Raw genomic sequence first — 72,089 nt, 5'->3', positions numbered from 1 at the left:
ATTTAAGGACACTCTTCAAAAGTATGTTAAGCAAGTACACTGCCTGAAAAGATGCTAGGTACTCTAAATCTTAAGGTTTTCAGTCCATTGTCCATGCACTATGTCTAGGTGATAATAAAGAGTCAACATCATAGGTGAAAATAGGGCATGGTCCATGTCAATGAGTCTTTGACTATTCATTGTCAAGTCTTCCACCCCATAAGGGTTTAGTCCTAGGTGACTAGGCTTCGTGTCTTCACTTGCACTCCATTCACCAACACGTGGCCGAGGTCACATCACAATACTTTATAGTCGCTGATATGTTAATGCCACCCGCTGCTTTACTAATAATGCCTCCATCTCCAACGCAGCAACCCGCTATCCAACTAACACCAAAATTGTTGCTTTAACAATGCCAACCACTTCTATAATAATGCATACTGGCTGGTTTATTAATGTTGATTTGCTGCTATATTTTTCTGCTAATGCCAGTCACTGCCTTATTAATGCTAGTCTCATCAATGCGCTAATGCTAAAGCTGAGCCTTATGGTTTTCTTAGTCCCTTTGCCATCATGGCCATTATCCACATCTTCAAAACCTTTAACATGTCCCCTATATAAACAACCAGCCTCATTCTGAAGGACCTCACTTGTCACCGTACCGAAACTCTGCTAAATTTCTTTTGAATTTCCATAGCCCTCAAATGCTCTCGGAATCACTCCCACTCCCCATCACTCTACATGTCCACCACCTCCTCGCACTCCATTAATGTCCACGACCTCTTTTCCATAAAGGAACTCACCAATGAAGCTTCATCTACCATCCCCCACTCTACTACACCCTCCTCTTCATGTACCATCTCCATTCCACTACCTGACCAGATGGTGAAGGAACAGTCTGCCCAATAGGCTACCAATGAGCCTGAATCCTCAGCTCAGCATTCGACCACTAGCACGCTTCATAAGCTGGATACTGTAGATATCCATAACTTCTAGGAGCATGTAGTCTAACTCAATTGGTTCTCACCCGTCGAACAAGATTGGCTCGAACAGCTCTAGAGGTGGTGATCTATTCTCATTTCAAATGCAATGCAAAGGATTACCGGCTACACTATTGCAACACTACATCCTACCAGACACTCTAGGACCCATACATGGTACCATACCCCTGATCAATTGGTCTACAGCAATCAATCCTTGACAGATTTCCTTGCCACGTCAATCTTCGCAAGGCAGTAGAATTCATTGACCGTTATAATCAGGCGACACACACCACTAGCTAGATACATGCAGACATGGAGTATCACTACTACCAATTCACGGTAGAGACGGTTCAACAAGCATTCAATCTTCGGAAACTCTCCCAACCATTTGGCAAGCTATTGGCCATCGAGAAGAGGTTGGCCACTGTTGATCGACTATAACTCAAAAGTGCATAGGGGTGGCATGCCCATCAACCTCATTGAGGATGCAACACTAGCCCAAGAAGCTCATGCCATCACCTTGCTTGCACAGATCTAGCTTATAGAGCATCACAACATGGTGCTACCCAATTTCTTGGCTCAACTCCACAAGCTCGATGACACAAATTGAGTAGATTTCTTCTACCAAGAAGTCATCGACATCTGCAGTCGTGGCAAAAAACTTGGCCACCCAATGTTCTTGATGCCCATCATCCATCACATGTCGAACGACCCCATTCCAAAAGGTTATGGTAATGCGGAAAGAGACGTTGGTATGCTCACAACACCCTCTAGAATATCCATGCCGACAAAGCCCTTGCTGAAAAGGAGAGAAGAGCAAAGCCAATAGGACAAAGAGGCCACACGAAGACTCCAAGAAGAAGTGGAAGCCTAAAGACAAAGGGAAGCGACCGAGAAATAGTGCCAGGACCTCCTCCTCCAATAACAACAAGAAATCAAGTGGCTCAAGGTAGAGGAAGAGCAAAAGAAAGTGACCAACAACACTGAATGTCTCCACTGTGAGCACTGGTTGAAGCAGCCTATTGGCCAGGGGGAAAAATTCACTAACCTGACATAGGAGCCACAAGAGCCCAACCCTCCTCGACATCCAACAACTACTCCGGGCGAGCAGCCTCTCCAACCCCCATTCCTCCCTAATGTATATCATTAGGCCATGGGTTCTACACCTCTAGTGCTTATGCTTCTAATGAGGGGTACTAACAAGTCTGGATGGGGGATAGCCAGGTCGGGCGAAAAGAGATGGCCTTTATGGTATCCATCACAACATTGACAATTGTCGCCAACAACATTCTTAAAAAGTGACATGAAATCTTCATGAGACACAATTTTATGGCATTGCAGACCCAGTTCAGGGCACTTAATCTAAGAAGAGAGGGAAGGAGCTCATGGGTGGCTATTTTTTCGATCTTAATGGAGATCCTTGCATTTTATGTTGTGATTTTGGTTGTATTGTCATTGCACTCATTGCAAGCGAGAAGTACGACATCAATGCCGTATTGTCATGTGCCACTTACGGATGTATGGGGAGGAGCCCGCACCAGTACCCACTATTGGTGGTGCACGGTGATGGATCATCAATAAGTCAATGCTATTTGAGTTCATGATTAATATTACATGTGTACGCAACACAATATCTTGAGATGAGATCTTATATTTACACAAAACCTTGAGACAGGATGAGGAGGGTGGCGAGGGTGTGCATATACCTTCACACTTTGAGTAGGAGGATAGTCTCCTGGATGTGCCAGATGTATGGTGGACATGATGGATTCAATTTTTAGGGGCACTACATCACATGTACATGTGATGTCTGAGTCTGAGGCCAATATGCAAAAGTTGCAATCAACACAATTATACGAGGGTGCTGGGATATCAAAACTACGGGCTTGTCTCTCAATCTTGAATCTGCAAGCAAAGTATGGGTGATCGGATACAAGTGTCTCGGCCTTAATGAGGTTAGCTCTTGCATTAATTAATCTCATTATTTGAATATTGTTTGTTTTGAGAATCATCATAGTTTCTCATTATTTGAAGCCTATGTATGTTTGAATTTCGGTAGGTTACTCCAAAAGATGTTGTCTACACCAAATACCATGCCTGCATCAAGAGATGAAGCGAAGAAGATGCTAACAACAATGGGTATGGATTATGATACCATCCATGCTTGCTGTAATGATTGTATTCTCTTTCGTTGTGAGCATGGAGATTTGGCTAGTTGTCCGGAGTGTGGGGAACAATGATATAGAGATGACTTGCAGGGTGAGCAGATTCTGATAAAGGTCTTGAGACACTTTCCCATCATTTCTAGAATACAGCACATGTTCAGATGCAAATCCATAGCGTAGTTGATGACTTGGCATGCTACACATCGGTCCACTAATGACACATTGAGGATTCCCGCAGATTGTGTAGCTTGGAAGCACATAGACAATCAGTGGCCGGACTTTGCAAGGGAGCCACGCAACTTACATCTTGGGCTCGACATGGATGGCATGAACCCTTTCAGATTACACTCGACATCTTGGTTGACATGACCCATAGTCTTTGGTGAATTACAATATCCCACCATGGCTAACAATAAAGAAGGGACACCTCATGCTCGCACTACTTGTGCCAGGGAAGTACAAGGCCAAAAATATGGATGTGTACATGGCACCTTTGATAGAGGAGTTACAGATCTTATGGAGAGGAGTGCGGGTCTTTGATATTTCTAGAGCTCCTAGACATACTAATGACATTTTGGTCATGGGAATCTTGATGTGGACCATGCATGACTACCCAGAATATGGAGAGTGTGTAGGTACATGGTTGTGTCTTTACATGTATAATATATGATACTTTTATGACTCTCTTTCTAGCGCATGTCTTATACTAACACATTCATGCATGCATGCAGGACTAGTAGTAATGTGAAGCATTGATGCTGTGGGTCTAGGCATAACCCCATACATCTGTATGTATCAAGTCAAGAATACCTCGTGCATGAGAGGTACTTCTGACAAAGTTGGTTCGCTTTTGTTTGCCAAAGCAGCATGCTTCACAAACTTTTCCAAGAAACTGTAGCTTTAGAATCCCAATTGCCATATTTTGATTCTTGAGATCTAACAAATACTTGAAATTAGCATGACCATATCTCTTGTGCCATTTTGCAGATAGTGGGATTTGTTGCGGTTGAGCTGACATGGCATCCTTATCTGGTACTATAGCTAGCATTCTGTATAAGCATCCTTCCTTGACACCTTTTGCTACTAGCTAACATCTTTTGGATTTATCTCTGATAGTACATTCATCACCATCGAACATGACTTGATAATTGTGTTCAATCATTTGACCTACTGACAAGAGGTTCTTGCTGAGCTTCGAAACATAGAGCAGATCTTTCACAAATCCTTTCATACCAGTGAAATTGTTCATAGGGATAACACCTATCCCTTGAACTGGATTCGATGTATTGTCTACTGTGTAGATGACATTCTTATATCCTTCTAATGGCTTCATTTCTGTGAACCATCCTGATAATTTGTCATGTGAGATGATGCACCGCTGTCAATGTACCAAGGATCCTATTCCACTTGGTCGACTTGATAGCTATAATCCTCTTTGGGATTGAAATTAGAGTCTAGATACATTGTATCAGTCTGTTGCATTCCCTCGCTTGCAAGAAACATATGTTCATTTGCAAAATGATTGTGACTAGAATGTCCACCACGATGATTTCCTCTACCTCAGAAATTCCTTTGATTACTGCTGGGGATTTGATCACCTTGGTCGTACTGCTTCTTGCGGCAATCTCTTTCTTGGTGTCCAAACTTGTGACAGTAGTTGCACTGAATGTTTGACACATTGGTGGATGCATTCCCTCGTCCTTGAAATCTTCCTCGGTTGGAATAATTTCCTCTTTGCTAATTTTGATGTTGCTGAGGATGATGCTGATGTTGATTATGATTTTGGCTTTGCTGATGATGACCACTTTTCTGATATGATCTACCTTTTGTTTCACTGCTATTGTGGAAACTCTGGTTGATTTGGTTTCTCAGTGTGAGAATCCTAGATGTGTTCTTGGACTTGTAGAGAGTTGCGGACATATCCCATGCTTCTTTCGATGTCTTGACTGTGTTGAGTTGTCCTAGCATGACATCTTACACATTCTGCTTGATCAGATAATAGGCATACTTGTCTTTCTTATCCCATTCTGCTTGAGCTCTCGGGCAATGGCAGGATCTGCTACTGGTGCAGAAACTATTTGTGTAGCTGTAGATCCTATTGCTGGTGTTGTGACAACAGATGGAGTAGAGCTACTGGTGGCTGGATCCAATGGTCTAGGTGTAGACCCATCGGCATACTCCCATTTGTCCTACAAGAATGGTCTCCATTCGGTATTTCCATGTACCATAATTGGAGTTGTCTAACTTAGTAGATGCCTCCAGATTGAGGTTGCTAGTCGTAGACATGGTGCAAGAAATGTACTCAAAAGTGTCATGAAAAACTCTGTATGAATCAACTGCAAATACACCGAGTGTGCCAAGTGAAATCTCTGAAACATCGGTGAAGATAGAACTGCAATATATAAAATCTGATTTGTATTATAAAGCTTGTGGCAAATGATGCTGGGAATAGCCAAGAGGCTTTACAAGGCTGAAATGATGTGCGCAATGCCATGAGATAGCCAAATAGGCTTTACAATGGTGGCATGTGTGTGTGAAATCAAGTGCTATCTGCCCACTGAAACAATCTGCAATGCCTCTATACTCTTTGAAGTCTGCTCACTGAACTGATGAAAGTAAGGTTTCAAGCTTATGTGAGCATATGGACTGACTCCGAGTAGGTACTAGTTAGGAATTTCGGGCATGGCTTAGATTGGCAACTTGGGAAAATTCAAAGCATCCCCTCTATGCCGATCTAGTCTACTCTGATCTAGATCTACACCAACCGTCGATCAATGAAAGAACAACAAATAATTCCTTTTCTTTTGTTCTTTTTAAGTGTTGCGTCAAATGCGTCGATGTAGAGGTGAATGTGCATGAAGGAAGTGGTTTTGCGGGTGAGGCTCAAATGTGAGTGCAACTTGTGCCAAAATGTGCACGTGATGTGACGAGCACGTAGAGCACAAGAAAACGAGTGACTTTCCTTTTTGGAGCGCCCTTGAAGTCTTCCTAGATCAAGAGATACGAGTTGATCTAGGTGGAGGGGCAAAAGGAGTGCAAATGGTGCTCAACGATGATGTCACTGTGGGTCACATGCAGTGATGATGTGGCACTGTGCCTAGCAAGAGGTGTGCCACTGGAGCCCTGTGCTGAGGTGGCAGGAGTGGTCACATGCAGTGACTGTGGAGCACTGTGTGTGCTTGCAGAGAGGTCCAATGTGCCACGTGGCACAAATGATGTGGCAATTGATGATGTCAGCAAAGGTGATGTGGTAATGATGACATGGCATTGATGATGTGGCAATGATGATGTGGTAGTTGAGGTGAGACAGGTGATGTGGCAAGCATTGACTGGCTAATGTGCTGACATGGCAGTTGATTGGTCAATGATGATGTGGTAGTTGATGATGACGTGGCTCTTGCTGATTAGCATGCTGACATGACAGTCGATGGTGATGTGGCTTGATGAGTTGGCAGGCTAACGTGGATGGATAAGATGACACGGCACTAGAGATAAGGTTGACATGTGGCACCTGTGAGTGGACCTACCTACGTGGCATGTGGGGTGACGTGGCCTTATCCTAGCACGTGTTTGGATGAGGGCCACCGAAATCTTTTTAAGATTCGACGCAATCTTGGGATGCTCTGAAATCTTGATGATTCTATTGATAGAGTCGATAGCCACGACGAGAGCTGCAGAGTAGTTCAATGATGGAGGCGGCTTGGCAGGGTGCTATGGTGTAGACAGGCTACCATTGGCAAAGGTCCAGTGATATGGCAGAGGAGCTTCATTGGAATCTTGAGTGCTTTGAAGTTGGCCCATGGACAAAGTCTCTGGTCAGCCCATGGCTATGTAGGAGATGATGGAGCTACCCGTCTTGCTACTATTGGAGATGTGGTCCGGGCTGGCACTACTATGCATGGGCGTTGGAGCGCAAGAGCTCGGTCATGAGAGTTGCTCGTTGAAGAGGCAGTTGAGGGTTGGCCATCGCTAAGGATCGTTCATAGGACGTCTCATTTGTAGGAGTGCTGGAGCTCGTTGGTGCTATAGTAGGGCACTCGCTAGTCAAAGCTGCTGGTAGCATAGTTGATGGCAAAATTCGTAGTAGAGGAAGTTCAATCTCTCATATTTGATAATGGATCTGGTATGGTCAAGGCTGGCTTTGCTGTAGAGGATGCTCCTCGAGTTGTGATCCCCAGTATTGTAGGCCGTCCGAAGCCCTCGACTTGCTTTGTGGGCTGTTGGCAGGAGGCTGGGTGCGCGATTTGTATGTGGAAGCGCTCGAGTCATAGAGATCAATGGAGCCGTAGGTTGATCGTGAAGATTGCTACTAGAGTCGCAATGCATGGAGTTGCTATAGGAGTCTGAGTCGATGAAGGTGACTGGGCTTGTAGCAGCAGCAGGTTACAAAAGACCCAACTTCATTGTCGACGCTTGACAAAGGGAAAGCAGACACTTGTTACCTACCAGCAAAGGGTAGAGAGTTGCAGAAAATCCCGTCTCTCTTTCTCTCAAAACCAGTAGAGCTTCAGGCTCTCTCTCTCAAATAATAGGATCTCTCTCACAACTCAAGAAACACTCAAATGAACTCTCTCTCGAAAATGGATAGAAGGAAATTCTCAATGAATAGAATTTTCTCTCAACGAAAGAGAATGCACACTCAATCGCTCTCGATCTCTCAATCTGTCAATCACTCTCACGAGAAGAATGGCACCTCAGCGGAAGGCAAAACCATGCTCTGATACCATGACAAAATATGAAGAGGGGAGAGGAGAAGAGTGGAGATGAGGAGAGAGGGCATAGCTAGAGAGCACACCACAAATGACTAATTGTACACTAGATTTAGTTGAAAAAATAGAATATATACAAACCCATTTAGGGTTCGGGTTAGGGGATCTAACCCTTTCCTTTATAGCACTCTATAAGGTTAGTGCTATGCACATATGATCACGTGATGGCTATGCACACATGATCACATGATGTTGAGTGTGAACTCTCAATACATAAGATATCAGTATATATGTATACCACATTTGCAAGAGAATTGGTCAATCTATTAATGTTCAAGTAGTTGGTTTTCAAAGTTTGCTTTAAAAACTACATTAGGAGTGTATTCAGGATTTTTGGACTTTAGACAAGTCCAAAATTTTTGAATACAATGTTCTTGGATCTGCATCCTATCTATCAAGGATCTCAAGCAGCCATGTGGCTTCATTAGAGGTCAAAGAGGGAAAAACTTGGGCTGTGTTGCCCATTGTATAGACGAGTAGCCTGACCATCTATGATGGGTTGGCACCACTCCTAACTGCTTGTTGTATGCCTAGTAAAGAAGAACCTCTTACAAAGAAGAAGCTCTTGCAGTGAAATATCCAGTTAGTCCACAACTGATCTCGTTCAGTTGCTTCAAAGTAGCCTATTGAGCTGCACACCCGCAACCTTAGACGAGAAAAGTGCTTGATGAAAGAGCCGATGGGACTCGCTATTATACTCTCAAGAACAAAACAATGTTCTACTCAATTTTATAAGAACACTAACTGTGAGAGCTCTCTTTTTCCCTTCTGAGACTGAGACTTGATTATTTAGAAGACAACAATTGCTAGGCTTTGTCCTATATAGGGAGTACTCGTCATCGAATTGTTGCCTCTGATATAGCAAGGTCTTAGAATCTCCATCAAAGACCTCTAGATGATTTGGCAATAGCATCTCCACCACTTGTGGTGCTTGTGGTGCACAAGAGAGCTACTTTCATGAGAGTAGTAGCACCTCTATAGAGTTCACATTCAAAAACTTGCTCTTGCACACACATAGTTGGATTGAGAACTTCAAGCACCCATTGGGAAGTGCTTTACCCAACTTATCAAAAAGTTTGCTCATCGGTTGCCTTCGAGGTAGCATGCACAGTACCACAACTCCATAGGTATAGACGTTGTCCTTGGCTAAGAGAGTTCAGTGGACTTTGCAATCAATGATCATGAGGGACATTGCCCTTATTGTCCGGCCCCTCCATTACTTTGTCTTCAGCCATTTTTGCTTTTTCATCTTCGACGTTGTGTGAAGATTTTTGAAAACCCCAAACTCAACTTGTACATGTGTACATGAGTGATGTTCCGTATTGTGGTAAAGACATGGGAGCACTCATTGACTCAGTGTGGGCATCATGGATGTGTGGTTATATGTGGCAATCAAGCTTTAGGCTTTGCTGGAAGGTTATGTGAAAGGGTGTGCTTTGAGACTAAGGTTGGAATATGTGCTTTAAGTGCCTTGGTGTATGAAATTGTGGGAATCTTTGGAGAGTGGTAAAAGGCAAAGGTGACGTGGCACTTATCAAAAAGGCATGCAAAGGTGGCTACGTGAGGACGAGAAGAGGAGCTTCTGGAGGGTGAGGTGGCAACGGAGAATCTCGCTACTTGGCGGCGGCCTCTCTCTCTCTGCCTAGAAGGAGAAGGAAGGAAGGAAGGAAGGAGGAGTTTGGAAGGGGGAGTCGTTGCCTCACGGGAGCCTGAGGATCAGAAGGGTTCTTGCTGGGGGACGTACGTAATTACAGGGAGGATTTGAGGTGACTTGATAGGAGCAGCTGGTAGCTCCTAGATGGTAGAATGGTCGCCACTACACGAGCGCTGAAGCTGGAGCGTGGAAGGACCTTCGTGATGACGAAGGGTAGCGGCTGTGAGATCTTGAAGAGTCTTAGAAGGAGAAGCAATTAATGGTGGTTGGAGGAGGATGGTCGTCGCTACAACTATCTTCGTGAATTTTTGGTGAGCAAGAGAGGTTCCTAGTGGATGGAAGGTCGTGTGAGCAGGAAGCTAAAACCGGAATGTGAAGGCATACGTACGTGATGAGATGTGGATTTTCGACTGCATGCTTGGCACAAATGGACTCCGAGTGCTCCGTGATGACGAGCTCTGTGGTGCGGGTGGCATTTACTGAAGACATGCAGAGATTTTGGCCGAGGCGTCGCTACTGCACAGGCCGAGAGTTACTAGTCAGAGGCTTAGTATCTCTATGGTGAAGTGGAGTGTTTGGGATGAAGGAAAGTGCATGAGCCAGGTCCCCTAGAGGAGCCGCGACACTGCAGATTCTTGAGAACAACTACTTATGCTATGGGGATTTGGGCAGCGAAACCGAGAGTTCTATGATGTAGAGGAGAAGTAACATGGTTGCAATACGACTATGTAAGCTTTGACCGAGAGGCTAGGAGAGCTTCTTGTACGAGTTGAAGAATACCTTGGGCTATAGATTAGTGGTGATCTCCTTGTGGCAGGTTTTGATATAGCATGTTGTTCATGAAGTTTGCTCATAGGCTATGGGGTAGTAGTATTTGATGGCTATGTGCGAATTGAAGAACTCTTTGTAAGTGTTTGATGGCATAGAAGAGGGGTGATGGCTTTGAGTATATGAAGCAGATGAATGACTTGAGGTCAAAGAGATCCAGGATTGTTCTTCATAGATTTTGTCCGGAGATATGAGCATGGTTGTTTATACCTTGAGTTGTCAGGATGTGTTCATGGTAGTTATGCAATTTTGAAGTTGTCATTCTCTGGAGTGTTATGTTTCAGAAAAACATAACAGAGGTAGATTCCTTAGTATTTGGATCTCCCACTTAATCTGCATTAGTGTACTCTTTCACTTTCATGCTATCACTATGATAACATATTTTTGTGCTCAAGGTTCCTCAAACATATCTTATAGCCCATTTAAGGGGTGCAATATGTAACCCATGTGGGGAAGATGAATACATACCACAAATCAAGATGCATTATAAGTATAGAATACATAAGTCCACCCAAACATTCCCCTATAGTAGAGGTTATTAATTGGCGTGTATATCGCTAGTTACCAGCAATTTAGTCATTGGGGAACTTTGTATTAAGGGTCAAGTATTAGCCCATTAGTGAATCTAAAGGGTTCTCCGAGTTGCCTGCACTAATATTTATAGCTTTAAGTTTGATAAATTCAACCAAAATTTAACATAACTTTCTCATACAAGCTCTCTTTTAACCCTTCAAGAACTCAAATCAATCGGCACAAGTCATTTGGAGCCATCTATAAGGTTAATTCTAGTTTATAAAAACTTATACATGAAGTTTAAGTTACTTATTCCCATTGAAGTCTTCAAAATGGTAGCACGGGCTAATATTTGCAACTCAATATTGGAAAAAGATTCACCCAATAGCATACAATTCCATAGTTGTGTTCTCAAAAGATTCGCCCGATATCCTACACTTCCATAACTATCTCCCCCTCATATTTTACACATTTCTCTTTATGTGCATACCTGAAAAACATTTGACTACACGCAAGTCTTTCATTTTGAAAGTAGCAGGTAATGCATCTTTAACTTCTATGCTGAGTCATCCTTTGGCCATGCCAATAGCAAATCATCAACATAAACTACAACCAAACAAAGGTTTCCATTTTTATTGATAAGATAAATACTCGGATCAGTACCAAGTCGACCCAATCAAGATTGAGAAAGAATTTGTCTAATTTCTTATACCATGCCCAAGAGGATTGTTTGAGTGTATATTGCCTTGAACCATTCCCAAGAGGATTGTTTGAGTGTATATTGCCTTGTACAATTTGCATACTATGCATTGTTACACTAATGCTACAAACCCTTTTGGTTGTTGAAGATATATGTCCTCCATACAAGAAAGCTATAGTGACACACTAAAGATATAATTCCTCCATACAAGAAAGTTGTAGTGACATCCATGTGATGGACCCAACCTCAGCTAAACATAAAAGAAATATACTCCTCCACTTGGCTAAATCCCTCTGCAAAACAGCCCATGCCTCGTATCTTGCTATAGATTTTAAATATCCATTTGACCATAGTGGCTTTTTGACGTTCATGCGATTTTGTAAGACTCCATGTAACCCATCTTTCCTAATCTTGACAGCTCATATCTTGCTATAGATTTTAAATATCCATTTGATCATAGTGGCTTTTTTACCTTCATGCGATTTTGTAAGACTCCATGTAACCCATCTTTCCTAATCTTGATAGCTAGGAGCTACTTTTACAATGGGAGGTTTAAGCAAAACAACCCATGCCTCATATCTTGCTATAGATTTTAAATATCCATTTGATCATAGTGGCTTTTTGACCTTCATGCGATTTTGTAAGACTCCATGTAACCCATCTTTCCTAATCTTGATAGCTAGGAGCTACTTTTACAATGGGAGGTTTAAATTCCTCAACAAACATGCCAAAATATTGTCATTGATAGGGAAGTAAAGAAGTCATTATACCTTGCTTGAATCCTCTAGACGTCTAGGTTTGTCACCAACCGCATCCACCGAATTATCTATTAACTCTTGATCCTCCATTTTCTATTGGGATGTCCTTCATCTTCAACATTTGTTCTCGAAGTCATCACACTATTATCACTTGAACTTGAGGCTCCTAGAGTTGAAGGCATGATCAAGTTATCCTTTACTTGACTTTCGATGACATCTCTTTGCTGGAAAACAACAGATGCATGTGCTTCATTATGCTCTTCTCTTATCACTTCTTCAGGATCTCCTTCCCGCACATCTTTACTTTGGATTATGTTTTGAGTGCTTGGATTAAAAAAGGCGATAACCTTTTGATTCCTGTGCAAACCCATTAGCTTCCAGCTTAGATCTATGCTTACCTAGCATATCGACCAATGCTTTGCAACTAAAAACCTTTAACATGGAGACATTAGGCTTTGGACTTGACCATCATTCTCTGGTGTTTGATTTTTATAAACTCGAGTTGGTAAATGATTGATTATATTCACTCCCATGAAAGCAACTTTCCCCCAAAAACTCAAATAACATGCATCAAGTCATTTTCCCAAGTGTGTGATCCATGTGTTCTGCAACTTCTCTTTCTTGTGGAGTGTGGCAATCCCTTTTTGGAAAAAATTAACAAAAGCTCCATAACAATATACTCCACCTCTATCTGAGCAAAGGATCAATATTTTCTTCCCAACATATGCTTTAAAGATCTTAAATTTCATAAAGACTTTGCCCTTCAACTCAAGCACAAAAAGAAAAACCTTATGCAAGTAACCATCAATGATGTCAACATGTATGGTGCACCTTCCAAACTAGTTTTAATCTTGTGGTATACATGTAAATGCACTCTGTAGAACTTTGTGCTCTTGTTTCTCGAAAGGGAAAGCGAGATTGATTCCCTGCATGGCATATCTCACAAACTTGTTGAACATTGAAAAAAGTGCAATCCATACTAGTCACTAATTTGTTATTGAAGGTCAATCAACTTTTGCATGCTTGCATGACCAAGACAGTTATGGCAAAGGTCTCTCATCTTCTACTTTTGGATTTGTTCTCTCTCGCCGCACCATGCTGGAGCTATGACAACTCCAACCGTATCTAGAACTAGGCACCTCCCTTGAGATATCATATTAATGTAGCCACAATCATCTAGGAAAATGATAGAGATCTTTTATTTCATTCCTAAAACCACCATCACATTGTGTCTTATTCTTATGTGACCAAGACCCAAACCTTTTTGGACATTTGCATCACTTATGCATACACTTTGTGGGTGAGTAAACTCTTCATAATCTTCCATCCACACACGCATGGGTGACGTGTCATGTTGCTCAAACCATGTGGTGTTGAATTCCTCCTCAACTCTACATGCATCATTGAATTCCTCCTCAACTCTACATGCATCATCAACTACAACATTTTCTAACACAATGCCTTTTTTATTGTTATAATGGCCCTATTATCCAAGACTTCTCTTAATGATCCCCAAAGAAGGATTCATTCCATCGACTTATAAGTTATCGAGAGGAAGCGCACTACATCTCCACCCACACTCTATGGTTATACTTGCATATACTCTCTAGGGTTACCCTTCCACAAAGTATATATTAAAATCTGTGAAACAAAAATAAATATTTTATCATGCTCAAGTAGATTGATGTCTCAAAGTGTCAAATCCCCCAACAAAATCTACTCATTTCAGTCAAGGATAGCTAGCAAGCAGTAAGTGTCGAACAACATGGAAGGAAGAAAATATGAAAATCCTTGATTCACGAGGTAGGCTTGTAGGCCAATAAGATAATATTTGCTTTTTTTATCTATCAACTATATTGTTACTTTTGGGTTTGATAATTGGATTGTTACTATCTATTTAAATTGTTAATCATGCTACTCGTGCTATTTGCTTTGACTTAGATATATGCCTTTCTTAGTCGAAAAATGGTATCGTCTCTTTGAGTACAAATTTGACTCTAGTGTTCCAATGTTCCTAGTTACAAATTAATAAAATACATAATTTAATGCTTGTGGCGTTGTGGTTATTTGGAGGGTCTTATCGTTATGCTGTTGAAATCCAAGACAACCCAAAGCGAACATTGTTTAGAATGAGATCCTGCTAAATTTTCAATAATGTTCATATCCCTATACGATGACCCTAATGATCAAGACACTCTTCATGAAACCATTATAAATCTCATTAATCATCACGACTCCAAGGAAGGGCCTTATGAATATATGGACGCACATACATATACACATACGCATATGAATGCATATGTGTATGTATATACACACCCACACACACACATAAAATATGTATGTACTCACACCCACATTCGTATATGAATTTAGCTGCACTATAGGATTTGGGGGTTGTAAAAAGCATTTGTTGTAATTAGGTATATAAATGTTCAAAGAAAGCTAACTTTTCCTCACATGTTCTTAACAGTATAGCGAGGGAAACCAAAGAGATGACCATGGTCAATGTGAGCTCAAAGGATGACACTACTAATGCACATGTGGTTGTAGTCCATATCACAAAGCTTTATAGGTAACAATGACAATGACCTTCATGTTATCAAAGAGAAAACTTACAAGGTCATGTGAGCAACACATTATTCATGTGTTTGATGGGCTTCAATTCCCAAAAAATATAAGCCTTTGGCCATCACTACCTCAATACTAGAAGAATTGCCCTTGATATTTGTAGAAAGGATCGGGCCTTATGTCATGTCCCATATGCTTTTATTCGTCCTTCTTTAAACAATGATAAAATGAAAGGTGTTTTGAGTTGGTGACTATGCACTCCATGAGAAAAAGAAACTATACAAAGCAATAAATGAAAGCAACAAGATACAAATCTACAATTAATGCATGAGTCAGAATATACCTACATGCACATAGCATGTATAGACTCTCCTCAAGGTTCACAAATGAACCCATAGGCTCCCTACACATTCTAGTATAGGGACCTTTGATCCAACGTTATGCACTCCAATCACGTGGTTGTGTTCTTCCTCAATGCTAACCATGCATTCTTCCTCTACCAACAATGTTGTTCAATAGAGATGAGCTTATGGACTTGTCGATCAAAATTAATGACATTGCGAGCATAATATATGGACAATCCAGACAGAATCACATAATTTTGCACATCTCTATTGCTACTTGAGTTGTTACGTATAACTAATCAAAGGCATTTTTATTAAGTCGCATAATTATTGAAGATAATATAAGCACAAGAAGTCATTTGCGTTGATAGAGGCGTGACCATTCAGTGATGTTAAGCGGCTTATTACAAAAGATGGCAGAGTTCTACATGCACACTAAGGCCTTGACTTTTAGCTCTAATGTCCAATGAATAGTAATCATCAGAGGAGACTTTGTGCTGCCACTCCAGTTCCATTGCATGCATGTTTGAACTCTCATTCCTGATCACAACAAGATACCCTCTTTAATTTGTTTTGTGATTCACTGCTATTCTTCACAAAAACATGAGGCAGTAACATACTTCAAAAAAGATCATAGATGAAATAATACAAAACCATAAAAGGGTGAGCTTATGATTACTCTTGGTTAGCTGAAGAAATGAGATGAAATAAAAGCAACTCAAATGTCATCTTCAATGCAAGCAGGAACTACCAAATATTCCTTGAATAATGAAGTAAACGGTTATCTTGATGTTAACTTGCTGTCTTCAGTCTTTCAAATAAATCTCTCAATCAAGGAGTCTGTCCCCTTGAGAACGGCTGGTGATTATGTACTGCACTTTTGATGGATGGATTTGGTGGATGGAAAGCATAGTGAGTGCCATCGAAACTTAACTAATTGATGATTCTTTTTTTTTCATGAAAAAGACTTCTATTAAGTATTTAAAAACCCACAAGAGCTAGCTCAGAGCGGAAATACATCATGCATGGCATGAACAAAATAGTCACCCAAAACAAGTCAACAGAAAAACTCAGTGCAAACTGGAAAGAATTCCAAGGAAGAGGCTGAAAGTGCCACGTCAGTCCTACTATAGACTCTGAGAAGAAGGGAGAGACCCTCCATTCTCATCCCTCCTAGCAAAGGATGCCCGGGAAGAACCCTGCCCCAACTGGCCATCATAGTATGTATGGTATCGGTCCAAATATTGACCATGGTTTGAGAGGGATGGACCTAAGATCCATCCAATGCCTCTGTGCATCTAGCTCTCTAGATATGCCACGCTGCAATACTCGCTAGTATCTCCCAAGAGGTATCCGCAAAAGCATGCATGTGTCTGAAGGGGAAGAAGGGAACGCCATCCAGAGAGCAATAATATTGTGACACCGGGAACTGCTCAAGGGAGATCCTCAGCGAGTGGGGTAGGTGAATCTGTGTGTGATCAATGAAACCCTCCGCTGTGATATGTAAGAAGTGATCTCCGTAGAAGCCCAGCTTCACTGGAAGATCACTCGGGTCCAACCAAGTCCGGAATGTGTGTAGCTGTAGTAGATCCTCACGGATAACCTGGTTGACCACGTGTGATAGGAGGGGAGAGAAGGGAGCATCCATGCTGTACTGGAAAGGAGGAAGTCTGTCTATGTGGAGCCCTAGTCCTGCAAACCATCTCTCTGTGCGTGCATACCAGCACCTCTGATCTCCCCTTGCTGCAAGTGCCATAGAAGAGGACAGAGCTGAAGGGAGCGGAAGTCCTCAAAATCCTGATGTGTATTGGGGCAGCCAAAGAAGAAAATGAGGCCTCCACTCTAACAACACTGTCTGAAGATCTGATTTAATGAGTGCCGGGAAAACCAGGTCCTCCATTAGGTGGGAGAACCAGCTGAGCTGAAGTAGAGAGAGGCTGATTGAGATTCTGATAATGTGTAAGATGGGCATGAGAAGGGGACTTCTGATCCAAAGGAGTAGGAAAAACAAGCCATCTCTTTCTACTCTCCATCTTTGAGAGGAGGAGCAGCAGGATCCTGTCAAGAAGAAGGCGCATTATTTTTTTCTTCTTGGTCCTCTTCTTCTTCTTTGGGCAATCCATGGAAAAATGCACCCTGAGTCTGTAAATGCAATACCAATCCTGACGATCAGTAATCTCAATCCTTTGTCGAAAAAGGGATCAATCTGACAAAACCAGAGTATATGGAGATAAAACAGCCCCTAAAAGGAGAGGGCAGCTAGAGGGCTACCTTGAAGCACCTGTGCTGCAATGTCTGCCAAATCAAAAACCATATGAAAGAATAAGTGCCTCAAGAGGTCAGGAGGTAAGGTAGAGAGCATGCATTCTCGAGCCTGACTTCTTGAAAATTGAATCCAGCAAAGAGAGTAGTGGAACTTTCCAACTTCACCGAAGACAATTGATATGCAATCACTTGCATCCCAGGATCTTAGGCGGATCTATTGATATTCTTTCTATCTAAGAGCACAAACTAGATTTTGGGGATTGTAAGTCAGGTAAGCTACTTTCAAACCGTTTGCTGCACTTGGCATCAAGGGAGGGAATTGCATTTCAGTTTCAGCCACCATTCTCTCTTGGGCCCATATTTCCAATTCTTGGGATTAGAGGTGACTACAACATGATGGAGTTTCCTACAAATGGGGGAATGTTATGTCAATCAGAAATAAAGAATCTTATAGCTTGGTTATGGAAAGACGAGAAACCATGAGGGCTCGACAATGTTTGCATAGATGGGACATTAATGGACAATGCCATTTGTCATGGTATAAAATGATTAGAATCTAGGGGCAATCCTAGGCCTAGGCAACAAGCTTGTGGTGCATTGGTAAGGCCCAAAAGGGCATGGAGTTATTAGATTCTTAAAGAACACATGGCATCACTAGTGGCAAGCATCATGTTAAGGGAACAACTCCACAAAGATCTAGACGAGGCTATCAAAAAACGTGATAGGCTAGACAAGGCAATGCAAAAGGAACAGGGTGGAGTATCATGGCTGGGAGGAATACAATTTGAGGGACTCTTCTTTAATTTTTTTCAACACTGCACCAAACTCTCAATATAGAACCATAGTTGGAGTAACGATTAAAAATTCTAATCGAAGCAATCTCTATGCTATCAAATTCTCAATCTGCAACTCCTGTTGGAAAATTGCCAACTCCTCCACATCAAATCAAAATGTCTATCTCTTGATTTAGAGAAAAATTATATTGAACATCTAAAGCCACTGATTTATAATGGGGAAGAAAAAGAGAGAAATACGTTCTTGCAAAATTGGCAATTCACCTCCCACAAACTTAAGAATACACCTCCCAAAAATCAAGTTGTGGAAGCTATTCTTTTCTGCGAAATAAAGTATATAAAAGGTGGATGACTCTTAAAGAGACTGATACGATCCAATGTATTGGTTTGAGTTTGAACAAGCCTTCTGAAAAGAATTTTTACCCAAAAATAAGCTTGAAAGAACATGGGAATCTTGGGATAGTTGTAATATGGACAAAGTTTCTCTAGCCTAATATAGCTAATTATAGAGAAACCATTCTTTAAGTCAAAGGACATTGATGAGTTCCAAAAAATAAGAGGTTTCATGAGGGGTCTAAAATACAATTATAAGCTAGAGGTGAGAACTTCTCCCAAAACCTTTGAAGAAGCTATCAAGAATGCCTAGATTTATGACATTACGATCTAGTTTATTCCCAATTTTAATAAGTTTCCCAATTAAAAAGAAGGGAATTTTGAAAAGAGGGTCTCAGGCACATCCCAAGAAACTCCAAACTCAAAAGTATAACCGACGACTTCTACACAAACAAGAAGGAAAAGTACATATTGGTGAATTTTTTTCCGCTAATGATTTATTTCTTCTTCACTTTAAAAAAGTAAACTTTTACTTGATGTTGTTGAAAAGCATAAAGCTTCTTTGAATGATTTAATGGTTAAATTTAAAGACATTTTTCCATCCGACTTGCCTGATGGTTTACCCCTTGAGAGAGAAGTAGAGCATAAATATAAAAATATTTCATGGATCTACCCTTGTTTGCAAACCCCCTTAAGACTTAGTCAAACAGAAGAACGTGAGGTAGAAAAACAGCTAAGTCGATATCGTAGGAAAAGGTCAAATTCAACCAAGTAGCTTATGTTGGTCTTCACAAATTGGTAAAGAAATTGAAAAAAAAAATCCATACCTCACATTAATTGTGACAACCCCCAACCAAGTCTGGTCAACCCTAGACCCTGGTGGGATATCCATGTAAGCTCCATAAACAGAAACCCTAACAAAACACGAGCCAAACCCGCAAGCAACCCATCCGGATCAAGCATCCGCAACCCATAAGGGTTACCACTAGCAGCTCACCTCCCAGCCGTAGGCTCATCCGAGCCACACTCGAGCTAGAGATCTAACCCATCTGGACCTACCCTCAGGATACGAGAGCCAGCTAACCTCAGGATCCAGACTTGCGTCCCAAACCACAAGCCCTTCACCCTAATTGCTGCCCTCTGGTCAGCAGGTCATGGTCACTAAGGAATGCATCCTCAGCACTCCCACAACTGAGCCCCTAGCCTATACTTACATGCTAGGTATCCTGCTTTATGGCTTTAGCCACATTCTGGGCTAGGCTACTCTAAATCAAGCTTCCCTTGCTTTGTGCTCAAGTCTCAGCCCTGTCTTTTGAGCCAAAAGGGAGAACCAAACTTTATTGATCCTAATTTTCAAGGCAGAGCTTTGCTTTGCAAGCTTGAGGTTGAGTGATTTAGGTCGAGGCAGGAGCCTTGGAAAGATTCTTTCTTCAATGCATTGGGTCTTACACTCCCTCTTCTGGTGGTGATTGGATGGATAGCACTAGATGGATCTTTTCTTCTACAGACATCAAGATGCCTCCTTCACCACCTACGGCTACTATCGTCAAAGCATGGCGGAGCTTTAGTACCTTATTACAAAGGATTTCCCCCGTTTTGCAGGATGAGATTGATAGGCAGCCAGTTATGTAGAATGATTCTATTTTGGATGACAATTGATAGACCTCTTGGTACCTCAGGGTATATGCAGTGGTCCAAGTGGAAGGAGAGGTCATGCTTCTTCATTGGGATCTTGCAAAATTTTCAAGGGTTACCTAAAGAACACAGCCTTCAAATGAATAGTCACCTCAAAGGGAATGGTAGGAGGAATGCTCAGACAGGTGCAGCTATCCCTCTAGAGTGGACCTCTACAAATGGATGACAGCATAGACATATCAGGTGGATGGTTGCTTACTCGGGCACACACGCCCTCTTCAGGTCATAGGTCTCTTCAGGGAGTGGATAGGACACTTTGGTCATTTTTTACAATACAATAAGGAACACCAGACAGTTTCAAATTACTTCAAGAGATTGGAGACCATCCAGAGCTCATCATTGGGAGAACCTTCAAATCACCTTCGAGATTTTCAGAGATCTTTTGGAGGAGGCTTTGGAGTTCCCCAAGAAATAGAAAAGGCAATCTCTTCTTCTGGCTTTATATTCATGGAGGAATTGCAGTGAAGCAGTGGAGGAGCATTTTTGGAGCTGATCCCTCTTGTCCTCGGTGCTTATCAGCTGGTGAGTCTATTCAGCATTGCCTCTAGGAGTGCAGATAGGCTAGGATTAGCTCTGGGCCTAGGATCTTTTACGAGAGCCACGACTTCTCCTGGGCTATCATGATTCAGCACCAGGATGTACAGCTTTGTTTGTAGCCTTCATGCTGTCCCTATTTATCTGCATAAATGGGCACTTACTGGGAGATTGTAGTAAGGAGTCCAGCCATAATCCTGGTTTTTATCAAGTTTTTTATTTGCTCAAAATTCAGACTATTTTGAGTGGCATTTCACCACAAGTTTGAAAGCATAAGGATCAAGGGTAAGGTAACACTTTAAAGCAAATAACCTGAGAACTCTGAGCAAGGAATGAAACAATTTTCCCTAAAAATTCATGTGTTGTGATCTAAATTTTAGTTCTCTTTTTTTATTATAATTAAATATGAAATCCTTCTTGTTTCTCAATATTATCGATGGAAACAGTATACCTGTATCTCCACTTCCAAGAGTCCGTTTCTGATGCCTTAACAGTGAATTCACAAATACTGACGCACTGGCTTCTAAGCTTCAGAGAGGCCTTTGTCCGCTCACTTACTTCATGCTTCGCCTCCAAGCTGTAACAGTTACAAAACACAAAAGATGCCTTTTATCCAACCAAAAATGCGCATATTAGAAAGTCAATGATTTCAACCAGTGCTCCTAACAGACTGCTCTATATGGAAGAAACTGTAAGCTACAACAGAATCACCTAAGAGCTCCACAGATGCCATCACTGTTGACCAAACTATATTATATTTTGATACAATGAAACAGCATGTCTGAAATGTGCGCAGAAATGTTTTAGAATAAATGTGATAGGAAGTATTCTCACTTAGTTTTGCCCTGCATACCGCATTTAGTATGACCCCAGATGATGATGGTCTCACTTCCATGATAAATGAGATACCTTGAAGAGAAAATCACAGCTACAAAGATCAGACCTGATAGACTGCAGTCCAGTGAAATTTGTGTAAGCGGATGCCTCAGCCACAGTATGCTTTCCCATGATTTGGCTACCTTGGATAGAGAGCTCCTTGCTGCCATTTAATCCTACGAGAAGACTGAAGAACACATCATGGGAGAACACAACTCCAAAAAGTACAGGAAAATAGTAGAAATGCAGTTATATGTGTCAGTGTCTATACATGCACAGACACAGTTCTGTAGTATAGACCTAGATGTATCCAAGAGATCAAACTCAGCGCGTAGGCAAAGCAGGTAGATTTGAATTTCGATACAACAATTTAGTCAGATAAAACTCTACAACAATCAGCTCTGTGCACGTATCACCTAAATTGTGCACACATACAATTGTATTATATGTCAAATTACTTATTTGTGCACATTTGTGGTGTGAGTGTGTGTGTGTGTGTGTGTGTGTGTGTGTGTGTATTTGTGCATAGATGTTTTACTCCACAGGAATCTGTGCCTCATCTCCTTTGGCATTGTCCATATACCCGTGATTTTTTGGTCTTCTTCGGCAGCATTTGAGAGCTAGATTTCCTACTACTGCCTTTGGGAAGCATTTCTGGCTTCTTGGGATTCAACCATGCAGACAAGGATTTGATTTGTTTTTCATTTGGGTTTGTTACTGGGCACTTTGGACTCTATGGAAGCATAGAAATCATAGAGTATTTGGTGATCCAACTTTTTCACCTTTCCCTTTCTTTCGACGATCTCTGCAGCAGTCCTTTGATTGTCTGCAGACTCATTACATAGATTACAATATATACTTGTCATATAGTGAGATCTTTTGCTGATGTACTTTTCAGCTCCCCATACAGGGGAAGCTATTGTCTAATATAAGGCATCAAAATTTTCACCCCCCCAAAAAAAGAGTGTGCATTAGAGGAGATTATATGTTTATACAAGATCTACACGCACAGATGATCAATTGTATGATTTCATCATAGCTGGTCCCTACTATACATGATGCATACACGTGTAGTTTTGCTTTGGCTTCTTCTCCCTCCCCACAACCTTATCCCTCCTCACTTGTTGGGCAAAGACTTCCCCGTCATGCATCTAGACATTTTCATCAATGTCCTATTCTTCCGCTCTGCGACTGCATTCTATTGCAAAGTGTATGCCACTTTGCATTGATGTATTATGCCCCGAGCTGCTAACAAATCTGAAAATTCACGGGACATATACTCACCCCCCTTGTCAGTGCGGAGGGTTAAGAGTTTCTTTCCACTCTTGTTTTCAACCAGGCAAGAAAGTGCTTGAAACAAGGGAAGACATCAAACTCCGGCTTCAAAGGATAAACCCAAGTATGTCTGGTGATGTCATCTACAAAGGTGACAAACTATAAATAGGCTCCAAGTGATACTGTCTGCATCGGCCCACATACATCACTCATCCAGTCCCTAGCCTATGACCTCGAACGGTGGAACCCATGGATGCGTTCAAAGAGGGTGGTGGAGCTCTCGAACTCCACATCCTTTTGGATTTGCAGCAACTCATCACAAGTCCTCGCGGCCAGCGGAATCGGTCGAGGATTGGCTAAATGGGTAGCCATGATGAATCGGAGGTGCAGGTCAACTCAAACAATTGAAAATCTGCCTGTCACTTGAGAGAAAGACTCAAGAAGAAGAAGGGGGATGAGAGAGGGAGAGATAAGGGGAGAGCCTGAGAGGGAGAGGGGCGAGAGGGAGGGATGGGCTGAGAGAAGGGAAGGTGGAGTCAAGATTTTGAGCTTGCCAACAGACCTCCAAGATGTACTGAAGAAGACCATTCACTTCTTTCCTGATACGAGAGGAACCTGCAAGTTATAGCAGGTTCAAGCAGCAGTAGAGCAACTGAAAGGACGTGATGTATCATTCTCAAGGGCGATCTCCTATAGCGTGTTAACCCACCTAAATAATTGTGTCGATGGCAATGTTGAGATATCGAGCTCCACTCGTGATATGCCAGGGTGACCGTTGTGCATTTATGTCACCGGGAGAGAGGTGAGGGAAGGGGCTGAGAGGATGGGAGGGAAGGAGGTGAGAGGAGATACAGAATGTGAAGAAGAGGGGCAGGGGAGGCACGCAGCGGGGAAAGGGAAAGAGAGACGGGAGATAGGAAAGGGGGGAGGGAGAGTGAGGAAGAGGGGTAGGAAACAGGTCCAAGAACACAGCGACAAAGCTTATCTTTCAAGGAAACTTGGACCTTTCCCAAAAAACAATTAAAAGTCATCTCTTTGGCCATTGATTGAGATAAAAGAGAGGCTTGCAACCAGGGGAGGCAGTACAGTAAAATAAAGAAATAAAACTAAGGCATCAGGCTGAAGAGTCACTTAACTGAACTGTCAGCCCATTAAACGAATATTTGAAACCTCTCATGCAACCTACACTCATAAAGTCTCCTTTGTCCATTTCGTTCCATTTCAATTTCATTCATAAATGTTGTCATTTTAAATCAAAATCAATATGATTGATCCGAAAACTGTTCTTTTCTTTCAGAGATCCCCTTCCTCACAAATATACTGTGCCAGCATAGCTACATTTCCATGATAGATGTAAGTAGGCCCAACGAACACACCTTGAGGAGAGACTGGGACACTTTTGAGTTGCTCCTACGAACTCCAAACCCAGAAACCCATCACCCCTGGAACAGTTGGGAGGGTATCATTAGCTCTACTGCAGCAATCCTTCTGATAAAATTTCATATGACAGTTGTCAGCTTCTTCTGCACCTGTCCTTCTACAAGCTAGATTCCACACTTGTATCAAGAAATGGATTCTAAGCGAACTCTAAGCAAAGCAGTCCTAAACCGAAGGACATGAAGCTCAAAATGCTTTACAGACGCACAATAATACTATGATTACCGAAAATCAGTGACAAAGGAATTTCTCATAAGAAATCCGGCAGCCAATATAGTCTCGGATTGCATATACACCTGCCGATATCCACTGGCCAAGTTTCCTTCCATCTTTCCACTGCCCTGCATAAAGGTTCATCATTTTTATCATGGTAGCACACGATAGGTCCAAGAATGTGTATACCAAGTCTTTAAATATAGGGAGTGCTATCATTCATACAGAAATCAAATGGTTATCTCAGAATAAGCGTATGAAAGATCAGTCTTTATCCCTTCACTAACACCAAAACGAGTGCTTTAAATTTGGCCAATGCATACCCCACTGACCAAAATGAAGATAGAAAGAACAAATGTCTTCTTATCCAAATAATCCTGGCATGTCTACACTCCCAAAGGCAATGCTGAATAGACTCAACAACAATCTGTTAGAAAAGAGAGTGTGAGAGCAAGAGAGCTGAACGTAGTGCTTGCAATAGATGAAGTGAGTAGTACAAGAAGTGGGATAGGTTTTGTCTAAGTGACAAAACCTTATCCTTCACTAACCATAGTTAGTGAACTAACTGTAATTAGGGGGGAAAACCTCTAAATGAGGGAAAAGTGCCCCTAACCTACTTATTACATTACATTGGTCACTACTATAATATAATAATAATTCTAACACCCCCCTGCAATGCCATTGTCATGTACAAGGAAATGATCAATCACCAAAAGGAGATAAGTTCGGGGCACTGCGAAATGCCTCAAACTTTTCACGTGGAAAGAAAGAAAGTTTATTAAAGTCTTCGGAAGACTGATGGGTCTATGAGACTCTGAAAATCCTGATACAACGAGCTATGGTAGTGGAGCTACTAAACGAGCGTCCATACCAATGCAAAATGCAAAATGCAAAAAATGCAAAAATGCAGAATGGCAGTACTAAGTCCTAAGTACAACATAGTCATGTCGATGGTCAACTATATATATCAATCTCAGCATCATCATCATCCCCAGCAACAGCAAGATATCAGGATGGATGAGGTAGTGGAGGCATGAAGTCGGCAATAGAGTGCAGTCGGCCACTCAGAGGTGCAGTCCTGCGTCTAACCAGGGCTACTGTGACCCCCGTCGATCGGGCTCCGACTCTAAACAAGGAGGGGATGTCTCCAAGTGTGATCTGTGTGTCGACCCTCTGTTTGAGCTGTCGGGTCACGGGCTCTGGGTCACGGTCATGTTGAGGCCTCGTCTCGTTGGGGTCCATGTGATCTAGCTGAAAGAACTCCATGATAGAGCTCTGAGAGGGATCAACCGAGGAAGAAGTTTGCTCCTGTCTCCGTGCTCGGAGTATCCTCTCGCGGTGTCTAAGTGCCTCATGAATGAAACCTGTCAAACACCGCTGGTCTAGGTAGGAGAGGAAATGGGCTAAAATCCCATAACTATCTTTGAAGAGGTAGTGGAAACGTCCTCGGATCTCATAGTACACAGGACACCTGAAGATGAAATGCTCCTCTGTCTCAACCTCCTGTATGTCACATAGTGTGCATATGCGTCGCTCCCTGGGTAGTCACTCTGCTCTGCCGCTCTCGATGCAAAGTCTGTGTAAAGAGACCCGGAACTACCCAAGAGAGATCCTCATCGAGTGGGGTAGGTGAATCTGTGTGTATCCTGGTGGGTCAATGAAACCCTCCGCTGTGATATGTAAGAAGTGATCTCTGTAGAAGCTAAGCTTCACTGGGAGTTCACACGGTTCCAACCAGGTTTGAAAAGTGTGTAGCTGTAGTAGATCCTCACGGATAACCTGGTTGATCTCGTGTGATAAGAGGGGAGAGAACATAGCATCCATGCTATACTGGAAGGGAGGTAGTCTATCCATGTGGAGCCCCAGTCGCTCAAACCATCTCTTTGTACGTGCATACCAGCACCTCTGATCTCCTCCTGCTGCAAGTGCCATAGAAGAGGATAGAGCTATCCATGGTAACCTGCTACGCCCCGAGGTATAATCCCCATATTCCCTAACTCGATACAGATATGTGATGACCTGAAATGCAACATCTAGCTGTAAAGGGGGTGACCCAAACTCAGCCTAAATGATCTAGTGAGGAACGGATGACTTACCATGAATCATCCGTGATAGCATGAGAACCTGTAGCCGCTCCACACGGGCCTACTCTGTATCCGACAAGTCTGGCCCCCAACAAGGGCTGCCGTACATCCCTGCTGGGCGAGCCAAGTAGTCAAAAAGCAACCCCTTGGTGCGTGGATCCTGAAAGTGTGAGTGGAAGCACTGTCTCTCTAGCCTGGCCAATGAGGCATACCCTCTACTCAAGCGTGCCTGCATCGCGGGTCTCATAGTGAAGCTCGGTCCGGAGAAGATAACCCCAAGATAAGTGTATGATGAAACTATCTCAACAAATGACCCCGCAAATGTGAACTGCTCCTGACGCATGATGGCTCGAGATGTATTGAAGATCATGACCTTGGTTTTACCCACGTTGACCTTCAAATCATGAGACTCACAAAAGGACTGTAGTGCGTCTAGGTGTCTCTGAAGCCCCTCTGCTGAGGAAGACAAGAGAGCCACGTCATCTGCATAGAGCAAAATCTGGATCAACATGCCTGCAAGAGAGCAACCTACACTCCCTTGTGTCTGCATCACTGTCTCAAGCTCGTCAATGTAGAGGCCAAACAAGGTAGGCGACAAAGGACACCCTTGTTTGACCCCGATGGTACTCATGATCTCGTCTGTCCACCCGGATCCTGCCCGAACTCTGCCAGAAACTCTCTCATAAAGTGCCATGACAGCCCAAATGATCTCCTGGTCATAACCCAAATCCTGTAGGCGCTGTATGAGGCGGGCTCTCGGGACCGTGTCAAATGCCTTGCGAAAATCCACAAAGCGATACATTTGAGCATCAGAATGTGGTCAATGGTTCCATGATCACGCCAGAATCCGGCCTGTCCTGCTACTCTAAGTCCTCGACACTCTGCATGTCTGCTAACCTCGGAGTCAAGTACTGATGCATAAATCTTGGACATGACATGTCCAATCATAATGGTCCTGTAGTTCTCCGGGCTCATGGGATCCCTTGCCTTGTGGATGGGTGAGATAGTGTTAATGGTCCAAGTGTGTGGAAATCCCAAACAAACCGCTTCATTAAAAAGCTTTGCTAAGATCGGGGCTAGGAGGTTAATCCCATATGCAATGAACTCAGTGCATAGTCCCTCATGATCCTTCGCTCGGCCATTATGAAGTTTCATTACAGCATCCTTTACCCCTCCTCTAGTGAAGAGGGTGCAGGATGTGGGACGAGGCATGTGTGAGAGGCTAGGGACTGGCTGATTTGGGATGTCATAAAGTGTGCGTGCATAATCAAACCAGATTTGGGTGTCAGTGAGTGGCGGAGGGGACCGTCCTTCTAGAAATCTCCGCCAGAAGTCCTTAGAGTTGTTACTAAACAAAATGTTCAGTAGCTCCTCCTCATTTCAACGAACGACGAAGTCTAGTTTCTTCCTCCGTACCAGTCTACGGTATTCACGTAGCGTATCTGGTGCGCTCGGAAGACTGTTTTTGGTTTCGAATCTAAGTTGACGGCGTAAGGCCTTACACTCATCATCGTACTAACTATTACAGGGTACGGTTCCAAGGGGTGGTGGGCGGGTGGAGCGGGTGGTGTGGGAAAAAGCGTGAATGGCAGCCTCGTGTAGTGAGCGGGTGACAAGGGCAGCACGATCCTCTAAAAGGGGTATGAAGTCAATATAAGCGAGAAGTATGTACAGACGGCCAGAGTAAGAAGGTGAGTGATCCCGATCAAAGCGTATATCGTGGTAGGTGGAGTAAGCACTGAGTGGGATGGAAGATGCTGTGCGAAGGGAGGTGGAGATGCGAAAGAAAAGGTATGTATGATCAGCCCCTGGGGAGAGAGGTGCTACAGTGAAGTCAGTAATGCGAGATGTGAAGACAGGGGATCCCATGATGTAATCAACACTGGAGCCCCCCCCATGTGGAAAGCATGTGAAACCACCTGAAGCGGGCCATCTGTCAAGACCATTATAGATAATGAGATCATGTATCCTGCCTAGGTCTAATAGGGCCTGCCCATAGGATGAGAATGGACCTCGCCTGTCAGCCGAAACCCGTAGCATACCTACCTCCTCAAGGTCAACATCTGCCAGTAGAGTGGAATCATCTCTGAAATCAAGAAGTGGTACCTGACGGGCCCTTGTCCTCACGTTGAAGTCCCCCACTAGAAGGACTTCTCCGCGGCTAGAAAGTCAACGATGGACTGATAAAGGGCAGCAACTGGCGATGTCTCATCATCACCTCGAATATCTCTGGCAAAGTGGGAGGTCTCCGGGGGGAAGTAGCAAACTGGGACAAACAGATCCTGGCTGTCCATGTGTCGTATCCGGATCCAAAGAAATCTGGAATGTGTATCTCTCTGCTCTACTGAAATGATCCCCCGAAGTGTGGATCTGAAAAGGACTGCAACTCCACTTGAACCTCGAACTCCTCCTGTACCCCTCGTCTCATCTTAGTAGGCAGACTCCCATGTATATCCACTGACTATTGGAAGAGGGCGCTCTAGACTCTGATGCGTCTCTGTATAGAAGACTATGTCGTGGCCTGTATAGGATGTCTGCAACATTGTCATGTGTTGACACATAGATCATATTGATCTCTCTTGCATGCAACTTCTCTCTGACATAGTGATAGTGAACCTAAATGTGCTTCGTGCGAGCATGAAACACAGGATTCTTTGCCACTGCTATAGCACTCTGAACTCTCTTCCTGAGTCCGATCTCGGTTTCCACACCTCGCTGAATTTGTCATTGAGGGGGAGCAGCAATCCTCTCTCCTTTCATGAGTTGGTAGGACTTATGTTGCAGGAGGAACAAACACGCAAAAATATGGCAACCCGGGCTGGCGAGCATGCTATGCTCTCCAAGTTCAAACCCAAGGGTAAAGGGCAGGGAGCAGGGAGCAGGGAGCAGGGAGCAAGGAGCAGGGAGCTTGCGGGCTAGGAAGCAAAGAGCAGGATCTCGCTCTGATACCAAATGTTAGAAAAGAGAGTGTGAGAGCAAGAGAGCTGAACGTAGTGCTTGCAATAAATGAAGTGAGTAGTACAGAAGTGGGATAGGTTTTGTCTAAGTGACAAAACCTTATCCTTCACTAACCGTAGTTAGTTCAACCGTAGTTAGTGAACTAACTGTGGTTAGGGAAAAAAACCTCTAAATGAGGGAAAAGTGCCCCTAACCTACTTATTACATTACATTGGTCACTGCTAGAATATAATAATAATTCTAACAAGCAGGGAGCTTGCGGGCTAGGAAGCAAAGAGCAGGATCTTGCTCTGATACCAAATGTTAGAAGAGAGAGTGTGAGAGCAAGAGAGCTGAACGTAGTGCTTGCAATAGATGAAGTGAGTAGTACAAGAAGTGGGATAGGTTTTGTCTAAGTGACAAAACCTTATCCTTCACTAACCGTAGTTAGTGAACTAACTGTGGTAAGGGGGAAAAACCTCTAAATTTGGGAAAAGTGCCCCTAACCTACTTATTACATTACATTGGTCACTGCTAGAATATAATAATAATTCTAACACAGTCAACCACCAAGGGCAAGGGAGGTCAGCTCCAAAAGTCTTCCTCCATTGATTACTGCAATCCCTCCATAAATGAAAAGCCAAAAAAAGATGTGCTTACTATTCCTAAGGAATTCCTAAGCCTTCTCCAAAAGACCTTTGCAGATCTTGAGTGATGTGGAAGCTACCCCAGTGATGAGCTCTGGACAGTCTCCATCCTTTGGCTCTAATGTGAACTTTCCTGGCATACTGGCTGTAAAGTCAAACAAAGGAAGGCTCTTGGAGTGAATACCTGCATATCAATCCATTCACATTCACATGAATACTACTGTAGAAATTTTATGGGAAAACCGTTCCAGATACGAAGAGGAATGTCCTCCGAAAGGGGGTCAATGTACCACCCAGTAGCATAAAAGCATTACTACTCTGACCACCTCAAGGTGTGCATCCAAACTAACATCCTCCTCGAAATATCTAACCAACCTACTCCCTGTGAACACTACGGTGTCTCCACCTGTTTCCTAAATGAGGCCAATGACCTGCACAAGAATACCTGTGCCGAAAAAAGCCCCCATCCATCTGATGCGTCCATGTTCCAATAGCCCAATCCAAAGGGATAGTTGCATCTATCTGGGCAAAATTCTTCTACTAATCCCTTTGAGATGACCAACCCTTTGTTCTTCAAGTAGCTTCTTAAAAGCTTTCCACAAAGAGGAAGTAGGACCTCTCTCCCCTTTGGACCACTACATATAACTCAAAGCACCCAAAAGTCTACCAACTCATGCAAGACCTACTCATTCCACATGACTAGTTGCCTATCAATGTCATCCTACAAAATGGGGAGAGTCCTCCTCAAAGAACCCCTAAAGCTGCACCAAGCTCTCACAATAGAAGCGAGAGGTGAGGAAGACATCCTGAGATCTATAGACATGAAAATCCAGCAAGTGCACCCCAACCACTCACCATCTAAAGAAGGGATGTAAGACACACAAAGAAAGTTATAGATAGGCGGGAAAGCCATAAGAGGTCTTCACATAATCCCATATACAAGGTCTCTTTTGGTCAGGTCGTCACTTGAGGTCATCCAATATATATATATATATATATATATATATATGTACATGGCCTCTTCTACAAGAGGTCTTCATGTCATCCTTGTACAAGGTGAAAAACATTCCATATTCTTCCTATAAGACAATGCCATAGTGACAAATGGTGTAGAGGCCACATGCAAGGTAAAGACTAACAAGGAGGACCATACTGGTGTGGAAGTGGCATGAATGTGGATGGAACAAATATCGAGGGTATCAAGACTTAGATGACACAAAAGAGATTGGGAAGGGAAAAGTGCTATAGAAGCCATCAATGATGCAAAAGCAGTCAAGACATACATGGATGGTGTAGAAATCAAACATGACGCAAAGCGATGACCGATGGGAAGGTCAAGGATGCAAAATCAAGGACATGTTACCAATTGGTGCTTCTCCCAAGAAACAAAAAGGAATCTTTATTAGATTGACTTCAGCCAAATAAAGTATACTTTGGTTATCTAGAAAAGAAAAGTTTTATTTACTTTGCTTTCCATTGGTAAAGAGAATTGTGGGGACGCCCACAAGAGACTAGGATTAGTCCAAGATATAGAATGCATGCATTTGACTAACCTTTAATGCGTTGAAGTGTTGGATAATGTTGCCAAAACAGTGGCCTTTGTAGGCTCCCATTTTGCAATGTCCATCCATCCGCTAATGATATATTGTGTCACCAAGTTGTAATACCCCAAGTCAAATTTCTAATTGACCATTATTTGATAAGAATTCTTCATTTATTTAATTACGTTCAAGAATTATCTTTTATTGGTCAAAGTAATGACTACAATCAAAGATACTTAACTTTGGTTATGTAAGACTAACACTGGTTAGGAAGACTTGGCTTAGGCCAATAGGGTTAACTACGGTTAACAAGAGCATTAGTCAGAGAGTGTTGACTTTAGTCAACGAGACTTAACTTACCCCAACAGGGAAGATGTGCCAACTTCGGTTGGAGAGACTTGGCCATAATCAAGGCGCCTCGACCATCGGTCAAGACCCTTTATTATGATCAAGAGAGTTGACCAGAGAAATTGTTCTATGTTATGTGCACATGTTTGCTTGGTGGGGACGCCCATAGTGACTAGGATTAGTCCTCTGATTATTATTTGCATGCAAAGCGCTAATGATTAATGGGTGCCATGGCTATGTCCATTCGATTAATTGTTGCAGGTAGAAGAGAGTGGTTTAATACCCAAGCTCTACGAAGCCTAGCTAGCATCCAGGAGGTGTCCATGTGACCGAGGCTATGAAGATCCCAGAGATTGCCCTTTAGTGGCATGTAGCTAAAATCTACTTTAGACAAGTGGCATGTTGCCAAGATTGAGAGCCATGAGCTCTTTGTAAGAGTTACACTCACGTATGGATATGTATCTCTTAACCTGTGAACTAACTTTTGTATTCATAATTTTCTAGAGTAATAAAAAACTTGGGGGGGTCCAACCCGACGCTTTGCCCTGGGTCCTAGTGTGCGTGTGCGTGCGTGCGTGAGTGTGTGTGTGTGTGTGTGTGTGGTTACCCTTTGGGGTGGGAACTCACTTGCCAACAACAAACTGATTGGGTTTTGGCTAGGCTAAAAGCTTTGGAAAAAGCTTGAGTATTTAAAACTGGCAACCTGGCCTTTGCACGTTTGTCTTCGAATAGTGCAGTCCATCCTTGTGGCATATATTCAATTTTACTTGCCATTGATCATGTTCACTAAGGCAGATCTTACATCTTTCATGTCTGTCTTTATGGAAATCTTCTGGCAATCCAAACATGGCAGAAAAAGTCTAGCTTCTTTCGATGCATCACATTTGTTCTCCCAAGATGCATGGTGGATTGAACATCACGTATATTCAGGTGCATATCCTTGCCCACAGGGGGAAAATGTTGCTGCAATTTCTGCAAGGTGATCAGTCTTGGGCTCTTATGATTAGATCTCTGGTCACTCATATCAGTATTTCTGCGTTTGGTCATTGGCAACTCGATCAATGGGATTTCCTTTTTGGCTGCACTAATGGCACTTTGCCTGGCTGCCCTTTCTTGACTAGAAGCATGTTCTTTCTCATCTGGAATGGAATGGTCGGCCGTCTTTGCTTGGGAATTCTTTGAGAGCTGAAAGCATTCACTGGTCAAAAGTCTTTCAGCCTCCCTTGGCTTTACAGGAACATCAACGTTCCTACTTTGTCTTGTTTAAAGGCATCACCTCGGTTGTTGATGTTATTGATGATGTTGGTACTATGCTCCCTTTTTCTCTGGCAGCCACCAGATATGGATTGGGCTCTCATTATCGTCCTTTGTGGCAACAAATTACTTCTATGCTTTCGCCTTTAGTTCCGATTCCTCCTTTGGAACCCTAGGACCGGCTGGAAGATTGGACTTTGACTTCTCCAGGGTCCTCTTCTCGTCCTTTAAGGCTATCTCAGATTACTGTGCTTGCATTGTATAAAATCCTTTTGCCTCAACCTTGGGTTTCAGAGAGAGGTGATTTTGTTTGCCGAATGCATCGCCCAGCCAAGTGATGGAGGAAAAGATTACAGCAACTTTGGGCCTATAAAGTACCACTTCGGCAACAGGTTTTCTTTTGGCGAGTTCTTTTGGGAGTGTTTCCATCTGGACAGCTATTGGATCATTGACACATTGCTCCTGCACTTTGCCACAGATGTTCTGCTTCTTCAGAGACTATGCCTCACTTGTTTTGGCATCGTTTGTGCTCTCATGAGTTTTTCGATCTGCTTCAACAGCGCCTGCAAGCAAGATTCCCATCTGTTCTGTTTGGGAAGTTCTTCTAGCTATTTGGGTTTCATCTATCCAGACCGGAGTTTTATCTTTTCTTCGTTTGGGTTCGCTACTGGGAACTATGGACTTTATGGACATATAGGAATTGTAAAGTCTTTGGTGATCCTACTTTCTCTCTGTTTGGCTTTTTCAGGCATTCTCTGCAGCAATCTTTCTTTGATTGCTTGCAGACCCGCTACATAGATCATGAGGTTTTTTTGGCGTATACTGAAATTTTCAATTGATGTAATTGTAGCACCTTGTTTTGATGTTGCTACTCGTGTAATATAATCAATCAAAGATTTCACCCCAAAAAAAAAAGTGTGTGTACGCGTGTGTGTGTGTGTGTGAGAGAGAGAGAGAGAGAGAGAGACAGAGAGAGAATCTCCAAATCGATTTTGAATTGACGACGCTCTTGACGCTCCCAAATCGATTGCATGAGAGAATCTCCAAATCGATTGTCAATTGACGATGCTCTTGATGCTCCCAAATCGATTGCATTGGTATCAAAGCACGGATCATTGCGTTGGCAATGATGACCCAAGCTTACAGGAGATTGCACTGACTCAGATGCTGTGGAAATCCATTGATGCTCGTGAGAAAACTTTGCTGCTGATATAGGTTTTGAAGGAGGTGGTGGAGGTCGAGAAAGCCTTGCCCATGGGGGAGATAATCACGTTAATGTTCACAGTGACCCGGTAATCGTCCATGTGATAATTGAACTGTGAAGGTTGGCGATGTCCTCAAATAGAAATCGAGGCTAGGTGTTGGCAGAGACTCGTGACGAGCTTGACACTACTGAATGTCACAATCAACACACTCGCCTGCATACCTTAACGCAGTAAGGCAAGATCCTTTGAGAAATTCCCAGTGCGTGATTTACCGGATGTCTTCTGCTTGTTTACACGCAATCACGAGCGTGGGTAAATAGCTCACGTCAATACTTTGGCAACGGCAATGAACTTGGCCAAAGTGTAAACTGCCAAATTGAAGAGGCGCACGGCAAATCTTTTTTTTTTGGGCAAAAAAGAGACTTCTATTAAGTATTAAAGAAAACCGTTAGAGCAAGCTCCATACCGGAATACGGGATACACCATGCAATGCATGGAAAGATCAAGAGCCAAAAAGAAAGGATTGGGGCTGATAGTGCCATCTCAATCCGGTAGCAACCTCCGAGAAAAAGGGAGAACCCCTCCAAACTCGAAGAAATACAGTCCTCCTAGAAGAGGCTGCCCGTGAAGGGCCCTGCATGCTAGCCCATATGGCTATCAAAGTGTGAACCGTGTCACTCCAAATACCAGTGAACACCTCTGATGGGTGTATCTGGGTGTCATCCAAGGCCACTGTGCATCTGGCTCTCCAAATGTGCCAAGAGGAAATGCTAGCCAAAATCTCCCAAGAGGTGTCCACTGAAACATGTGAAGCTCTGAAAGAAGTATGTGGTACATCCTGAAGAGAGCACGGCTCTATCTCCTGTCGAGAGTGCCCAAGAAGAAGGCTCACCTTCATAAAACACCTGGGGCCCAGTAAGGGATAACCATGCGACCGAGCCCCAAGTCATGAAGAAAGGGAAAGTATGAAAAATGCTTAGTATCCGAGCAACTCCTTTCCAAACAATTCTCGCTTGATTGCAGTCCCAAAGGCAATGTCGCACTGACTCCTCTACAGAATGACAACGAGGGCAAGTGGGATCAGCCCCAAATCGTGATCTCCACAGGTTCACTGCAATCCCTCCATGAATAGAAAGCCAAAAGAAAAGAGTGATCTTTCTATTTCTGAGGGATTTCCAGAGCCTCCTCCAGAAATTCCTACACAAATCCACGGTGATGAAGAAGCTATCCCAATGGGGGGCTCTGGAGGGAATCCAACCTCTACTGCTCAGCTGAAATCTCCTGGCATTACCAACCGTGAAACGAAAGAAGGGAATCCCCCTCTCTCGGTGACCATGATCTATCCACTCCTCTCGGTGCCCATGATCTATCCACTCCCACTCTCCTAGGTCCCACTGCAAACACCTGATAGGTGCACCTCCATATAACCACAACCTCCAGGATCCCAGGGCCAAGAGCAGAGGGTCGGGGTCTAAGTACCACTGCAAGCCCACTCCGTGGTTCACAAAACCAGCAATCCTGGCAGGCTGAAAGGCAACCTCTAGAAGAATATCATCCGTGGATCTAGAGAGTATACCTCCATCCCCAACGTCAAAGACCAATCCCCGAAACCTCGAAGAGCGATCACTTGTAGAGGAACTGCTGTCCTCGAAAAAGCTCCCATCCAAGTGGTGGAAGTAATAGGCACCTCAACTGTCCATTCCACCGGGATGGCTGCATCTATCTGCTGAATCCTGCGTACTACCCCTCTGAGGTGACTCATGAACTGTAGTCTCTGATCCTCAGGTAGCTTGATAAAAGCCTTCCAAGTGCCTACTGTGTAGGCGGGGCCTCTCTCCCATCCAGACCACTGCATATAATGAGAATTGCCCAGAGGTCTGCCATGCTCATCAAGTATACTCTATCGTTCCAAATGATCAGTTGCCTATCAATCTCTTCAAGGGTAGAGGGCGGAACCCTTCGAAGAGTGTTCCTGAAGCTCTCCCAAGCTTTGAGGATGGCGGTCATGAGAGGAGAGGCAGGAGACTTGAGAGAGGCGGAAGAAAAAATCCAGCGAGGGCTGTCCACCCAATCATCTCCTAAGGTAGGTGTGCAAGCCTAAATGCGTCCAAAAAAGAAATCCTTCCAAGGTTCCTGCCCAAGCATGAGTCCCCTCACCACCACCTTACAAAGCAATGCCCTGCACTGCAAGTCCGAGTCAATGATATTAAGTCCCCCTTCCCATGTAGGGAGAATAATGGTCTCCCAAGCCACCCTCGCTGCAACATCTACCGTGCCATCAAGTCCACTCTAAAGAAAATTCCTGACTGGTCTAATGAGCTGAGTGATGCAATCCCTAGACCGGCACCAGCAAGAACACACAAACCAGGCGGTGGCCAAGAGAACCTGGTTGACTACCACAACTCTAGAGGCAAGGTCGTGTTTGGCTGAGCTCCAAAAAAGGAGCCTTTTCCTTATACTTTCTAATACTGGGGCAAACTGTTGTGCTGGAGAGATGCCCAATCCTACCTGGCATCCCAAATACCTGACAAGATCACCCCTCTGAAAAGCCAATGTCAACTCCCCAGCCTGGAGTGTCCTCATCACTGATCCAAAAGCCAAAGGATTTATGCCAATTGATGTGTGCCAATTGGCAAATCTTAGATGGCCAATCGTGTTAATTCTGCAAGTCGCGAAGTTGTCCTTTGCCATATCATGTGGAGAAGTCTGCATGATGACGGCAAAAAGTTCGTTAGCATCATTTGGAAAATTTCTGACGGAGTTACGCAAAGTGATGATGTTGCAGTTTTGCAGGTTGTTGATATGGATAATGGCATGCACAGTACGCAGGTGCTGACGTGGCGTTGCCCAGCCAGTCTGCTGATGTGGCAGACACGTGGCAGTGCAAGGGAGTGGTGACAAGTGGCAGCTCAGTAGATGCTGACGTGGTAAACTAACCAGTCCTAACCAGACCTGTCAGAGCCTAATCAGACCCTGGTTATTCCAACCAGTCTGCAGCCAATCAGTTTCAAAAAAAAAAAAAAAGGTTTTACCTGTCAATTTTCATCTGCCAGATTTAAAACTTACCTATCAGAAAACAGCAGAAAAACAGAGATTTTCTGACAAGTAAAGAAAATGCATTCTTTTGAGCAGATAGGGTAACTAGATGCATTCCTAGTGCTTTTTGCAGTAGCCAGGAAAGGGACAACACAGTGGTTGATGCTTGAGAAAGCTTGTGGTTTATGCCTTGAGGTGACAATCTACAGATTATACAATTCTGGCAAAAGTTTGTAGATGCAATACACCTCTTGTTGAGGCATTTTTATTTTGAAAAGAAAGGCTCAGTGCATTGGTTACATACACTCTGTGTGAGAGTTTGCAAATCTTAGGTTGAGTTTGCAGAGATGGCTTCACAGGAACATGCTCGCTCATCCCATGAGGGAGTTGCTCATACTGCCCAAGTCAGGCACGAAGAGGGCATGCAATCTAATAAAGAGAGCTTTTATAAAGGACTGCTTGCTCAGTATTAGATGCAAGAAGGGATCCTCCTTTTTGCAGATTGGTACAACCTCTTGCAGAGGAAAGGACACACAAAGCTCCCTCTAAAGCAATTCAGAATGAGTTTGGCAAGAAGAGATCCTTGAGTACACCTCCTATTCTTCCTTCAGATGATGCATCCAAGAAGAGTAAGAAGCCTCGTTATGAGGACAGCAAAAAGAGAAAAGGAGGTAGCCAAGAAGGGAGTTCACATCCCAGGAAGAAGAAAGCAAGACATAATCATACGTCTTCAAATAGTTCTTCAAGTTCCACTTCTTCATCTTCATCTTCTTCTTCTTCTTCTAGGTCATTGAAGCCTAAGCATAAGAAAAAGAAGTCATCCAAGGAAAAGCATGCAGCTAAGAAAGCCAAAATTAAGGAATTCAAAGAAGGTGGGAAGTCTACATTTAATGGCCTGTACGGTCATACAGAGAAGGCCATGCAATTTATCAAGCAATTTGATGCAGCTTTTGGCACCGAGAATTTTTCTGAGTCATCCAAACTGCGCATGGTTATTTTACACTTGACACGAACAACAACCAATGCATGGTGGAGTGCGAAGACCACAGTTGCTTTTGCTCCAAAGAAGTGGAAGGGCTTCAAGAAAGCCTTCTACAAGCAGTTCATGCCTAAGCAGTTTGGAGACCATGTTGCCTGGGAAAGTTTGCATATGGATGCAGGAGACACAGTGGAGACCTAGAATCAGAAGTTTTGGGATGCATACTTGGATATTTCTCCCTTCAAAAGGTCTCTAAGAAGACCTGGTAAGAAAGTACAGGTATGGACTCACTCCAAAGATACAAGTTGTGGTTAATTCCTTCAATCCACTTCTTTTTTCTCTCTAGGTATCCTCATTGTACCAGCATTTGTACAACCAAACTCTTTCTTAGGCAAGATTTTACCCTTTTAGGGAGTAAGATTTCTCATGCAATGCATGATGTATTTCTTCCTTGAGCTTTGCTCCTAGACTTCTTTCATACATACGTAATAGAAGTCTTTTCTTTGGGGAAACAAAAAAGAGCATTGGGAGGGTGTCAATTAAATTTCAGTTAATTTACATCAAGGATGCAATTGAAATTAAGCACATATAAGTCTCAGAATATCTATGTATAACTACATGCACTTTTTTTGGTTCTGCTCCTCCTTTCATTGCACCAACAACTTCATCTTTTGACGTGATTTCATACATCATGCATGCAGCCACTGTGGCAAGCTTAATGCACATGTAGGATCCCACTACAGTGCCTTCTCTATTTGCCGAGACAACAGAGAAGAAAAATCCAGCCACACCTCAGTCTGAGAAAAAGGAGTTTCCTAAGGCTCAAAAGAGGGAATTTCAGCCTCAAAAGCCGAGGGGGAACCAAGCACAGAAAGCCTTTAAAGGCAAACCTCAGTTTTTCCCTAAGCAAATTGTTGTATTCCGCAAGGGGAAATGTTTTAGGTGTGGAAAAGAGGGGCATGTGGCTGCCCAGTGCCCTGAGAAGCCTTTATGTTTGAAGGAGCAAAGAAAGCCACAAGCACGGCCAAAGCCAATGGCAAGAGGAATTCCGGACGTTCTGGGCAGAGTGTCAAAAGAGAGTTGTTGCTTTCATGGGGCAAGATAAGAGACCAGCATGCACTCATATTGTTTGATCCAGGGGCTACAAACAATTTCATCTCAAAAGATTTAGCCTTGAGGCTGGGAATAAAGATGAAAGAGTTTGGCAAGGCCCTTGATGCCGACCAGATGTTCCATGGGGACCCTGTGCCTGTTACTCCCTTGATTGGGAAGTTCCATATTCATGTACAGTGTTACGTAGATCGGGAGGATTTCGTCATTTCCCACTTAAACATCATGATGTAGTTTTGGGAATGCCTTGGTTGCATCGTAAGGTAGTGAAGTTATCCCTTCCTGAAAGAGTGCATGAGTTTGTACATAGGGGTGAAGTGCAACGTGTTGTTGCCAGGAATAGAGGGAAGACCATCCCCATTGTATCTCATGATTCAACTCGAAAAGCAATACAGCTGCAGTTTCAGCGTAAAAGAAAGACATGTTGAAATGCATCATGAAATGAATGAGGTAGATAAAGATAATTTTAATTTCTTATAAATTATAAAGATTGTTTTTCAGATGCTGTGCCAGAGGAGTGAGCTTATTCCTGGCAGTGAGCCAGCTAATAGACCCCCTTATAGAGTCAGTACAACTCTGCGAGAAGAAATCATGGCTCTCAAGTGCAGGATTTGTTGTCCAAAGGGCTGATTCAACCCAGTTCCTTTCTATTTTGTTCCCATGTACTTGTACTCAAGAAAGATGGTTTATTTCATATGTGCATTGACTATCGCACACTAAACAAGATGACCATCAAGAATAGATTCCCGATTCCGCACATCGATGATGTGCTGGACCAGCTCGATGAAGCCTCAATTTTCAGCAGGATAGATTTGAAGAGTGGTTATCATCAAGTCAAAATACAGCCACAGGACATGCACAAGACAGTGTTTCGCACTACATTTGGACTGTATGAGTATCTGGTGATGCCTTTTGGGCAGGTGGGGTTTCGACCCTATACCTCCAACAAAGTTGCACTACGGCTTGCCAACTATTCCACATCTCTGGATTTAATAACAACTATACCACTGATTTATAATTTCAAGACATTATATGAAAGCTTTCATTAATCAGCTAATGTCTTTGACCTTAAAGCTTCCTTTTTCATGTTGCAACTCCACCTCCATAATTGGATCACTTGATGAACCCGTTCGATAACTGAAATCCAGCATAGGAGCAACAACACATGAAGAGAAAAACACTTCAATAGAAACCTATGAAAGCCCATAAAACTAAATATGAAAGGGAATGGCAAACCTGGTGGTTAGCATTGACTCTTGGCCAAACTTATGGCATGCATGAAGACTACAAGAAACACCTGCTCATGTCATGCATTAAGATATTGACTGAAAACATCATGCTGCAATTATTATCAAAAACTAAAATGAAATGCTATTGCCCAATGTTTTATCAATTTGACAAGACAAAAGAACATATACAGAACGGAGAATAGCAATAAGGTTGTACGAATTTAATCATTCCAAAGTGCCCACAGGGACCAACTGTATAACCACTCTTTCCTGTGTTACTAAAGAAAAAAAGAAAAGTAGAACTTTCAAGCTGTCTAACATGGTTTTTGAGCGGGCAGTATGTTTCATTGTAGAACGCACCAATTGGATAGCTTGGTCCCAATTATCCTAGACTACTTCTGCATCATCATAAAAGAATGCTACTCTTGCATCACCTAGAAAATGAAGTTGCAAAACGTTGCTTCATTTTATTCTCATGATGGCATCAGCATCTTAATATACTAAATGACAGAACTGAATAACATTGATATTGGTATCACGAAGTGGAGGCCCTCATACAAACCTCTAACTAGGATCTTCATGAAGACTAGTACATACATTCCATCTTATGAATTGAAAACCATTTTCCCCCCCCAAAGAAATATAACTTCTATTAAATAGGACCAAAAACGTGAAATTAGGATAGATTCCTGTGAGAACCCTCAAATAAATCAAATAAATCTTCATGAAGACTTGTACATACATTCCATCTTATGAATTCAGAACAAGTTTCCCCCCCAAAGAAAATGAACTTCTATTAAATAGGACCAAAAACATGAAATTAGGATAAATTCCTGTGAGAACCCTCAAATAAATCAAATAGACATGAATTGAGCTGCCATAGCCACTCTAGAGAGTGAAAATGCCATGAATACCCTATGGGTAGACATTAAAAATATACCGTGATCTTATTAATTGACAATTTATTATCACATTAAGGTAAGGTATCACAAACACACATGCATGCATGCATGCATGCAAGCGCAAGTTTAACATCTTCAAAAGACCAAGACAATCTATGAGACAAACTGCCGTACACCGTGTGTGTCAAGAGAGCTAGATACTTCTTCCATTAAATACAAATAACAAAATATAAGCTATCACTCTGCTGAGATGCCATACAATCCAAATTAAGCTCATTGAGGTGTGTCATCACAACCAGTACAATGGAGATAGATGTACCCAATTGATCCGTTGATGGCACCCTTCCTCCCGGGAGTCTTCTAAGGTTTGCAGGCAGATAGCATCTGTTGAGGATGAATTCTCTATTCATATCAAGGATTAAGGAATGTAGATCTACGAGTCTAACAAGATGTGTGACCCATTTGTTCCTCTGTGAATTAACCACAATCTGATACTAGCAACAATGAGTAGTCCTGGTAGCCCCAATGGCCCCTTTCCTATCATGTGTGGCAACCCCCTACCTATGATGAACTTACGAGAGCCTGCCTCTTGGATACATTGCTGCGGACCGTCTGGTCAGATATAATCTTGTGAGAATGAAGGAGATCTAGGGTACTTGATAGCTCAGGTGTATGCACATTAATAATAGAGGAATGCATATTGGTTGGATATTGGTCCATAGAACTTGCTCCATTGCCGTCCTCTCACCTATGCTCATCCTGATAATGGAGATGCAAATGATGTATTGCATATAGGTAAAATTGCCACTGCCTTTCTCGACAAAGACTTACACAATGATTCGATTTCGTGGTTGAGAACACATGCATTGATAGGATTTTTGCATGGACCTTGTAATTGTGATGCATCATTATGAGCTCAATACATGCGGGTGTCATTTCACAAAATAACGTGATTTCCAAATTATTTACTTGCTTTAACGGTCACATCAGCCTAACTGCATTTTTTGAAGCATGAGTGAGAAACTTTTGGATCAAGAAAGGTTGTAATGTATCCCGTATTAGATTTGTGTAAAGACTATTACATTTTCATTTTTGAAAAGTAGATATGGCCACAAAGGTTTGGCATTGGACCATACGTAATCATCCTCTTTACTTGAAGAGTTGGTTACCAACTTTCACACTTCACAAGCCTAGGTGCACCCTGGCTTCAATTTGGATAGAATTACTAGACTTGCCCTTATCTTTGTGTAACCAAGCAACTAATCTATGTGCTCGTATTAGCATAGTACTAGCGGTTGAGAAAGAACAGTTCATCAACCCTGGCATGGAGGGCTGGCTCCCTTGGAAATTGGTGGGCTACATGGAGGCTAGAGTTCCTGCAGTGGCAAGTGGTGCCATGGTTCATGCATGGCCCGCCACATGTGTCATGTGCCACCTCATGGGCTGTCCCATGCCACATGTTATGGCTGCCACCTCAGCATGCCACGCCAACATGCCATGTCAACATGCCTCATGTCATGCTGAAATTGTGGACTAAGATTTTTTTTAACCACTCAATCAATATTACTCCAATTTTACTTGTGTTTCCATTCTTAGGTTTCTACTATTCAAAGGGCTAGTCTAGGGTTAGTTTGAGGTTCATTGACCTTCTCACATAACCCTATTCGGCCAATTAGTTTGTCATATTATCTTGTGTCTCTTTGACTCTTTCATGTGGGCCTGCTGTAAACACTTCTTTAAAAGTTATTGGGCTGGTATGCATTCTATGCATTTGATTGATCCCAAGTTTGGGTTCTTTGGTGGGGTATAATATTTGCGTTTCTCATACAGAAAAACGTCTCAACTTGCGGGACACTAATGCCCATAACCCCTTCAATAGGGATCCACCCTCAAATGCTAGACCCTAGCCAACTAGTATCAAACTAAACAGTACGAAAACATATGCATCCTTTTGGCAAACATCTTGATTTAAGAGCTTGAAATTTCAGGAAGTAAAGAGATGCAACAAATGGATTACCAAGCAACTGGATGTGTGTTTTGTGAAGAGAAGTGACACTCATTCTCTCTAGGAAAGGCCATGTCTACAAGGAGCAACCCTTAGTTTACAAGAATCTCCCCAATCCTTGTTTTTTTTGTGGATTAGCATGTGATATTGTTAAGGATCGTTCGAAAAAGAAAACCAATCCTAAGGCGTCTAAGAAAAAACAACCCCCCATGAAGAATTGGGTCCCCAAAGTCTCCAACAAAAAATTCCTCAAAATGCAGATCAAGAGGATGCTGAGGTGGTTCAAAGCGCTCAATACGATAAAATGGCAAATGCAATAGCCCTACAAAAGGGCACGACAATCTCTTTGAAGCATTACAGAACATGGAGCATGGCAATGAGGAAGTTTTCCAAGATGCTACATCTAAGAGGGACATTTCAGAAGAGAATGATGAGGCAAGAAGTTATGATGGTTGGAGCAAAAACTTCGAAGATGAGATTAATCAAGTTGATGCTATGCTCAGAGATAGTCAAGAAGGACACCCTAACGATGAAATGCCAAATGCAACATCTTTGGAGGCTAAACAGGACACTACATTCAAGAAAGAAAGAAAGAAAGAAAGTATATTAAAGTCTACTAAAGACCGATGGGTCTATGAGACTGACAAAAAACCTGATACAATGAGCAAAATGGTAGAGCTACTAAGCAAGCATCCTAACCCATGCTAGAAACAGTGTAGACATAGTCAATGCCATCATCATCCATATCGCCATAGTCTCATCATCATAACAAATATAATATGATATGATACCATACAATACAATGCAGCACACACATGGCATGAAACGTCAAGGTATGCCTAGTGACGGGCTAGGCCGTGTAGGCAAGAATCCCATGATAGATCGTTGTCTACTATCTAGAGGAGTATCCATCGTGCCCTCCTAGCACCTACTCTACGCCTAACAAGCGCCACAGTAACCCCTTCGGCCGTATTCCAAGTCTGAAAATAGATGAGATGTCAGCTAGTGTGATCTGTGCATCTGCCCTCTGTCGAGTGTGCCGTGTCTCGATCTCGGGGTCTCTGCCTCTTCTGCTATATGTGATCAAGGGGGCAGCATGCTCTAGCTGGAAGTACTCTGTGATCACACTCTGAGATAGGTCAAATAAGGCCTCCCGCCCCCATCTCTGTGATCTAATGAGGCGCTCTCTATGTCGGGCCGCATCATGAATGAAAGCGGCGAGGCACCTCTAAACTGGCCATCTCTGAAAAGGCAGTGGTATCGTCCACGAATCCCGTAGTAGACTGGGCAACGGAAGGTGAAGTGCTCCTCTGACTCGACCTCATGCCGTTCACATAATGTGCAGATACGACTCTCTCTGGGGATCCCCTTTGCTCGTCCACTCTCGATATGGAGTCAGTGTGATGACACACGGAACTGCCCAATGGCAATCTTGAGTGAGTGTGAAGGTGGATCTGAGTGTACCCTGGCGGGATAATGAAACCCTCCTCGAAGATGCATAAGCAGTGGTCGCGTTCACAAGAAGTTGTGTTTGCGCCAACCAGGTCTTGAATGTGTGTAGCTGTAAAAGATCCTCTTGGATGATAGGGTTGAGCTCGTTGCCCTGAAATGGGACAAACGGAGCGTCAATGTTGTACTGGAAGGGTGGCAGCATGTGTATATGGAAACCCAGTCTCCCAAACCATCTACATGTGCGTGCATACTAGCATCTCTAATCACCCTGAGCTGCTAATGTTGTCTTCAACAGAAGCAAAATATAGGGCACTCACAACAGGTGCATGTGAGGCTACAAAATCTGGTTTTTAGAAACTTCACCTATTTTTTTGAAACGTTTCATTGAACTATGTCATGGGACTCACAAAAGGCCAATAGTGCATCTAGGTGTCTTTGGAGCCCCTCAGCAGACGAAGATAAGAGCACTAATCATCAACATATAATAAAATCTGGAGCACTTAACCCACAAGAGAGCAACCAGCTCCTCCTAGGGTCCTCATAAAAGACTCAAGCTCATCTATATAAAGACCAAACAAGGTCGGAGAAAGTGGGCAGCCTTGTTTGACCCCAATGGTGTTCATGATCTCATCTGTCCATCCACCCCCCGTTCGAACTCTGTCGGAAACCCTCTCGTATAGTGCCATAACAGCCCATACTATCTCTTGGCCATAGCCCAGCTCCTACAACCGGCTGATAAGACATGCCCATGGCACTGTATCAAAAGCTTTGCGGAAATCCACAAAGCAACAATGGACCCTCTGCCTCCGTGCCCTGGCCTCCTCTATGACACTCCTAAGTGTAAGTATGTGGTCCATGGTCCCATGATCACATCGAAAACCTACCTGCCCCTCTACTCTAAGTCCCTGCATCTCTACATAGCGGTCTTGTAGATTTCCGGACTCATGGGATCCCCTGCCTTGTGAATAGGTGTGATGGTATTAAAGGTCCATGTGCGTTGGAAACCGAGGCAAACTACTTCATTAAATAGCTTTGCTAGGATAGGGGCTAGGATATCAATCCCGTATGCAACAAACTCAGTACATCAACCCTCATGATCTTTCGCTCGGCCATTGTGAAGCTTCATAACCACATTCTTAACGCCCCCCTTATTAGTGAATAGAGTGCAAGAGGTCGGTCAGGGTGTGTGTGAGACATCAAGAGTGGGCTGATTAGGGATGTCATATAACATGCGAGTGTAGGTGTACCAGACCAGAGTGTCTGTGAGTGGTGAGGGGGACCGCCGTTCCAAGAACCTCCGCCAAAAACTCCTTGGGAGTTATTACTAAATAGAATGTTCAGTAATTCCTCCTCATTTCAGCAACGAAAAAGTTTCGTTTCTTCCAGCGAACCAGACGACGGTACTCACATATCACGTCTGGTTCACTCGAGAGGCCATGTTTGAATTTGAATCGGAGTTGTTGGCGAAGAGTCTTACAGTGGCACGGTCCTCTAGGAGAGATATGTGGTCAATAAAAGTGAGTAATGTGTAGAGTCATGCAGAGTATCTTGGTGAGAGGGAGGTTATGATCAAAATGTATGCCGTGTATAGGTGGTGTAAGTAGGTGGCATGGGGGGTGGTGTGGCAAGGCGAGGAGTGGTGATGCTAAAGCCAAAGCCTTGTTAGAAACATGGTGGAGAGAGAGACACAGAGAGAGAAGGTTAGGGTGTGAGGAAATGATTCTCAAATAAAGACATGACAAAGGCTTTCATTCATTCATCAAGTATATCATGACAAAGGAAGTACAAGCCTTCATATAGGCTACCTAACACGCAAAGATTAGACTGATCCCCCCTCCACCGCAATACTGCAAAGAGCAAGTCCAACTATCCAACACTTCCCATGTGATAGTGACTTCTCAGTCAGCTTGCAACCGGCAAGGGAAAACCATCACTCGTCACCCCCCCTTACTCTGAATTGGATGGTCAATACCATCAAACCAAAGTAAAAGACAATACATTCATTTTTAGGAGACAACCAGGGCAGAGTACCTCTTATTGACTCCAGATACATTCAATTTAGAGGGACAATTCAAGGTTGAGAACATTAATTTGACTGAACACAAACACACATAGCATAGGGGCCTAGAAAGCCCAACCCTAGTCAAAAGGATCCTCGTCGTCAAAAGAGAGGCCGTGAACCTCTGCTATAGTTGCATGTATCTCCTCCGAGGGCTCTTCAGGTTTAGCTTGGTCTTCAACTAGGAGATTGGCATGATGTTTCTCCTGTTCTTGTTCCTTCTTCTTGAAGCAATGGCCTTCAATGTATCCTTTCCTCTTGCAAAACCTGCAAATAATGTTCTTGTTGGTCTTCCATTTGCTTGTGGAAGCAAATGCATGATCAACAGGAGAGGCAAGAGCGGCTTCCTTATTGCCATGGTCCTTCTCAATGAAAAGTGCCACCATATCATCAAAGGTGGTAGTGGCAAGACGAAGGACTTCAAGAGTATTCTCAAAGCAAGAAATTCCATGCATACTCTTCATAGGACAGCCATCTTATCTTCTTTTCAAAGTTGAGAGTTGTTGAACAAGAGATTGAAACTAGGCTAGATGATCTCTCAACTCATCACTCTCTTCCATTTTTAGACCATTAAACTTGAGCTTCAGAAAGACTTTAGAGTTGGTGATTTTATTACCAAACAAGGTCTCGAGGCGACTCCAAATCTACTTAGCTGTCGACTTGAAATCCACATGATGGATAAGAGAGTCGGCCAAGCAAAGACCAATAAGGGCAATGGCCTTAGCATTCTGTTGCTTCCAAATCCTTTGATGTTGTTGATCAAGTAACTCAACTTGGTCATCCTCAACAACATCCCAAACTCCTTCACGGATAAGGAGCAGCTGCATTTTGGTTTGCCATGTGGGAAAACCTTCCCCCTTAAACTTCTCCACAAGGATAGAACTTGAAGACAAGGAAGTCATGATTGAAGAGGACTTCGTGAAGGTGGGCAACAAGGTAAGATGAAGAACCAGCAATCTCCTTGTGTGCAAAAGAACAGATATAAATTCCTAGAGATGCTCCAAATATGAACCCGAATCTGAGAGCAGCAAAGATATGCTTCAAATTTTGTAAAGCAGCTCAGCAAAACAGCTCCAAAGTACACCGAGGTGCTGTAGCAGGTGTGTGGGTGTACCAAAATGTAACAGCAGGTCTCTAAAGTAAAAGGCGGCTCCCTGCAACAGCTCCGAATGTTGGAGCAGGCCATTACAATGAAAAATGGCAGTTGTGGATGAGCTGGAAGCCAAGAATCAGTCCCAAAATGGCTCTGTTAGGGGCAGCTATGCAGCAACAGCCTCAGAACAGGTCGGAAATACAGCAGCAGCCTCAGAATAGCTCGAAAAAACCTTCGAAGACCTTGAACTTCTACCAAGAATGCGTGCAGGTGGTCGGCTCTGCTGCAGCAGCAATGGAGGGCTGTTCTTGGCGATGAAAACCTCCAAAACAGCTCCGGAACAGCTTTGTTGAACCACTCGGGCAGGTGCGCCGTGCAGGAGTTGCCGACCAGCTAGCAGGGAGGTTGCCAAAAGCCTAGTTACAGCTCCAAGAGGGCTTAAATGAAGGCGGCTATGAAGATAGCAAGGAATGAAGAGGCAGCTGGCTATGGAGGAGGCAAAAACAGAAGCAAATGGCTGCAAGGAGGAGGCAGAATAGAGGCGAAATGAGCTAGCTGAGAGGAGGCAGCATAGGCAAAATTAGGGTTAGGGCTGAAAGAATGATGACGTGGCAAGGCGGATTAGGGCAGGACTGACCTGCTCTGATACCATGTTAGAAACATAGTGGAGAGAGAAAGAAAGAAAGAAAGATATCTTTACGTCTGCAAGAGGCCTCGCAGGCCTATGAGACAAAGTGCGAATCCAAGAAGTACCTCATACAAGCCACTGAGGGCTGAAGCAAAGGGTTCACTAAGACCCTTGCTGAGAAACTGAAAAACTGAAAACTGAAAGCAAAAGCTAAAATTCTAACATGCTCAGCTAGTGAACAAAATACAAGAGTAGCAAAGTAAAAGAAGCGTGTTAGGCGCTCAGGGCTAGCACTTCTAGTGCGTGCTCAGGTTCCATATATCCAGGTAACCTGGTGGCACTCTGATGACATATGACAAGCTCTCATATCTATGTCTGTCAAGCTGTCTCGCGACGTGGGAGGGCGTGGTCTCCTAGATCTCTAGATCTGGTGGGCTACATCAAGGGTGATGCCTCGTCTCTGGCGGTTGCCTCTAAGAAGGCATGAGATAGGCCGGACCTCGATCGTGCATACTCTGGGTTCTCTCCGTGTCGCACGTGGAGTGTGTCAATCGTTTGCCCGCATCATGGTGGACACTCCTACTACTGATCCACGATGCTCTCATCTCATCAAGCTCCTCTCCCTTAGCTACATTGGCAGCTGACTCAGATGCATGGAAGTCTGTAACAAAACTCTGTGATCTGTCGATGGTGACCTGTGGCATCAATCCATGCTGCTCTCTGACCTGTCGCATCAGTGTGTCTCTCTATCGGTGCATCTCAAGCAGGTAGAGCCCAACACAGACCTAATCGTGAAAATGTATCAGCCGTGTGAGTGGGCCAAAGCCATGTCCCTCCTGAAAGAGGCAGTGATATCGTCCTCGGATCTCATAGTAGACTAGGCAGACACACAGAAAATGCTCCTCCATCTCGATCTCCCCCATCTGGCATAGTGTGCAAGTCCTCTTCTCTCTGGGTATGCCTGCAACTATCCCTGCCTCAATCCGCAACTAATGTGATGAGACTCGTAACTGACCAATGGCGATCCTCAGTGCATGTGAAACTCTCCCGTCCTCAAGATACTAAGGTTTGATGACAAGACCGTGCTCTGAGATCCTCAGGAAGTGATCTGAGATCCTCAGGAAGTGATCATGGTAGAACTAGATCTTGGTGGAGAGCTCCTCTCTCCCCCAAGCCCTAGATGTAAGGAGCTGGAGGAGGTCCAACCATATGATACGGTTGATCTCATCTCGTGGGATCATCTCGAGTGGTGCGTCCAGACTGTACTGAAAGGGGGGAAGTTTGTCCATTTGAATGTCGTGACTACCAAACCATGTGGATATCCGTGCGTACCATGCCGTATCAACACCACTCTCTGCTAGTCACCTGGAGGACTCTAGTGCTGACCTCGGTAGTCTCCACTGGGGTAAGGCCCAAACTCTGTGGAGGAACGTCACTGTCTGAAAGATAGCATCAACTTGGAGAGGGGTCATGGCGAACTCTGCCTGTATAATCTAATGGGGGTTTACTCCGAATCATCCTGGATCCCATGGTCACCTTAGAGAGAGAGAGAGAGAGAGACAGAGACAGAGAGACAGAGAGAGAGACAGAGACAGAGAGAGAGAGAGAGAGAAGGTTAGGGTGTGAGGAAATGATGCTCAAATGAAGGCATGACAAAGGCTTTCATTCATTCATCAAGTATATCATGACAAGTGAAGTACAAGCCTTTATATAGGCTACACACTCACACACTAGCACCTAGTGCATATGGGATGAGTTCCATAATGACACGTGGCACTCACATATGACTCAGACACATGAACTAGTACTAGATCACCTAGTACTACACACTAACACATCACATCACCACACTCTTTGGCTATCATATCTCCAATAAGCCTCAAACAGCAACTCAAAACAATGATACTTAATGTTTGTAGACTAATAGACCTTGATGCAAATTAGAGCTTGCTGAGTGGTTCCCGAGAAATGCCCTTTCTACAACCTTTTTAGCTTTGCAGAGGAAGTTAAAGTAACACGCAATGTCTTGAACCAGAGATTGCCTAAAATTGACAAGAGGAGGACCTGGTTTTACACAATACATGAAGAAGCAAGGGCGGCATCACTATTGGTGTCCTTTCCCACCATGCTGGTGGGATCATGCTTAATCATGCTGATCCTAATGGTAGATGGGTTGCTGTTGAATGCAAGGTTAACAGTTTTTCAGCTTATGCTCCTATTGTCTATTCAGCCAGAAAACAGATGATAATACTTACAAAACCTAACACCATCCCCCAGGAAGAACTCAGAGTGTCAGCAAGAGGGAGGCATCCTTGATCTCTTGGCTCACGATGCTCTCCCCATTCCCCAGGTAAGCCAGGGATACCTTAGCAACAATCTTGAGGGAGCACTGCCATATTTTCTATGCCGCAGGGCAACTCCAAATGGACACCAGGATGCAGTAAGGCATTCAGAAATCCCAAAAAGAAGAAAGAGACATGGACTATAGTCTACAATGCCAAAAACAAGATGATATTACAAGGAACTCCACTGCATAACAGCAAATAATGTAGCCCCCTAAATGGCTTCTAGCATGAGCAAAATGGTCAATTGACATAGAATCATTCTCAGATAGTCACAGCCCACAGGGCCCCTTTTGTGATTATTATGTCCCTGCACAACCATGACAAAATTGAAGGGAAGCCTTGAAAGGCTGCGGAAAATGGCGGGCTGCGGAGAGTGGCCCTGCCAGTAGTAAAGGGATCTCAATAATCCCATCCCTGCGAATTAGTTCACATGCATGATTGCAATTCCTCTTCAACAACCAATGTGGACCAACTGTAGGATGTTGTTCAATCATGATGGAAAGAGAACCTAGGTAATCCTAAAACTGGGGGAATTCATGGTTCTGGAAAGCAACTTGGGCATGAGTTGTATTATCCAGGGTCCTGCTCCTGCAACTTGAGGGGTTTGATTGCATAAACTTTATTCAGTGGTAGAGACGATCTGTTCTTGAGAGAAGACTCAGGAAGATGGTAGCAAGCTCTGAGATACAGAATGCTGCAAAGACCTGTTGTAAATCTGGCGCATGCAGACACATTCTCATATCATTTGGAATACTTCTCTGCTGTGACTGGAGTTGTCACATACATCCTAAAAGTATGCATGGATTCAGACAATGCTGTTTGTTGTGTGATACAGATATTGCCTTTCTGCTGATGATTATTTTAGGTTTTACTTTATCATAACTAGCCAGAAAACAGATGCGCTCAGTATAATCACTCTGATTGCAGCCACATGCAACAAGACAAGAATACAAACCTCCTCTAAGATCATCTGTATAATAGATCCTGAAACAGTTTTCCAAATTGAAGTTGTGTGACGTGGATAAAGATATCCTTTTGCCATCTAATGTGTATCCCTCCTTGAAGCAGGTAGACACTGCAAGGAAATACAAGATTTTGATTCAATTTTTGGTGGACCTTTTTCATTATCATCAGCTTTACCAAGTGTCACAATATACCTACGTCATACTTTTCTACTAGTAAATTAAGAGAAACATGAGATCTTTGATCTGAACTCCAACATGTAATATGAGACAAATATCATACAAAGGTCAATACAGCAATATACACTCATCCCTTTGAAGCACGCCACTCCCTTCAATTTTTGTATTCTATGCCTGCCCATACAATACACGTAGATTTATTTACTATCTAAATGTAAAAAAATATTGGTAACATCATATAAGCATCACTAGTCTCCTCATGTGTATCTGAGTTGTATGTTTGTTTGTTTTTTTTTAAGGCAACATAATATCCACTCAGTAATTGTATGTGTGTTTTAAAAAAACTTTGCTTGGAAAAGTGTGCCTGCGTGCGTGCGTGTGTGTGTGTGTGTGTGTGTGTGTGTGTACAAGAACAGTGTGTGTGTGTGTAGTGGAGAGCGGGGTGTGTGTGTGTGGTGTGTGTGAGAGAGAGCGGTGTGTGTGTGTGTAGTGTGAGAGAACGTGCAGTGAGAGAGAGAGCGTGGAGAAGCCTTGCAGAACAGCTCTAGAGCCTCCCGCAACCAGCCCGTAAGCCTCAGCTCCCTGTTGCGCTGCATCAACGCCCAAAAATCGGTCTTTTGGAGCAGTCATCAGCCGCTGTACAGCCCGTCAGACTTCCGTACAGCTTCCGTACAGCTGTACGGCCTGTACGGACATTTCCGCCTGCTGCAGTTTGCTGCTCCCACTTCATCTCCGGTTCCTGGATCGTTTTCCACGCAAGGTTCTGCCTCCGGACTACATCTACGCACTGATCTTGAAGGCCTTCGCTCCCGTTTCTCTCCTCTTGAGTCTTTGGGTCTGCTGCACCTTTCCCATTGCCAAAATCTTCCCTTTTCCTCTGAAATATAGTTCATCTAGGGTTTTTTACTGGTTTTTTCTCTCTTTTTCCTCTACAAAACTGTTTTTTATCTTCTCTCGACCTCTACATCCCTCTTTCCCTTCTTTCTCCTTACAAATTTACTCTTTTTCTCTTCTCTGTGGGCTTCCTGTGGGCTTTTATTGGGACTGGTTTTTTTCCTCCACTACCACTTTACAGGTACCTCCTTTCTGAGTTCCACTTTTTACAAAGCTATGGCTGAATATTCCTATGAAAAAACTTTTCAAAAGGAACGTTCGGTTCACTGCAAGAAGCAAAAGCAGGCTAAGGGTCAGCATGACCCGGTACATGATACTCTTGAGGCCCAACTGGTCTATGATGTCATGCATGAAGGATTTGCAGACACAAGGAAAGAGTGGAAAGACTCAGTTCCATCAGTTGGCCTCATGGTGGAAGTAGATGAAATTGTGGATCCAATCAGAGAATATGCTAAAAATGCAGTCATTTTATTTTTTCCAGGCCGAATGCCACCTGCTGCGGAGATAGGCAACTGGTTGACTCGCACACTGGCTGGCTCGTTTGTTCGCAAAGTGCACTATGCAGCCAGGGGTTTTTTTGAGGTTATTATGGTGGATGAGATACACAGACAAATGCTTTTGGAACATTCGCCCCTCTTTTTTGGGCAGCAAATGGTGCATGTATTGCCATGGTCTCCCACAAGGGATTATCAGGGTTTAATCCGACACAGATGCCCGGTCTGGGTTGAAGTTGTAGACTTCCCACAATGCATGGCCTCACTCTTGCCTAAAATTGCAGCATCTTTAGGCAAAGTGGTTTACCCACCACGGCCTAATGGCAACTCGAATCGATTTTGCATTCTCTGGGATACTGATAATCCCACACCAGACTCTTATTCAATCATGGTGAATAATGTGGACATGGGAAGTGCTTTTTACAAACTGAAATGGGGATTATTTGCATGGGCTTGTTTTGACTGCAAAAAGTTTGGACACATGGCTTCACAGTGTCCAATGAATCAGCATAAAATGCCTCCTCCTGCTTTGCCGGTTCAAATGCCTACTAAAGATGCTCCTACCTCTATTGCAAATAAAAACAAAGGTAGTAGACAGTTTTCTGGAATTCAGGATAAAGGCAAAGCTCCACTGGTTTCAAATGGGAATGTTTCTTCACATTCACCTCCTGCTATTCAACCCTCGACAAAAGGACAGAAACCTCCAACTGATGGATGGCAAAGTCCAAGAAAAGTTATTTCTGCTCGAAGACTTCCACCCCCTCGCACTTGGAACGGTGCGTCTTCTAAGGAAACACCCCAGAGGTCAATACAGGAATTGGGATCACATGGGCTGCAGTGACAGCTAGCAAAACACTCTTCCCCGAAGAAGAGGTTGCTGCTTTGCTGTCTACTGCTCAGGTGGATATTTCTTCTCAGGGGAGAGGCATTGCCCCTGAGATAGAAATGCAGGGCTGACATCATGAAATTTGCTGTTGTACATAGTTGTTATACTGCTTTAAATATCTGTAAATATGACTGCTCATATCAAATGTTTTACACTCAATGTCCCGGGGATGTATGACAGTAGGAAATGGAAAACTGTGTGTCTGTACATCAATAGATTTCAGCCTGACATAGTGGCATTACAAGAACACAACCAACATGTCTATGCACGAAAGACAGGACACTACTGTGGCTATGATATTTTCTATGCTGGAAGCACTCTTTCTCAGGGGTGGTCCTTTTGATCAAACATGAGCTTCAACCAGTTATTGCTTTAAATGACAACAAAGGCAGATGGCTTGTTCTTCAATGCATTATTCGAGGAGAGGTGTTTGAATTTGCTTCTGTTTATGCACCTCAATCCTCTAGAGAAAGAACTTTGGAATGCCATGCAACAATATCCATGGAGATATCATGCCTTTATATGTGGGGATTTCAATAATGCTCCTCAACAAGGTGACAATACCTCCAGACATACTCATATGTTAACCTCTGAAAGGCATGCATGGTCTCAATTACTGATGCATCTCGATTTGGTTGACCTTTGGAAGGAATTGCAGCCTTTGTCACCTGGATACACCTTCCAACATAATGCCCTTTCTTCTTATTAGGCACGTCTGGATCGATGGTATAGTGTAGCTCCGCAACAAAATGGGGATTTTACATGCAAAATGTGGATTGACTATGCCTTTGTGCATTCAGATCATGCACCTCTTGTTGGAATTATAGATATAATTCAGCAGTGACCAATGTAATATAATAAGTTAGTTAGGGGCACTTTTCCCTCATTTAGAGGTTTTTCCCCCTAACTGAAGTTAGTTCACTAACTATGGTTAGTGACTACTAAGGTTTTGTCACTATGACAAAACCTTATCAACTCTACTTTGTGTTGTACTCTTTACACTCTATTTTGTAACTACAGCTTCTAAGCTTTCGACTCTCTCACTCTCTCAAGCTCTCACTCTCTCCATCTCCTTCATTTGGTATCAGAGCAGGTTCTAGGCTTGTGTGCCCTCTGCTCCTTCTTCATACCAGCGCCTTACCTTGAGCTCCAGCCCGCTCCAATCCGTCCGTACAGTCCGTACGACTGTACGGAAGCCTTACGCAGGTGTCGCCATTTGCTGCGCTGTACTTCGCCGTACACCGTACACCGTACTGCGCCGTACCTGCGAAAAGTTTCGTCATCTGCGCCGTACTTCGACGTACCTGCGCGCCGTACACCATACAGCGCCGTACACTGTGGCCGTACACCGTACAGCGCCGTACACAGTGGCCGTACCTGTCGTCGACGTACCAACCGTACGGTGCCGTACAAACTGTACGGCATCTCCGTACTGTATTCAGTACAGTAAATCTGTACTGAATCTGCTTCAGTACAGCAGCAGGTATCTCCTTGGTTTTGGACAAGAGATTTGGCAGGTGATTTTTGGCAGGTGATCTTTGGCAGGCTAAGTTTGCAGACAGCCATTGTTTGGCTAAGTATTCTGCAAGTACATTTGGGGCATTTTGCAGATTGCAGACATTGCAATCATTGGACAAGTTTGAATCTATAACAAGAGCAAAATTGCAGATTTGTCTGAAATTTGGGGCTTTTGTATTAAAATTGCAGATTTGGGGCTTTTAGCATTTTTACCCCTTTCTGGCTGCAATTTCTAGCCACAAATTGGGGCTTTTGTGTTTGGAGAGCATTTTTTGGAGTATTCAGTACATACTGCCTTTCTTGGAGTGTTTGGAACACTTTTGGCAGATTTTGGAGAGTTTTATGCTTGGACAGATTTCTGACAGCTCAAGTGCAGAAATCTAAGTTGCATATACAGCCCGTGCTTGGGTGTGGTTTTTGGGAGTTGTGCATTTTATTCCCAGTAAGGGAATTCAGCTTTGTATCTGCTTCAATTCCTTTTTCAGATATGGCCCATCAAAATCAGAATGATTTTCAGTTCGGTGGTCTTTCTCAGGAAGACAAATTGGATACCAACTACTCCCTCTGGAGTTTCATGGTACGTAATATTCTGATTTCTCGCAATTTATGGGATTATGTCAATGGGGATGAAATCCGACCAGCAGATATTGCACCTGCTACCCCTCCTCACCAAGGAGGTGGAAGAGGTCGTGCACAAGGTGCAGCTGCAGGACAAGTTGTTGGTGCAGCTACAGTCAATACTCCTGAGCAAAAGAGATGGGATTCACGGGATGCCTTAGCCTTGTCTTGCATCTCTCTTTCAGTGAAAAGATCAATCATTCCGCATATCCGGTCGTGTAAGACCTCCAGGGCAGCGTGGGATATTTTGGAAAGCATGTATGCAGCACGGAATGATGCCAGAGTATCTTTTTTAAAAAGAGAGTTGAGCAATACACATATGGAGGAGGGTGACTCCATGTCAGCCCACCTCACTAAGCTACAGGATCTCAGAGAGCAGTTGTTAAACATAAATGAAATTATTCCTGATTCAGAGATGATTACAACCACTCTGAATTCTCTTCCTGAGTCTTATCTCAGCTTTCATACTTCGCTGAATTTATCATTGAGGGGGGGTGCAAATCCTCTTTCTTTTCATGAGCTGATAGGACTTCTGCTTCAGGAAGAGCAGACCAGGAAAAATTTGGCTTCACGTGCAGGTGAACAAGCCATGCTCTCAAAATTCAAATAAAAAACAAAGGGACAGGCAAAAACAGCAGCAAATCAGCCTTCCAGTGGGTCAGGACAGCCTTCACAAAAGGCTAAAAGTGATGCAAGCAAGCCCAAAAAGAAGGGTTTTTGTCACTACTGCAAAAAGCCAGGTCATCACATAGCAGAATGCAGGAAAAGGATTGCAAAGGAAAAGAAAAACAGCTCAGGAATGGCTGTTTCAGATTCAGTCCCTTGTGCATCTGACAGTGGAGATGCTGCAGCCAACTTTGTTGGTCAAGATTATGCCTTTTTATCTTGCATTTCTGATTCTAGGTTGGCTGTTCCAGATGCTCGGGATAGTACAGCTTCTTGCAGTGATGATACATATGCATTTTTGACTTGCAGTTTTGACTCTCCTTCAGATGCATCTGCTTTCAGTGTTGATGAAACACTGAACACATGGTATTTTGACAGCGGTGCATCCAAGCACATCACTTCAAGGAAGTGTCTTTTTACTTCCTTGAATCCACCCCCTGTTGGTAAGAAAGTCACTTGTGCCAACAACTCCTCATATTCAGTACGTGGCACAGGAGAAGTTGAGCTCACTGCAATTGATGGCTCAATTTTCAGACTTTCTGATGTCTTATATGTGCCTGGCATAACCAAAAATCTCCTTTCAGTGTCCACTCTTAATAGAGATGGATTTCAGGTCATCTTTGAGGATGACAAATGTGCTGTCCGGGACAGGGAAGCTAACTATGCCTTAATGTTATCTGGCACTCTGCTGCGTGGGCTTTTTCAGCTTGATATTTTTCAGAAAAGAGCAGCTCATGCTTTGGCAATTTCTACCCCTACAGTTGCCATGCAAAATGCAGAATTATGGCATGCCAGATATGGCCACATGCATTACAACAACTTAATGACACTTCAGAAATTTTCAATGGTTGATGCATTGCCACCTCTTGAGATACCTCCTCCACATGCCTGTGAAGGGTGCATTTTAGGTAAAATGCATAGATTTCCCTTCAAGAAGGATGGTTCAGTTAAAGCTGTTCGCAAATTGCAGCTTATACACAGTGATGTCTGTGGTCCCATGAGGACTCCTTCATTGGGTGGTCATCTCTACTTTGTCACATTTATTGATGACTACTCCAATTTTACTTGGGTTTATGGGCTGAAAAAGAAATCTGAAGTGTTCACAGTGTTTAAACACTTTTCAGCCATGGTTGAAAATGAAACAGGGCTCAAGATACAGACATTACGCACGGATAGAGGTGGGGAATACCTATCTGCAGAATTTGATGCTTTTCTCAAACAAAAGGGTATTGTGCATCAGCTCACAGTCAAGCTGACCCCTCAGCAAAATGGCAAAGCTGAGAGGAAAAATAGAACCCTCATGGAGATGGACAGATGTATGCTGAAAAGCAAACACATGCCTCATAAATTCTGGTTAGAGGGTTTGATGTGTGCCAATTACATTTTGAACAGGGCTCCCACTAAGGCTTTAAAAACAAAAACTCCTTTTGAGGTCTAGAATGACAGGAAGCCTTCAGTGGATCACTTCCGAGTCTTTGGATGCCTTGCCTATGCACATGTGCCAGTTGAATTTAGGCACAAATTGTCAGATAAAGCCATCAAATGCATATTTGTTGGATACAGTGCGGAAAGCAAGGGGTATCGTCTCTACAATCCTGCTACACGCAAAATCATTGTAAGTAGAGATGTGATATTCTCTGAAAATTCAGCTTACACTCAGGCTGATTTTCAAATGCCTTCACCTTCAGAAGATGTCTTTCAAGGGTTGCTACCCATTGCTTTGGGTTCCCCTGCTGATTTTTCTGATCCACATCAGAATTTACAGCAACCTTCAAATGCTTCAGTTCCGCCACAGGATGTCATGCCTCCTCCACAGGAAGTCGAACAAGTGGTACAGCAAGAAATTGCAGACATACATGCAGCAAAAACAGTCCCAAACTGGCTGTTACAGACTCTCCGGGAGAGTAAACTTGATGCTCCGTTACCTGGCAGGACTCGCAGTGCAGCAAGGCACATGGAAGGTGCTAATTCAGTGGAATCAGCATATGCAGGTACTCTCCTTGATGAAGAGGAGCCTGCCACATTTGAAGAGGCACAAGGTAATGTGCATTGGATGAATGCCATGCACGATGAGTTGCAGTCCATTGCAAAAAATCAGACTTGGGATGTTGTGGACTTGCCACAGGGTAAACATGCTATTGGCACACGATGGGTATTTAAAGTCAAACGGAAGCCAGATGGCTCCATTGACAGATATAAAGCCAGGCTGGTTGCTAAAGGCTATGCTCAGAAAAAGGGCATAGATTATGAGGAGACTTTTGCTCCTACATCCCGGATGACTACCATCCGATCAGTAATTGCAATGGCTGCACATTTTGAGTGGAATGTTCATCAGTTGGACATCAAAACAGCCTTCTTAAATGGGGACTTGCTGGAAGAGGTGTATGTCAAACCACCTCCGGGTTTTGGAATTACAGCAAATGCACTTCAAGTCTGCAAGCTTAATAAAGCTTTATATGGGCTGAAACAGGCCTCTCGTGCATGGTATGCCAAGATACATGCCTTTTTGACCAGCAAGGGGCTGCACAATAGTCCTACTGAGAGCACCCTCTACATCAAGATGGATGGGGGGGAAATATTAGTCATCCTTCTTTGTGTTGATGACTTACTGCTCACAGGGTCCAATGACGACAAAATTGCAGATTTCAAAACTGATTTGCAGACCCACTTTGATATGTCAGATTTGGGGCTGCTTCACTTTTATTTGGGGATCCAGTTCTCTCATGAGAAACGTGGCACTGTTATGTCTCAGTCCAAGTATGTTCAGAAACTCTTGGACAGATTTAACATGCAAGAGTGTAAGCCCATATCTACTCCTATGGAACCGGGGCTGAAACTCACAATGCATGATGCAGGAGAATCAGTTGATGCCACACTTTACAGTCAAGCTGTTGGATGCCTCATATATCTCTGCAATACTAGGCCTGATATTCAGTTTGCAGTATCTCAGGTGAGCAGGTACATGCACAGCCCCAAAACTATGCATTGGCAGGCAGTTAAGCGCATCTTCCGTTATTTGCAAGGCACCAAGTCTTTTGGCTTACTATTTCCCAGGGGGGGTGACTTGCAGATGCATGCCTACAGTGATTCAGATTGGGCTGGTGATTATGACACTAGGCAGTCCACTAGTGGCAATTGTTTCTTTTTGGGAAAATCTTGCATTTCATGGCTGAGCAAGAAACAATCTACAGTGGCTACCTCATCATGTGAAGCTGAGTACAGGGCAGCTTTCACAGCAACAGTTGAATGTGTCTGGCTGAGACGTTTATTTGCTGATCTTCATCTGTCTTTGGAGGGTCCTTCTCCAATTCTCACTGATAGTCAGAGTGCCATTGCAGTGGCAAAGAATCCAGTGTTTCATGCTCGCACGAAGCACATTGAGGTTCACTATCACTACGTCAGAGAGAAGTTGCATGCAGGAGAGATCAGTATGATCTTTGTGTCCACACATGACAACGTTGCAGATATTTTCACCAAAGCACCACCACGTGAGAAGTTCGAGGCATTTCGCAGTGCCCTGAACTTATATCCGTTTGGTGATTGATCAGCCTTGTACATGACATTGGCACTGCAGGGGGGTGTTGGAATTATAGATATAATTCAGCAGTGACCAATGTAATATAATAAGTTAGTTAGGGGCACTTTTCCCTCATTTAGAGGTTTTTCCCCCTAACTGAAGTTAGTTCACTAACTATGGTTAGTGACTACTAAGGTTTTGTCACTATGACAAAACCTTATCAACTCTACTTTGTGTTGTACTCTTTACACTCTATTTTGTAACTACAGCTTCTAAGCTTTCGACTCTCTCACTCTCTCAAGCTCTCACTCTCTCCATCTCCTTCACCTCTATGGTTGCGGTTATCCTTTCATGCTATGCCAGATGATAGATTGCCACAAAGGCGACATCTGCTGATCGTGAATAATAGCTACTTGCAACATGCTGCTTTCAAGGCCATGGTTACTGAAGCATCTCATTCTCCGTCTTCTCGCAGCCATATTCATATTGATGATGCCTGGGATTCTTTTGTTTCCAAAATGCAAGTTGTGATTAGAGGTTATGGCAAGTCTTACATGAAGACTCTGAGGGAAACTATTGCTCAGGCCAAACTCACTTGTCAGGACCTCACTAAACTCAGCCATCTTCATTCGTTGTCCTTGCATGAGCAAACAACACTACGTTAGGCCAGACATTGTCTTAAACTCAATGATCACAGGAAACTGGCTAAATGGGAGACTAGAGCAAGACAAAGAGCCTTTACAGATAAAGGCTGCTCTTCCAAAGAATTTTTCAAAAGCCTGCATCAGAGGAGATTAAAAACAGAAATTTGTAGGGTGCTTATGCCTGATGGATCATGGACCACCTCGCGGTCACAGCTTGCTTCTGTTTGTGTGCATCATTTCTCTCAGCAATTTGGTTCTACAGTTCCTGCCTCACAGCAGGTTTTGGTTGCACGAGGTTTACTGTTGTAGCTATTATTTCCACTACTCAAGCTTTGGAATTGGAGGAACCTTTTACTGAGAGGGAACTGTCAGATGCAATTAAATCCTATGGCAGATGGAAATCTCCAGGATGGGATGGTCTTACAGTCGAGTTTTTTCTAGAATATTGGCCTCTTTTGAAGCATACATTGCTACATATGGTGAATGCCGCATAGCAAAATCAGAAAATGCCAGACACATGGAAGAGAGGTCTTGTTAAACTCCTTCCAAAAAAGCAAATTTGTGAATCTTTGGCAGACTGGAGACCTATCACCCTTATGCCAGTCATTTACAAGGTCACTACAAAAATGATTGTCGATCGGCTAAGAGGGTTTTTACATGATGGGTTGCATCCTGCCCAATATGGCTTTGTCCCGCGTAGGCATATCACAGATAACATTGCTAATGCCTATGTTGGAATTGAATATGCCAAATACACGCAGCAGGATGTTTTATTATTGCAAGTTGATATTGCCAAAGCCTTTGATACTGTTGAGTGGGATTTTATTTCATCGACTATGCAGGCATTGGGATTTGGCACAAAAGTGCAGCAAGTAATCACTTGGCTATATCAAGATAGTAAAGCTGCCTGCATACTTTCAGGGGATATTTCTACATCCTGGACTCTTGGTTGTTCTGTTAGGCAAGGATGTCCCCTAAGTGCTTTACTTTTTGCCATAGCCACTCATCCAATGCTTCAATATTTGGACCACCTTTTGGATTCTCGTGACACAGGAGATTGGAAGAGAGCCCGTTAGAGACAAGATGACACCGGATATCTTTCATCCTTTTGGCACCTTCAAAGCTCAGATAGAGAAGGATCCAAAAGTTTTCAGCCATGAACACCGCACTTCAAGGCACGGGAGAAATCATTACAAGAGAAGTGGGGAAGCCGCCAGTCAAGGAGAAGCCTACAACCAAGAATGTGGATGTAAGAAGACTTACAGATCAGCCCAAATAGAAGGAAAGAAGGAGCAGTCAAGTTGGTTTCACATGAGGATGAAGAGGAAGATGAATTATAGGATGTGATAAGAGATGGTCACCAAGGACAGTTATAAGGAGGTGTTATGGATCAAAGTCATCGGAGATGTCAAACTCATCTCAGGAGACATATAGACGACGCCAACACCATTAGCCTAAACAAAAGATTAAGTTGGGAGAGAAGCATGTGCAAATAATGGAGACCATAAGCCTAGGGTGTTGCTTGAAAAGATTAGGAGTTTGGACACAAACTTTGCACGTGAAGAGACCATGGAGCAAGCTAAACTAAACTTTGTCACTTTACTTCTCAATGGATAGGCCGCGCTTTAGCACCAAGTTTTAGAGACACAAGATACGATGCCAAAGACTTGTCTGGAATTGAAAAGACAGCTGCAAGAACATTTCCTCTCACAGAGATACTCATAGAATAGGATAACTTTAGATAGAAAGGAGAAGAGACTATTTGAGAGTATACAAATCGATTTTAGACAACACTCTTGAAGGTATAAACTCTCAAAAAGAAGTCACAGGGGGAACAAGCCTGTACGTATCTTAGTGCCTGGTTTGATTACGCGATAGTCAACTGTTTATGATGGGTTTCACTCAAATATAGTATCGCTTAGGGCTTGTAGAGATCTTTTCAAACCACAATAGCAAGATCATTCTCTTAGCAATGAGGATTGAGGAGAGAAAAGGAGATGGTGGAAGGTTTGTCTCGGACGGGATAGATCAGAGTATAGAAAGAAAAGGGATAGATTCCAAATGAATAAACCAGGGTTTTCTACCGTTAGGGGAAATTTTAAGCCAAATCCTAATCATGGAGGAGGTTTTAGACTGAATCAGCCACAAAACCCAGCACCTGGTTGGAAGCAACTGGATCAACAAACCATCATAAGATATAAGAGAGAGGGCTTGTGCATTAGGCATGACAGAGCACACAAGCTTTTGTCCTTCTCGGAAAGGAGAGAATTAAAGGCCTGAACAGCCTTTTCGGAGAAAAGCAGGCAGCAAGGGTTAAAGCCGTGCTAGAAGAGGAGAGATAGTAGCTAGACCAGAAACTGAAATTTTGAAAGCATGGGGACATGTGGGAAATAAACCAGCCTTATTCTTGTTTGACAATGGCTCTTCTCATTATATAGTATTTCACCCAAGTTGGCTGCACGTTTTGGGATTGTTCCAGACCCTGATCGAGGGAGGAAAGCACCAAGAGGATTCGGTGATTCACCTGTGAATCTACGTGTACCTGTAGGCAGCCAATTGAAAGTACACATTTAGGGAGCAGAATTACCGTGCATGGCATGCACTTCGACCCACTTAGTGTAGTAGTTGGTAGCCGCCACCAATTTGTGCCTATTTTCGGTATGTCGAGCTGTCAGTTTAAATGGACTGACAAAGTCAAGATGCCACTTTTGGAACGGCTCAAGGACCAAGATTGGATTATGGCTGTTCCAACCATCGGCAAAAATCACATTGCTGGGCATATTTGTAGGCATCACGTGGCACCATTGGCCACCAAAGACTAGCTTGAAAGACCTTCCCATCGGTCACATATCTAGCAAAGTGTCCTCTGGATATTCCTTGATGGGCTTCATACAATACTACTTTCATGTGGAGGCACATGGCACCTAAGAACTAAGTCAGGACTCTGAGATAAAGCTGGCCCACCATAATTTGAAATTTTCGATTATGTAGAGCTAGTCACTTGCATCAGTCTTGAGATAGATGATCACCCACGACAACTTTTTCTACAAATTGAAACATATCATCATACCATGTCGGAACAAAGATCGGAAGATCGGCCTTGACCTCGAATAGGTCTACATCCAGGAAGTCATCAGAGAACAGATCCCAGTTTTCTCCCTTTTCCAACAAGGATAGGTAGTTCACTATCGCATGTGTGGAGCCCGATGTATGCACTACTGCAGAAACAAGTTCTTTTAGAAGTAGCATCCATCAAGCTAGCTTACTAGAAAGATTGGGGTTGTTCACCAAAAGCACAAGTGCTGAATGGTCTCGTGGAATTCGAACTTGTTGTCAAGAAGATATTGTCGAAACTTGAAAATTGTATAGATCATGCCAAGGGCTTCTCTTTCTATGGTGGAGTGGTCCTTCTCAGCCTTGTAAAGTCTTTGAATTGCATATAGGCTCGCCGATACCACTTCGTCTTTTGTTCTTGCATCAACACCCTATCTACTGCTACATCTAAGGCATCCACAAAAACATGGAAAGGAAGTTTCCAATCTAGTGGCTGGACGATGGGGGCACTAGCCAGCATTAACTTGAGTCATTGGAAGTCCAGTTCACACACTTCCGACCAGACTATCGGACCTTGTTAAGTTGTTCATTCAGAGGTACCGCCACATCAGCAAGATATCGAAGAGGACCACATGGACTTCTTAGTTGGAAGGTTAGTTGATGTGGATGTGCTGTTGGGGCAGCCTTGGCACAATAAGATGCAGCCACATACGAGTACAGGAAGAAAATGGTAGTGACAATTCAACATGGAGGGAGAGATGTCACTATCAGACTGGAGTTTCACGAGGATAGTCTCACCATGGAGAGAAGACAATTCCTTGGAGAGTTCAAGGAAAGATTTTCTACTGCCACCTGAGAGACAGGAGGACCTCACCACAGACTTAATTCCAAGTAATACACCACCTAATAGACCACCTTACAGAGTAAGCAAGGCACATCAAGAAGAGATTCACAGACAAGTCCAAGAATTACTTGAACATGGATTGATTACACCTAGTAGCCCACCCTTTTGTTGGCCAATGCTTTTGTCTTTTAAGAAGGATGGATTATGGATGATGTATGTGGACTATAGGGCATTAAACAAGATGACCATCAAGAATCGTTTTCCAATCCCACGGATTGACGAGATTATAGATAGTTTGAAGGGTGCCAAAATTTTCAGCAATATAGATCTTAAGAATGGGTACCATCAGGTAAGAATTGCCCCTCAGAATATTTACAAACCAACCTTTCAGACAGCACAAGGACTTCATCAATATTTGGTAGGTCAGTTTGGGTTGAGTAATGCACCAGCTATATTCATTTGTATGATGAGCCGAATCTTCCAAAAACACGCATCTTTTTGTCATGTGCATGGACCGTTCCTAACGTGTGCTTTAGGCACACAGGACTAGCTCGAGTAGCCTAGGGAGGCTAGAGGCTAGGCAGGTGATTCTCGGGTTGAGTTGCAAAGGCACATATGAGTTTGGGGTTTTGCTATTTTTAGCAGCACTGGGCACAAGCCTATATAAGGAGCCCAGGTTCAGTTTTCAGTCATGCAAGTCAGAGCAAGCTTAGCTCTTCCTTGCTAGTCTAGATCCCAGATCGTGTTGCAGACGCACACCTGCTTTCTAGCGTAGTAGCCCAAGGCCTAGCAGTAGATCCAGGGCCCTTGTGGGCGCCACCTGGTGGTATGGGATGCCAGGTTGGGATCTAGTTAGGAGATGTGCCAACGTGCAAGCAGCTCAGCCTCTAGCTCGAAGGGGACATCCAAGTCCTAGATGTCATGGTTGGGTGGTGAGCATGCCTGTGATTTCCATCGTTGTTTTATGGTTGCTTTTATGTGTCTGTGTGCAGCTTCGAGTTCTCAAGAGCACTCGGGGCATGTCAGTTGTGGTATCAGAGCCCACTCTTGAGATATGGATCGTTGTAGAGAGAAGGTGTGGACAAGATTTCCTCCAAGTATGGCTTGAATTCGAAATCTACTTTGGATCCCTGCAAGTGTTTGTGATTGTGCCAATTAGGGCAAAGAAATCGTCAGGGTTAGGATTGGGTAGAGATTGTTGAAGATGGCGCATGAATCGTTGAAGATCCAGGTAGAGATAGATTCGTGATTGTAGGGTTGGATTCGCATAGAAGCTCATTGCTTCAAGAAAAAGGAGCATGAACAAGAGAAGCACCATGCCAATCGCCTTGCTAAAGAATAGGCTGAACCTGAAGAGCCCCTTGAGGAGATACAAGCAGCTACAGCAGAGGTTCACGGCCTCTCATTTGAGGAGTATTATGACTGGGATTCTTGGGCTTTTTAGGCCCTATATGCTATGTGTTTTTGTGTTGAATCAATAAAGGTTCTGAGCCTTGAGTTATCCCTCTAAATTGAATGTATTTGGAGCCTGCCCTGGGTTGTCCCCAATGTATTGTCTTTTACTTTGGTTTGATGATATTGACCACCCAATTCAGAGTAAGGGAGGCTAACAAGTGATGGTTTGCCCTTGCCGTTCGCAAGGTAACTGAGAAGTCACTATCACATGAGAGTTGTTGGATAGTTGGACTTGCTCTTTGAAGTATTGCCGTGGAGGGGGGATTAGTCTATTGTTTGCGTGTTCGGTCTCACACTCTTTGCTCTGAAGGGAAGCGTTCGAGATATCATACCCAAAGAGTGTGTTGATGTAATGTGTTGGTGTGTAGTACTAGGAGATCTAGTACTAGTCCTTGTGTGACTCATGTGTGAGTGCCACGTGTCACTATGGGACTCATCCCATATGCACTTGGTGCAAGTGTGTGAGTGTGTAACCTATAAGGCTTGTACTTCACTTCTCTCATTTAGTGATGATGAATGAATGAAAGCCTTCATGGATTCTACATTTGTCTACCATTTCTTCACATCCTAGCTCTTTCTCTCTCACACACACATAATGTTTCATGGTTTTCTCTTGCCAGTCGCAAGCTGACTGAGAAGTCACTATCACACGGGAGGTGTTGGATAGTTGGACTTGCTCTTTGCAGTATTGCAGTGGAGGGGGGATCAGTCTACTCTTTGCGTGTTGGGTCTCAGGATATATGACTGATAAGCTACTATCACAAGGGAGGTGTTGGATAGTTGGACTTGCTCTTTGCAGTATTGCAGTGGAGGGGGGATCAGTCTACTCTTTGTGTGTTGGGTCTCAGGATATATGACTGAGAAGTCACTATCACACAGGAGGTGTTGGACAGTTGGACTTGCTCTTTGTAGTATTGCGGCGGAGGGGGGATCAATCTACTCTTTGTGTGTTCGGTCTCAGGATATATGTCTGGAAAGCATTAGTCTGGTGGAAGGAGTTGCGGCCGAAACCCTCCCCCGGGACCGAATTTAAAGAAGTCTTCCAGAAAGAATTCCTAAATAAAGAGGAGGATTATGATACTGTAGGGAAGTTCAAAGCCCTAGACATGTCCAAACAAATCTCACCTTTGAAATCTATCTATAGAAGTTCCGGGATTTGCAGACTAGAGCCACAAAGATGGATCTAGTTACCTTATTGGGCTTCTTTATGGACAAATTTCAAGAATAACAAGTGCACTTCTTTGCAAGAGGCAATGAATGATGAGATATCTCAAGGTGTATGCCTCAGGCACACCTTGGTTTCTATGTGTGAGTGCTAGAGGCACAGTTAGGTGCCCACAAGCACAGTTAGGTGGTGGAAAGCCACATAGGAGGATTGAGAGAATCTAGGAGCAGATTGAGGAGATGATTGTGGAGCTCTGAAGTCATCAGTGATGTCAGTGAGCATGTATGAGGTGCCTACTTAAGGACCTCACTCTTCTTCATTCCATAATGCAAGTATTCTGAGTTTGTGTCCACTCTTTGCTTTTCTTTCAGTTTACCAACATGGTATCAGAGACCTTTAATCCCCCTTGAGCCCATTTCTGCCACATCATCATCTTCTTCTTCATCTTCTTCTTCACCATCTCTTCCTCTTCTTCCCAAAGTTGCTTAAGCTTGTTCTCCTCCGGTTCTCAACCATTTCCCATGTCCTTCCTGCTGGAGATCCACCTCGAAGGGGCGAACCCCTGGCTGAAAGGAATCAGAGAAAGCCGCGCTCGTTTCGTCGCCATTACACAAAGTCCGTCGACTTTTTCTTCTGCGTTTTCTCTCAGCACACTTCATCTTCCTCTAATTCCTTTCGGGGGTAGATTCTCCATGCCTTGGGCTATCCTGTGCTGAAATCTGAGCAACAATGGCTGCATATTCAAGGAGAAATCAGTGAAAAACCAGTCGACTTTGAAGGGGCAAGCTATGGAGTTCTGATGCGTTTTTGCGCCTTCTCTTCCCAGAGGACCTTCTGTGGTATATCAGCTCTCTTTTGCCTCAGAAACCCCCTTTTCCTTTGCTCTGAATAATAAGCTACAAGCCCTCCAAGTTCAATCTTTTGGTTTTGACAGTTTTGACAAGTTTTTTGAAGAAGATGCTACATAAGATGCTATTCTAGCATTTCTGGTTTTTTGAAACTTTCAATAACATCAGTACAAGTATGGCTTCAGTTTTGCTTTGAATTGCTAGACCTGGTTTTGATTGGAAAATATTCATTTTAGCCACCTCTATGAAGCATGTAAGAAGAAGCATCATTGTTTGAATATTGGTCACTAGTCTTTGCTACATCAAGTGCTTATATTTTGGAAGCCTTTCAGTTATTTTTTGCCTTGTAAGAGAGAAAGACACTGCCCAATATCTGGGTTAGACCCTCTCATGGCTACCCTATTGAATCTAGAGAAGTTCAATGGAAAGGGCTTCCACACATGGCAGATGAAGGTGAAATTTGCATTGATGAGGGAGAACCTCTGGGGACTTGTCAAACCGACTCCAACTGCTTCTTCTACAACCTCCAATGCTGGAGAATCCTCAACTCCGACACGCCCGGCAAGGAATCCCGCTAGAGAGGAGAAAGCATATGGTATCATTGCTCTTGCTTTAGGAGATGATTATATTCTCCACATCTCTGACTTAGAGTCTCCTTCAGAAGCTTGGCAGAAGCTTGACATGATTTTTTGTGCTAGCTCTCACATCTCTAAATTATCACTTAAAATCTCTTTCTTTGAATTGAAGATAGTTAGTGGTACTACTTTGGCAGCTCATGTCAACTATATGCGGAGTCTTATGACTCAACTAGCTCCTATCAACTCTCCTATTACTCCAGATGATGCTATGGCAGTGTTACTTAAGAGTATGCCTGAAGATTATGATCACATAGTTACCACTTTGAAAAATCTTCCTAATCCTAATCTTGAAGGTATTATCTCTGCTCTCCAAGAAGAAGAAAGACATATGGAGCTCAGGAAAGGCAATGACACTGTTTATGCTATAAAAATCCAGAAAGGCAAGTTTACCCCTTGCAATCACTGTGGAAAGACAAATCACCTTTCAAAGGACTGCTTCAAAATTAATCCATGCAAGCACTGTGGCAAGAACAACCAGCATGAGAAGTTTTGCAGAGCCAAAGCAAAGACAGAAAATGCAAATCTACTTTCAGTTGATGAGCCTCCACAAGATGAGGCATCCTTTGAAGATTATGCATTTTAAATCATCTCTATGTATGCTCCAGATCTCTCTTTTTATGTTATGTCAAGCTACTTAGCCTGGATAGTCCTCCAAAATGAATGAAATAAATTATTGTGTTTTGTGTGTTTTGTAAACACCTTTGGTCACCTTATGATGTAGGCCATGTGTATGTTTTGCTCCATGGTACCTCCTGCAGACATTGTGTGCATGTACATGCAGGGGAGATAACCATTGGAAGGTCTTTTTGTATCCCTTTTGTTTACCTTACACCCATGGGAACCCTTGCTAGCATGAGAACCTAGCCATAGATTTATCCTTGACCACCATGAGATGGCATGAGAAACTATGAGACTAGATGTATCCTTGACATAGCCTGAGGCATTCCCTTGAGGGGGGGTTTGATGGGATATCTCAAGGTGTATGCCTCAGGCACACCTTGGTTTCTATGTGTGAGTGCTAGAGGCACAGTTAGGTGCCCACAAGCACAGTTAGGTGGTGGAAAGCCACATAGGATGATTGAGAGAATCTAGGAGCAGATTGAGGAGATGATTGTGGAGCTCTGAAGTCATCAGTGATGTCAGTGAGCATGTATGAGGTACCTACTTAAGGACCTCACTCTTCTTCATTCCATAATGCAAGTATTCTGAGTTTGTGTCCACTCTTTGCTTTTCTTTCAGTTTACCAACAATAAATTATATGTGTATCTATGATGACACTATGGCCACGACATAGGGTGCATCCACCTCAAGTACCAGTGGGGAAAACAAGCGAAAGTTCTTCCCATCTTCTACTGGCACCGCGGAGGGGAAGTCTTATGACAACACCTCCAAGAAGAAACCGAATTCGACTCTGACTGGCAAAGCATGTTTCCTCCGTACCTTGAAGCTGAAAAAGTAAGGTCGATCTTTTATTTGTGAGGTGTGGCCACACGAAGGCTGATTGTCGTTATTGCCAGCCTTCTTTCTTGTAATCACACTTTTAATAGCTCATTGTTTGGCTTATAGGAAGGTCAGGGACACCTAGATTCACATTCTCTTTGACCCAAGCAGTTCTCACAACTTTATTAATTATAAACATGTGCAAAAGCTAGACCTACCTACAACACCGAGTAATCACACCTATGAGGTGCAACTCTCGCTAGGAAGCAGTTTTGGGATCGCAAAGTTCAGGATCTTCCACTCCACACTCAAGACTACACGGACATTTTGACGTGCTATGTGATGCACTTAGACCATGTAGACTTGTTGTTGGGAATTGAGTGATTTAAAATCCACAATGTTCACATCAGATGGAAGGATCATACTCTTTCTTTTTTGGATAAAGGCACTAATATATGTATTTGTGGTGATGCTATTCCCTCTCAGTCACTATTGGCAGAAGGTCTAGGATGGACGCTCAATGATTGACCAAGATTCAGGGATTCTGCCACCTACTATATAGGCAGCAAGAGGTCAGTGGATGATTCGGAATGGCTCACTGTTCCGAAACGATAAAATTTGTGTACCGGATGTGTCAGATCTTTGATCCAAGATTCTCCGGGAGTGTCATGATGGGCCTAGTGCAGGACATCCTGGAGTACGCAGGACTCTATCTCTTGTGAAAAA

At 43.4% G+C, this 72,089-nt stretch overlaps 1 protein-coding gene across 1 annotated transcript; it reads right to left on the bottom strand.

Annotated features, from left to right (window-relative positions):
- Positions 1–15,632: 15,632 nt before the first annotated feature.
- Positions 15,633–52,612, bottom strand: LOC147884894 (uncharacterized). The gene is made up of 8 exons (XM_087397951.1): positions 52,496–52,612; positions 41,064–41,124; positions 40,895–40,964; positions 24,699–24,814; positions 24,413–24,478; positions 21,829–21,948; positions 21,337–21,462; positions 15,633–15,804 (listed from the first exon to the last, which is right to left on the bottom strand). Exons 2-8 carry the CDS (start codon positions 41,075–41,077, stop codon positions 15,669–15,671), a joined length of 648 nt encoding a protein of 215 aa, XP_087254077.1. The 5' UTR covers positions 41,078–41,124; positions 52,496–52,612; the 3' UTR covers positions 15,633–15,668.
- Between the last annotated feature and the right edge of the window lie 19,477 nt (positions 52,613–72,089).

The sequence above is a fragment of the Dipteris shenzhenensis genome, chromosome 26 (genome assembly GCF_047967505.1).
Source record: "Dipteris shenzhenensis isolate YYH24624 ecotype China chromosome 26, Dip_SZ_1.0, whole genome shotgun sequence".
Lineage (NCBI taxonomy): Eukaryota > Viridiplantae > Streptophyta > Polypodiopsida > Gleicheniales > Dipteridaceae > Dipteris > Dipteris shenzhenensis.
This window is presented reverse-complemented; position numbering and strand designations above follow the sequence as displayed.

Bases quoted from the DNA above. Each gene is read 5' to 3' on its own strand.
- LOC147884894 (XM_087397951.1), bottom strand. The intron at 21,949-24,412 runs GTGTGTTCGTTG...TGTGTTCTTCAG, and splicing joins TGTCCCAGTCTCTCCTCAAG to TCTTCTCGTAGGATTAAATG. The intron at 21,463-21,828 runs GTCTGATCTTTG...TAACTGTTACAG, and splicing joins ACTGGACTGCAGTCTATCAG to CTTGGAGGCGAAGCATGAAG.